The following is a 72,089-nucleotide window of genomic DNA, read 5'->3' as shown; positions in this document are numbered from 1 at the left end:
GTCTCCCTGTCCCTTTTTTATCTGTGTCTATCAGCTGGCTCGATGGTCAGCATTTGTGACCTCGCAAATTTGCTGAGTGTGTATGTTTTTGGACCAAAAACATACACACTAAGTCCCCAAATAACGAACAAAATTGGGTCCAGGTGACTGTTCTTATGTCGAATTGTTCTTAAGTCGGGGAAACGGTAATATTACCAATGATATAGGTACTACATGTACGTGTATACATATACAGTATATGTGTATGTATGTAAATATGAGTTTGGATGCAGTAGTAATATTAAACCAGGATAATTCATGAAAAAACAATAATAAAAGTGATATAATACGTAATGATAAATGTTATTTACCTTTGAAGAGGAGTGGTCGAGCATACGTCGTTGTGGTGGAGGAGGAGGAGTTATTGATAAAAGGACAAATGGTCGTCGCCGTTAGACTCTTCTAAAAGAGGTAGTGTTCTGTGGGTGGTGTAGAATTAAGCAGGCCTATTAACTCTTCATCAACTTTAATCACACGCTCTGTCCAGGTTGCACAATTTGGCTTTCCATTTAGCTTTACACTGTATCTCCCCAGCGTCTGTTGGTCCTATTAGCAGTGTCACAGTGCCCTCTGCTGGTCAAGCATGTAGCAGTATAAATATGGACTTATAAGGCAAAACACATGAAAATATAGACTATTCGGCTTTGTTCGTATCTACGAAAGTTCGCACGTCGGATGTTCGTTAGTAGTGGACTTAGTATATTTTTCTTTGGAGACTGTTACTGTATATGTGTATGTACTACAGAAAGCTACGTGAATCATCTCATTTGGGCCAAACAACAATTTGCGCCTTTTTATGCAGTTGAAGTCATAATTGTGAGAAATCTCTCTCTTCTTTTGAAGCACTGTTGGTCACGTATGCTAGCTGGTGGTGTTGATATGTGTTTGCTACAGCAGCTTTGATAAGTGTGTTGGCCTTTAGGGATTCAGCCTGGATTGTGTTGCGAATGCACAATGGCAATCGAAGAGAGATGGTGAGGGTTCTGGAACTGAATCTAATCTTTTATGGCAATTGTGTTATGTTCGGCGGACCCCATAGGCAGGAGGCAGATGGACAGGTAAGCAAGTCTTTTAATTAAGCGTAAGCACAACAAAAGGCGATGGTGAGGGAATCAGAAGGCTGAACAAAAAGGCACCATGAAGGACACACTTAGGAGTGAGGAAGGACATCTCGCCTGGAGGGCTGGAAGCACTGGGCACACTTTTTGGGAGACGCTGGGTGAGCTGGACCTCAGAATTGGGGAAGGAGGTCCACCTAAGCTGTAATGAAGGTGTCAAGTCCAGAGAGCCAGAAAATCACTGTCCGTGTATGCCGTACAAACCGTCTAGGAATAATCCAGCGTCTCCCAGGTGCAATCCATCCGCTTAGGAGGATGTGCTGGCTTATCAGAGAAAGGTGCGGCCAGTAGTCGCGCTCCGGCCGGAGAAAGAGCTCCTGAAACGAGAAAGAATACGAAGGCAGGGAAGGCAGGGAATAACAGGTAGCAGGGACAGGAAGTGAACCCTGACAAAATGTTGATCTGAAATCAGAGGAGAACATTGTCAAGCTAGCAGGAGGCAAGCCACGTGTCACAAGTAGACATTTTTATGTCCGCATGTCAATGACTTGGAGTTGTGGGCAAGAAGTGGAAATCTACTGTATTTATCTTCGCTATTTTACAATCCACTGTGGCACGCAAGTCAAAAAGCTTACCCACCCTGAACAACACACAATGGTCCCAAGTCAGGAAGTACTGCAAAGTCCAAACGGGCTGCTGTTCCTCTTCTAAATGCCGTATGGAGCTGGATCGGATGGCAGAAAAGTCACATCAGCTCATTTTAGCTGCTTTTTTCCCTAATCTCAGCGGCTGTTGAAGGACAGTTTTGAGCTGCAGGAACGTTTCAAGTGGCTGAAGACGAAGGAGGACCTGCTAGAGCCTGTGTTTGGACCTGAAGGCAGTGCTGCTCTGCACACTGAGCTCAGTGCTTCCATGAGGAACAGAGAACTGCTGCACGCTCAGCTGCTACAGAGAAAAGGAAGACTGCAGGTGAGACGTGGACAAACTTCTCCCAAACGTCTACTGACACCATCGCAGGAGTGGATTGATATTTCAGAATAATGTAATCTTTTACTGTGACAGGGCTTCATTTCAAGAACAAAGGACTTTGGAGATGCCTCCACGGTGATTGTCTCAAAGCTGAGCAACGTGCGGGAGAGGGTGGCGGCAGCTGAAGGACTCCAGCCTGACATCCTGGCTAAGAAAAGTCAGTGGGACCACTTCAAGGTGTGTTCATCCAACTCATCAGCTGCCGGCGATCAACGCGGCCTCTTTCTTCACTCTAGTGTGCCACACCTGCACAAAACCTTCACGATCACACTTGGAATGCCGTTCTTCTCAAACACACGCTTCCATGACCAACATGGCCGCTCACATCTCTCACTTAAAACTCTCTTTTTCAATTTTGCAAATATTTCCTCTCAAATAATATTGTTGTAATATTGTGACTACTTGCTTCCCATAACATAACTTTTTCCGCAAAACAAATTTTTAGAAACGTACAACTTTATTTGTTGTTTCGTTTGTTTCTCAACATATTACCATCACATACGTGACATCTTTTTTCTTAAAGGAATGTTGCCTATCATTCACAATCCTTGTGTGAGACATGAACACACGTCTCTCTTTTCTGTGCCTTCTAAAGATATAAAAACAGATAAAGAGAGGCAGCTAATGAATGAACGTTATGGGATGCACCTATTCCGCCTATGAAAGCATGTCCAAAAAGCTCCAACAGGGTTTACTGGTTTCCATCCATGCTGTGAGCATGTAGTACCAGGTACATTCATGATGACATGGAATACTTGGAGTATTTTGGGAACTTCCTTCCTGGGTGCGTTGATGTCACATAGCAACATAGAAAGGACCGCTACACCTAGCCTCAAAAACAAACACAGCAGCTCCAATATGTAGCGTTACCTTTGGCTCGTGTGTGGTGAAGCTCGTCGCCAGCCGCTGTGGTGTGGCGAGGTGTCACTACGCCAGTAACGTAGTTTTTGGGCGTAACAATGTTAATAACAATCATAATAAGGTGCTTCACATGCAGCTCACATTATGGAAATTGAGTTTTTTTTCAGAAGGCTTTATACAGTAGCTGGAATGAGTGTTTCTCATTACATGCATTCGTAGCTGCCTCTCTTTATCTGTTTTTATATCTTTCGAACACACAGAAAAGAGAGACGTGTGTTCATGTCTCACATAATGATTGAGGATGATGGGCAACATTCCATAAAGTGCACTTTTCCTTTAAATCTTTCAACTCTGTTCTTGGAAAATGACTGCTAATCTTTTTCTATTTCTGCTTGTTAAATTCTATTAGAATGGTCTGTGGGCCCCCAGGCCGCACTTTGGACACCCCAGGTCTATGGCGTATCTACATAGTAGAATCTACATAGACATGGTCTATTGTACAGCATATCTACAGTACATAGTAGAATCTGTTTAACACTTTTTCCTGCAGCAGTTCCAGGGGAAAGGAGGGTTAAACCCATCTCAAACATTTTGTTTCCGGAACCCAAGGTGGAACATTTTCGGGTGGTGGGTCGGCTGGGAAAGAAAATGTAAAAAATGCAAAGCTTAGGGATGCCAAAATGTGACAGATTTTGCTCTCAGGCGATCCAGAAGGAGCTGGAAGAATGTGACGCCCATCTCACATCTCTGGAAACGCTGATCTCCTCCAGTCAGAGCAACAGGACTGAGTTTGAGAAGATCTCTGCTGACTGGAAGCACCTTTGCAAGGCAGTCAGGGTAAGACATGATCAGGTTTGAATTTATGCAGCTGCTATTACGTGACGTTTTGCTTGGGACGGATGACACACGTGTGAGCTGTGTGACAAGTGTCAGTGTCAAACGTTTCTGTACACTTCAAGAACCAATAAAGTTGAACTCTGCTTTGAAATGAGAGCGGCGGAAGAGAATGCTTTGCTGTTTGACTTTGGAGCTCGGGCCGCACTTGACTGATGGATTGATTGCAGGTCAAGTTGCGTGAGAGTGAGGAGGGCGTCGCAGAGCATGAGTGTTTCCATGACAGTCTTCTGAACGTGGAGAAATGCTTGATGGTCATGAAGCAGAAGATGGATTCCTTTAAGAGTGCCGCAGGAGACTGGAGTGTTGCAGGTCGCCAGCACGAGGCGGAGGTGTGTGACTCTTCTAGTCATTGTAGTCAGGACTAGAAAGGACGACAGGCTTGCTTACTTAGATGGGAAGCACCCTGTGGCCTGGCCAGTCACGTGACAGACCAACCATCTCCATGCATCCGTCTTCCTCCAGCTGACACACATAAGCCATGACGGGGCGATACCCTCCATCGCAAAATGAGAGCAAAAGTGAAAGGGAACAATCGGAATGTAACGACATAGACGCAAAGTGGAGGAAAGAGAAGGGGGAATTTCTCTCCAGCTCAGAGCTAAACCGGATGTGTTAAAAAAACAGTACAGTAATCTCTCATTCATGGCGGTTCATTGCTTCCAGAGCTGATTTTCATAAGTGCATTTCCACAAAGTAGGATTCAATATAGAATATAGTATATAGAAATATAGAAAACCTGTTTACCACCTTCCAATTTAACATGATTAGAGCCCCACAGACATGAAATAACACCCCTACAGTCACCTTTACACTTTTATTACCCAATATAGGAGACATAATAAGAGAAAATAAGACTTGTGTGTCCCTGCAGTGGTACACCGTTTTACGTGCCACTGAGTAAATTGGTGGTAAACAGGGGTGAGATTTGTGTAAAGTGTGCCAGGGTGCAAAGAATATGGTATTTCTGTAGTCTCTTGGATGTGAATTTGTGCCCAAAGCCATGTCTTCTAGTCAGCAATTCCCTCTCCCACACTGTCCATGCCTACTTTCTTCGAGTCTGTGCCTCCTTCCTGCTCTTTGCTGTAGAAAGTGACATGATGAAGATCACCTGGCTGGTCGTCGGATGGTGGCTCTGCTGGCAGATAGAGATATGTTGGATAGAATGATGACTATTTGCTTTTCTTGATTGCCCACAGAAAGCACTGGCAGAGTTTCCGGAGAAAGAGTTGCAGCTCCAGCAGATGGAAGTCCAGGGTCAGAGGGTTTTACGCAGGACTTCACAGGAAGGACGAGTCCATATTCTTGGAGATATCAAGCGTCTCCAGGAGGCTTGGTTGGCCTTGCGTAGCATGAGTCTAAACATTGACGGGTAATGCTCAGTATCAAATAAGATGAGGTTGCTCTTCAACATGAAGCTTGGAAAGTTTGTTTGCTTCTGCTGACTTTTTCCTTCAGGCTGCTGAGTGGATCCACGGAGCAGACAGACTCACATGTGTGGAAAGTCAGCATGGAGGAGGTGGATGCTGGACCTCATGCTGAAGGCCACCTCCTGCTGCCTGCACAACTCTCAGGAAAGCACAGCCACCATGCTGGAGATGGAGATGGTTCATCTGCCCTGCCAGCCGCTCAGCAAACTTCCACTCCAGTGGACAAGCAGCAACGTCTCTTGGGAAGGACTGGCACCAGCAGCTCAGGAACAAAGGACACGATGAACTCAGAAGAAGCTGGTATGATGAAAGAGGAAGGCCTGCACCACAGCAAAGGAGCTTTCGTGCTCCTCACACCAGGTTCAGCCCAGCAACAAGATGCCACAGCCACCCAAGGCTCAAAGGTACACACGCTACTCGATAAATCATCACATCAATCATACAAAGTAGGTAGTGATTATGGTGGGGGAGGTGTTCAGGGCACGTCCAAGCGCTAGGAAAGACCCAGGACACGTTGGAGAGACTGTCTCTCAAATGGCCTCGGGATCCGCCGGTAGGACGGGGAGAGGGAGGTCTGGGCTTCCTTGCTTAGGCTGCTGCCCCCACGACCCCACCTCAGATAAGCGGAAGAAGATGGATGGATGGATGGATGACATTGTTTTATTTGTAGTCAAGTGGCCAGAAGAAATAGAAAACATGAAAATGAAAGTAGAGGAGGAGCAGAACCGTTGGTATTTGTGAGAAGGTTTTGATAACTGCTGCTTTTCCAGAAGGACACGGGTCCATATGAGTCCAGAAGGAGGCAGTTTGAGGCTTGGCTATGCAGAGAGAACCAACTCCTCTCAGGCATCCTCAGCACCAAGAGAGGAACCCTGAAGAGCAACCAAGGCAAGATGCAACAGGACACACTGAAGGTCAGTGGCAACACAAAGGCTTGAACCTTTTGGATGATTGTGTCCCTCAAATAAAGTAAACACAGCCTAGAAAACATGTGGTGCTCATACTGCATGCTGGGAAACCTCCTGAATCATCTCCAGCCATCTGTGACTCGTGTGAACGCTCCAGTCTTCTATGACATGTACAGTCCTAGCTGAAGGTTTGGAGAATGACACAAGTTTGCCTGTCACCATAACAAATTTGGCTGGACGATAATTGTCCCACAAATGATTCCTGATAAGTGAAAATAAAAAAATAAGAATGTACATGGTGTATGCTCTTATTGCAGGGCTTTGCTCAGAGTGGCTCCTGAGATGATGAGATGATTATTTGTGATGCAGCAAAAGCTTCAGGCTTACTGTCTTCTGGCTAGCAACCTGAGCCTCTTTGACTCTTTCCATGCAGGCTCTGAGGGCAGGACTGCCGTGGGGTCAGAAGCAGCTCCAGATTTTGCTGCAGGAAAGTAAAGACACTCCGGCACAAGACGCCGCTTTTGAGGAACTTCATTACCGCTGGATTCTCTACAAGTCCAAGCTAAATGATGTAGGTGCCCTCCGGACCAGGGTGGCCTCAAAGGTGAGTAAACCATGGACCCAAATAGCAACAGAAACAGAGTCCATATCAAACAAGAATGCCCCACTGTACATCTCTTTTTTACTTTTTCACATCCTGGAGACCACACGAGTAAAACAGTAAAATGACCACAAAACTCAAACCCAAATACACAAAACTCTCATTGCACTAAGTCCCCAACTTACGAACATCCAACTAGCGAACAGTCGCGGATACGAACACAAGCCGACTGGTCTATATTTTCATGTAATTTGCCTTATAAGTCCATATTTATACTGTACATGCTTGACCAGTAGAGGGCACTGTGACACTGCTAATGGGACCAACACATACAGGAAGACGAGGAAGGCTCAGAGTTTTATGATATAACCCAGACAGAGCGTGTGATTAAAGTTGATGAAGAGTTAATAGGCCTGCTTAATTCTACACCACCCACAGAACACTACCTCTTTTAGAAGAGTCTAACCACCACCACCATTTGTCCTTTTTTTCAATATCTCCTCCTCCTCCTCCACAACGACGTATGCTCGACCTTGGAGCATACGGAGCATACTTGGAGCATATTTATATACATACGCATATATGTATATATGTATACACGTACATGTAGTACATGTAGTACCTATATACAGTCATGTGAAAAATTTAGGACACCCTATATGGAAGCCTGTGTGTTTTCTAACATACAGTCAAACTTGTCTTTAGCGGCCACTAGAGGGAGTCTGCAAAAGTTGCCGCTATAGACAGGTTGGCATCCAGTTTGAATGTTGACCAGTAGAGGAAAAAAAGGAAAAAAATAATAATAATAATGTTGACCAGTAAAGGGCACTGCGGACTGCGGATAAAAGTTGTACAACACTACTAGACTTGTTATTATGATGGTTCATGGTTTTAATTCATCCTGAACATGCATATGAGTCAAACAGTAGCACATCACATAGTACAATTCACAATTTTGCATGTCCAAAAAGGAGTAGGAAGAAACAAAGCTTATTTAATCCTACCCCTCATCAGTTTCACATCAGTTGCAATGCATTTATTCACCTCTTGTTCTTCCAAGTGTACTTTGTAGGTCTACATGACAATGTAGTGCAATCATAGCCAAGGTTTTTACTTACTAAAAGGAAGCTAGAGGCTTAATAATAACTGATAGAATATATCCACGACCCACAGAACAAAGCTGTGCTAGTAATGTCTTACGCTTGTTTTTCATATTTTACTTTTTATACGGCAGAGTACTAAACAAATAAAACTGAAAAAAATATATTTTTATAACTTTCTGTAAGATGTAATTTTAAATAAATGCAATTTGTGTTGAGGAATAAATTAGGACACCCCCACATTCAATCCCACATAAAATGGCTGAAATGACACGCAGGTGTATCACATCAGGTGCACATGATTAGAACATCATTAGCAGTGTTTTGAAGGATGCTTGCCTTATTTAAACCTCACATTTAGTTTGGTGTGCCCCTGACTGTTGACGTGAGAGAAAACACCACGGTGAGATCAAAGGAGCTGTCTGAGACCTTCAGAAAGAAGATTGTAGACGTTTATGAATCTGGTAAGGGATTTAAAAAGATTTCAAAAGAATATAAAATCAGCCATTCCACTACGTGGAGGACATTGAAAACAGCTGCCAACATGCCCAGGTCTGGCCGTCCAAGCAAGGTCACCCCGAGAGCAGACTGCAAGATGCTAAAAGAATTCTCCAAAAACCCTAAAATGTCATCACGGGACCTACAGCAGACTCTTGCTACTGTTGATGTGAAAGTGCACGCCTCTACAATCAGAAAGAGACTTCACAAGTTTAACCTTCATGGGAGGTGTGCAAGGAGGAAACCTTTGCTCTCCAAGAAGAACATGAAGGCCAGACTGACGTTTGAATGTAGACAAAGACCAGGACTTCTGGAATAATGTTCTTTGGACAGATGAATCTAACATTGAATTATTTGGACACCAGAACAGAGGACATGTTTGGCGTAAACCCAATACAGCATTCCAGGAAAAAGAACCTCATACCAACTGTGCAGCATGGAGGTGGAAGTCATGGTTTGGGGATGCTTTGCTGCAGCAGGACCTGGCCAGCTCACCATCATAGAATCCACCATGAATTCTATGGTGTATCAGAGGGTGCTTGAGGAACATGTGAGATCATCTGTGAAAAAATGAAAGCTAAAGCCAAACTGGACCCTGCAACATGACAATGAGCCAAAACATCCCAGTAAATCCACCAAGGACTGGCTGAGAAGGAAGAAATGGAGAGTCCAGGAATGGCCGAGTCAAAGGCCAGATCTTAATCCCATTGAGATGCTGTGGGGTGACTTGAAACGGGCTGTACATGCAAGAAACCCCTCAAACATCTCACAGCTGAAAGTATTCTGCGTTGAGGAGTGGGGCAAACTTTCTTCAGACTGATGTCAAAGACTGGTAGATGGCTACAAAAACTGTCTCACTGAAATTATTTCAGCCAAAGGGGGTAACACTAGCTGGGTTGTGTGCTGTCACCTATTCTTTTTTCAGTGTACACCAACAACATCTCGTGCGCTGTTGAAGGACTGTCGTTAATAAAGTATGCTGACGACATGGCTCTGGTGGCACACGTCACGGACATGGAGGCTCTGACACAGTAGCAGAAGCAGGTCCACACTCTGGTCTGTGGCTTTGCTCAGAGCTCATTGGAACGTAACATTTCTAAAAAAAAGGAGTTGTGCTGTGAGCCACAGGGAAAGGCACTGCAAGCCTCTTTCAACCTCTCGTCATTCATGGCCAGCAGGTAGAGCAGGTTGACTGTTTTAAATACCTGGGGATGGACATAGACAAGAACCTGTCTTTTGGACACCAGACAGACTCTGCTTTCAAGAAGGCACAACAACGCCTCCACCTCCTGAGAAGACTGAGATCTTTTAATGTTAGCAAAGACATTTTAACTCTTGTGTACACTTCACTCATAGAATCCATCCTCACATATAATATCCCTTCCTGGTACAATTTTTTCACACTGAAACATAAAACAAAACTCTCAAGAATCATAAACCAGGCCAGTAAAATCACTCAAACACCTCAGACTCCCCTCTGTGAATTGTATAGGCGATCAGTGCTGAGAAAAGCCACTCTCATCACTGAGGATGAAAGACTGAGGATGAAAGACTCCTATTACCCAATATAGTAGACATAAAAAGAGAAAATAAGACATGGAAAACCTGTTTACCACCTTCTAAATACACTTTTTAACATGATTAGAGCCTTCTAGACATGAAATAACACCCCTATAGTCACCTTTACACTCCTATTACCCAATATAGTATAAGAGATAACAGAAAATAAGACATATAAGAGATAGAAAACCTGTTTACAGCCTTCTAAATACACTTTTTAAACATGATTAGAGCCCTCTAGACATGAAATAACACCCCTATAGTCACCTTTACACTCCTATTAGCAATATAGTAGACATAATAAGAGAAAATAAGACATGGAAAACCTGTTTACCACCTTCTAAATACACTTTTTAACATGATTAGAGCCCTCTAGACATGAAATAACACCCCTATAGTCACCTTTACACTCCTATTACCCAATATAGTATGAGATAATAACAGAAAATAAGACATATAAGAGATAGAAAACCTGTTTACAGCCTTCTAAATACACTTTTTTAACATGATTAGAGCCCTCTAGACATGAAATAACACCCCATAGTCACCTTTATATTCCTATTACCCAATTAACGCTCTCTCGCTGTATCATGGTTTTTTAAAATAAAAATTATGTAAATAAATGATTACTGTTTTGTGGTGAATACAGACCATTATTAGTAAAAAAAAAAAAAAAAAAGTAAAGAAAAGTGTACTTGTTGTTGGCCTAAATGAAGCATTTTCAACTGTGTTCTAAGGTGGCCACTGGGGGTGTTGGAGGTTCCCTGGGGAACACATTTACTGTGACACTGCTCCAGCAGGAGTTGTATTTACGTCTTACATGGCTTATGTGCTCTTCTTCTATCTACTGTACTATATTGGGTAATATGAGTGTTAAGCCATTGAAGCTGCAAGGAAGTACGCTGGACAAGGAACTGCTAACGTATGAGTCTGTTATCTAGAATGATTGGGCCTCATAATAGTACCTGTTTATTGTGCTAATATTGCAACTCTCTTCTCATTAGAAAATGACTCTTTTCTCTGAATATTGGGACGTTATTCTTGTACAATTTCAGCTGGCTGGGGTATTTTTCAGCTAATTGCTTTGTTCTTCTAAATGTTCTTCTTAATATCAGTGATGGCTTTATTCCTTTAATATTTGGACTTTATTCTCGTAACATAACTTTTTCAAGAAAGACAACTTTATGCTGCTAAAATCATCTTTTTTCCTCATACTACGACGTTATTCTCATATTTTTTCCTCCATGTTTTTGCTCTATTCTCGGATAATGGCTGCAGGTTTTTTCATATTTGCTGTTGTAGTTTATATTTCTGAACATTTTCTTGTTAAGTGATACTTTTGGGATGTGCCATAGGGCACTAAAAAAACAGGCTTTGGACGTCCCTGAAGTCCATGATGGGAAATGGAAGATGTCGTTCAAAAGGTACGTGCTGTGCAGTACGTACAGTAAACATGTACTGATGTTTCCTTTGCAGAGTCTTGCTGCTAAACAGAAGGATCTTACTCCTAAAGCAACGGTACGGAACACATATGACCTTTTGTTGATTATCTGTTGATGATTATCAGTGTTGGGCTGCACGGTGGCCTCGTGGTTAGCATGTTGGCTTCACAACAAAACATCAATTGGAAAGAAAGGAAATTCAACACAGTTGATGGATTTCAATCAGTATTTACTGTATTGGTATCACGCCTTAGCAACAGCCAACAACCCACCTGCTTGCCATCCTGGTTTCACTTCATCTCAGATGAATAAACCCACCACAACAAGCTTCTAACACAAGCAAGCATTCCTCCTCTCTCAGATGCACGCAAGCTCAAAGGAGGCTGCGGCACTTGAACTGAAACTATTCACACGTTTCACGGGAACCCACACAAACACGTTGCTTGTCATTGTAGGAACCCACACATACATGTTGCTAGCATTGTAGGAACCCACACATACATGTTCCTGTCATTGTAGGAACCCACACAAACACGTTGCTTGTCATTGTAGGAACCCACACATACATGTTGCTAGCATTGTAGGAACCCACACATACATGTTCCTGTCATTGTAGGAACCCACACAAACATGCTGCTGTCATTGTAGGAACCCACACATACATGTTGCTAGCATTGTAGGAACCCACACATACATGTTGCTGTCATTGTAGGAACCCACACAAACATGCTGCTGTCATTGTAGGAACCCACACATACATGTTGCTGTCATTGTAGGAACCCACACATACATGTTGCTAGCATTGTAGGAACCCACACATACATGTTCCTGTCATTGTAGGAACCCACACAAACATGCTGCTGTCATTGTAGGAACCCACACATACATGTTGCTAGCATTGTAGGAACCCACACATACATGTTGCTGTCATTGTAGGAACCCACACAAACATGCTGCTGTCATTGTAGGAACCCACACATACATGTTGCTGTCATTGTAGGAACCCACACAAACATGTTGCTTGTCATTGTAGGAACCCACACATACATGTTGCTGTCATTGTAGGAACCCACACAAACATGTTGCTTGTCATTGTAGGAACCCACACATACATGTTGCTAGCATTGTAGGAACCCACACAAACATGCTGCTGTCATTGTAGGAACCCACACATACATGTTGCTAGCATTGTAGGAACCCACACATACATGTTGCTAGCATTGTAGGAACCCACACATACATGTTGCTGTCATTGTAGGAACCCACACATACATGTTGCTAGCATTGTAGAAACCCACACATACATGTTGCTGTCATTGTAGGAACCCACACAAACATGTTGCTTGTCATTGTAGGAACCCACACATACATGTTGCTAGCATTGTAGGAACCCACACATACATGTTGCTAGCATTGTAGGAACCCACACAAACATGCTGCTGTCATTGTAGGAACCCACACATACATGTTGCTAGCATTGTAGGAACCCACACATACATGTTGCTAGCATTGTAGGAACCCACACATACATGTTGCTGTCATTGTAGGAACCCACACATACATGTTGCTAGCATTGTAGAAACCCACACATACATGTTGCTGTCATTGTAGGAACCCACACAAACATGTTGCTTGTCATTGTAGGAACCCACACATACATGTTGCTAGCATTGTAGGAACCCACACATATATGTTGCTGTCATTGTAGGAACCCACACATACATGTTGCTAGCATTGTAGGAACCCACACAAACATGTTGCTTGTCATTGTAGGAACCCACACATACATGTTGCTAGCATTGTAGGAACCCACACATACATGTTGCTAGCATTGTAGGAACCCACACAAACATGCTGCTGTCATTGTAGGAACCCACACATACATGTTGCTAGCATTGTAGGAACCCACACATACATGTTGCTAGCATTGTAGGAACCCACACATACATGTTGCTGTCATTGTAGGAACCCACACAAACATGTTGCTTGTCATTGTAGGAACCCACACATACATGTTGCTAGCATTGTAGGAACCCACACAAACATGTTGCTTGTCATTGTAGGAACCCACACATACATGTTGCTAGCATTGTAGGAACCCACACATACATGTTGCTAGCAATGTAGGAACCCACACATACATGTTGCTAGCATTGTAGGAAACCACACATACATGTTGCTGTCATTGTAGGAACCCACACAAACATGCTGCTGTCATTGTAGGAACCCACACATACATGTTGCTAGCACTGTAGGAACCCACACATACATGTTGCTAGCATTGTAGGAAACCACACATACATGTTGCTGTCATTGTAGGAACCCACACAAACATGCTGCTGTCATTATAGGAACCCACACATACATGTTGCTAGCATTGTAGGAACCCACACAAACATGCTGCTGTCATTGTAGGAACCCACACAAACATGTTGCTGTCATTGTAGGAACCCACACATACATGTTGCTGTCATTGTAGGAACCCACACATACATGCTGCTGTCATTGTAGGAACCCACACATACATGTTGCTGTCACTGTAGGAACCCACACATACATGTTGCTAGCATTATAGGAACCCACACAAACGCTACAAGAGATTCAAGATACGTTGCTGTGTTTGCAGAAGTGGGTGTGGCTGCAGCGAGTGTGTGGGCTGGCACTTCCTGTGTGGCTCCTCCTCCTGGCGTTGGTGCTGCTGGCCTTCCTGCTGCCCATCATGGACCAAGACAGCAGCTGCTCTCTCTCCAACAACTTTGCAAGGTCATTCAATGTCATGCTACGCTACTCTGGACCACCACCTACTTAATGAAATCATCGCCTACGTACTACTGTGGACTCTACACTACAATCTATATACACTGTAGTACTCTACAGTAAGTCTATACAGTATACTCTACAGCAGGGGTGTCTAACTCAATTTACCTGGGGAGCCGCTGGAGGTAGAGTCTGAGTGAGGCTGGGCTGCATCAAGTATTGGGAGTAGTGCTGGGAATGTCGGGGTACCTCATGATACCACACGCGATACATGGCTCACAATAACAATATCTTGATACAGTAATAGGGTCAAATAAATAATTTCGCAGTTTATATTTTGCTGCATTCAGCTGGGATAGGCTCCAGCTTACCCATGACCCTAATGAAGACAAGCGGTACAGAAAATGTGTGGGATTTTTTACCACATTTTTAAGTGACTCACTCACTCTTAGTTCAGTGTAGGCTGATGTGTGCATCCTACGAGTACCACTGGCTTGTTGCACGCCGTATTATTGTATGTGTTCTTATTATATGTATTACAGTCACCTTGGAAGACACCAGTTTGAGACCCCTGCTCTATCGTAAATCTATGCTGTATATAGACTGGAGTACTGTATGGGAAGTCTATAGTACTGTACAGTAGTGTATATACAGTATAATACAGTAGTATTTGGGAAGTCTACAGTATACAGTGTATGTATAGTGTACAGCAAGTTGGCATGAAGAATAATTGGTGATTTGGAATGATTTAATATTGTTTAGCGTGTGTAAAAGTACAATTATTCTCCATAAAAAAAACATTTTTTCATGATATTTGAGGAATGGTTTATTGGATTGATTTCCTACAAGTAAAATTACCTCACCTTTTCTACCTTTCACTTTTCCTCCGACCTTTGGGAACAAAAACCAAGCGTATCATCTGCATATGGATGTATACATCTACAATACAATACGCTTTAAGCATTTGATACCGCCTTACTTTACACACATACCTGTGTTTGTAGCGTCCCTCCTATATGCAGTATGTGTGTATACAGTATGTAATAGAGTGTAGTAGCGTATGCAGTACTGGTACTTGTTCTCTTGCACTCCTACGCTGGTGTCACAGTCTCAGCTTGCTGCCAGGAGGGTGGCATACAACCATCTGGACATTTCACGCTGCCAAAATAAGAGAGGAGTATCTGTGCTACACAAGTACACAACATTCATTGGAAGTACATTTATTTTCAGCGTGTGTGTAGTACAGTACAGTATAATGCTGTATATCATCTTATTAGAACTCTCAGCCTGTCTTGGCCTGGCTGACGGGGACGCCCATAATACACCCCTCATCCACATCTTAAGTCCAGTTGAAAGATGGCTAGAATGATCATTTTGCACATTTGGATCTTAATGAGGTTTTAAGTAAAGCTACAATATGCAAAACAAGAAGGGGGGGTGAGACAACAAGCATTTTGAAAAAGTCATTTATTGAAAACAACAATTCAACTGAAATAGGTTGTTTATCAGCTGATCAAAAGTTTAAGACCGTCGCTCAAAAAATAACAAAAAACTCTCCAAAGCAGAACCAAAAATGTTGTCAGTAGGACTCAGTAATGAGGAGCTCCACCGTTCTTGTTCATCACTTCCAAAATGGCTTTGGGCATGCTTGATGCCAGTGTTTCCAGGAGGCTAGTGGGAACATTGCTCCAAGTGGTGAAGATGGCTTCACCAAGGCCATCAACTGTCTGGAACTGATGGCCATTTTTAGAAACTTCCCTTGCCATCCATCCCAAATGTTCTCTATGGGATTGAAATCAGGATGGTCCAAAAGAGTGATGTTATTCTCCCTGAAGAAGTCCTTGGTCAAGCCAGCATTGTGAACTGCAGCGTTGTCCTGTTGAAGAACCCAGCTGGTACCACACACACGAGGGCCCTCAGTCATGAGGGATGCCCGCCCCAACATCTGCATCCGTTTGACGACCCCGCACCACCTGAAGCTCCGGTGTTCCACTGAATGAAAAAGCACCCCGGACCATGATGGACCCCCCTCCACTGTGCCGGGTAGAAAACATCTCAGGTGGGATCTCCTTGTCATGCCAGTAACGTTGGAAGCCATCTGGACCGTCAAGGTTAAATTTTTTCTCATCAGAGAATAAAACTTTGTTCCACCTTTCAATGTCCCATGTTTGATGCTCCCTGGCAAAGTCCAAACGGGCACTTTTGTGGCGTTGAAGGAGACGAGGTCTTTTTAAATCCTTTTCCTGCAGATGGCGTCTGATGGTTATTGCGCTGCAGTCGGCACCAATCAGGACCTTCATGTGGGTGGAAGACCGCCCTGTGTCTTGATGACAGCCAATGGGATCCTCCGGCTCAGCGCAGGTGTGATGTTTTTGGGTCTACCACTTGACTTTTTTGTTCCATAATGCTCAGGATCTTTCCAAAAATGTAGAATGACTGATTTCCTGCTCCCAACCTCAGCAGCCATGGCACGCTGCGAGAGGCCTTGCTTATGCAGCTCCACAATCCCACCACGTTGGAAAAGAGAAAGCTTCTTAGCTTCACCATCAGGAGGGCATGACAGGGGGAATGATGACACTACATCAACATTTGGAGCACATTTGGGCTTTTATAGCCTGTGGCCTTAAACTTTTGATCAGCTGATAAACAACCTATTTCAGGTTTTTTTTGTTCCAAATGTTTTTTGTCTCACTCCCCCTTCTTGCTTTTGCATATTGTAGCTCTACTTAAAACCTCAACCTTTCAACTGGTCTTAAGATTTTGATCAGGAGTGTGTATGTATATTGTATATATAGTATTTAGAATCAAATATATTCTGTACTATATACAGTATAAACAGCAAAAATGTTGATTAAAAATATGAAGAAAAAAGTAAATGAGAAAAAGTATTGATTTTATAAGGATAACATCATATGAGGCAAAAAATAATGGCTCTTTAGTAGCAGTGTAGGTGAAATATGAAAAAAAAAAACACGTTTCTCAAGCTGTTTTATGGAAAACCAAACAAAACAAACTAAAGTCGTAATATGGAAATAAAGTCAAGTCATAATATTGTGGGAATAAAGTCATAATATTGTGGGAATAGTATTATGAAAATAAAGCTTGAAATACACAGAATATGTTTAGAAAACATGAAAGTGTGACGGTTAGATTTTTCACGCTGTCATAGAAGATAAAGGATGATTTGAGGGCAAACCGAGCTCCCGTGTTCGTGTTTGTGTTGTTTTGTGTTGGATGCAAATGTGTTCGTGCTGCCACGTTATCCTTTCTTCTTTGGTGACGTCATCAGCGCCGCACTTGCTGGGGGCTGGTGGGGCTAAGGGAGTAGGCGGTGCTCTTGGGACCCATCCCACACCGGAAGTAGCAACCAGGTGCCGATCGTTGGTCTTCTTCCTGGACGACATGAGCGTTTCATCGCACAGCTGGAGCACACCAACCCATATTGATCGATATATGCATAGATAGATAGATAGATAGATAGATAGATAGATAGATAGATAGATAGATAGATACATACATACATTTTGATCGACGTCATGGATGCCTGCAACTGAGTGGAAGCTTCCCGCCATCTCATAGGACGCTCGTCAGCTTGTTACCGGACTCCTACAGAAGCACCTTCCTTCTCCATCTGATGGCCGGACACCAATGGAAGGACTGGTTCGAACGGGAGGAATTGATCGGCCAGATAAGCGACATGCGAGTCCAGAACCTCCAAGGTACGAACACGCCCATTATCAGCACTGTTGTTGTTATTCTTATCAACGCATCACAGCTTCCACAATACTCATCCAGAAGTAGATAGTTACACAGAGTGCAATAGACACATGGATAGTACCTGTATTATGAATGAGTGAGGGTACTTTCATTATCATGGCGTCTAATAAACGAATGACTTTTTATATTTCAATCGCATTAGTTACTAGTGATTAGCACATTGGCCAACACAGTAACAGTCTGGAGATCGGGAAGACATGGGTTGGATTCTCCCCTGGGCATTTCTGTGTGGAGTTTGCATGTTCTCCCCGTGTGATTTCTCCGGCTTGTACTTGTACTCGGGCTTCCTCCCACATTCCACATTGGCGACTCTAAATTGCCCATACAGTAGGTGTGAATGGTTGTTTGTCTATATGTGCCCTGCAATTGGCTGGGGTGTACCCCGTGTCGCCCGAAGTCAGCTGGGATAGGCTCCAGCATGCCCCCGCGACCCTAATGAGGAAGAAGCGGTATAGAAAATGGATGGTTACTCAAATAGAACGTTCCTGGCTGTATTCCCACCATGCTGAAGACGGAAGAGCATCACGTGTCTGAAAAGGAGTAGGAAGAAGCTGAGCTTATTTCCTCCCCATCGCCCGTCGAACACAAATATTTTGTAAATGCAATCGATCCCAACGTGCAGCCTACACCACATTCTCAACATTTGACACAGCAAGAAAACAGCAGCAAAGGTGGAAACGTTTTACAAGAAAGTCCAAATATGAAGAGAAAAAAGGTAATTTGAAAAGAATAAAGCTGTAATGTTATGAGGAAAATGATGTCGTGTTACAAACAAACTTCAATTTGTTGCTACTACATTGACACTCTAGACACTTCTATTACTCAATATCGTAGACATAATAAGAACAACAACAGAAAACCACCTTGTAAATGCACTTTTAACATGATTAGAGCCTTCTAGACATGAAATAACACCCCTATAGTAGCCTTTACACTCCTATTACCCAATATAATAAACAAGAGAAAATAAGACATAGAAAACCTGTTTACCACCTTCTAAATACACTTTTCAACAAGATTAGAGCCCTCTAGACATGAAAAGGCACCCCTATAGTCACCATTACACTCCTATTACCCAATATAATAAACATACGAGAAAATAAGACATAGAAAACCTGTTTACCACCTTCTAAATACACTTTTCAACAAGATTAGAGCCCTCTAGACATGAAATACCACCCCTACAGTCATCTTTACACTCTTATCACCCAATATAGTAGGAATAATAACAGAAAATAAGACAGAAAACTTGTTTACCATCTTCTAAATACACTTTTTAACATGATTAGAGCCCTCTAGACATAAAATAACACCCCTATAGTCACCTTTACACTCTTATCACCCAATATAGTAGGAATAATAACAGAAAATAAGACATAGAAAACCTGTTTACCACCTTCTAAATACACTTTTTAACATGATTAGAGCCCTCTAGACATGAAAAGGCACCCCTATAGTCACCATTACACTCCTATCACCCAATATAATAAACATAAGAGGAAATAAGACACAAAAAACCTGTTTACCACCTTCTAAATAAATTTTAATGTGATTAGAGCCCTCTAGACAGGAAATAACACCCCTACAGCCACCTCGATACTCCTATTACCCAATATCGCAGACATAATAAGAAAAAATAAGACATAGAAAACCTGTTTACCACCTTCTAAATATGCCTTTTAACATGATTAGAGCCCTCTAGACATGACATAACACCCCTATGGTCACCTTTACACTCCCATTAGCCAATATAGTAGACATCATAAGATAAATAACATAGAAAACATGTTTACCACCTTCTAAATATGATTAGATATGAATATTTAGTTTCTCATATTATGTCAAAAAAAGAACTTTTTTTTCTTGGCTATTTCAAGTGTAAGCTAATAAAATGACAAATTACTATTTTCTCATAATATTGTGAGTTTATTCTCATAAAATGACAACTTGTTTCTCTCTTTTTTTTACTTTTCCAACTATGTCAACTTTCTTCTGGTAATATGATGACTTTATTCCCATAATATTTGTTCTTTATTCCCGTAGTATAGTATAATAAATCCTCGTTGTTCCTTGTTGATGTGTGTGTGCGTGTGTGTGTGGTTAGATTGTTGCGTTGGAGTGTGGGTATCCATGGAAACCCAGCAGCATGAGTCACGTTATGGAGATGTTGGAGTGTCGGTGTGTGCGTAGCTTGTTACATCCTGTCCAATGTGCAAACTTTAGGAATGTGGCAAACATGCCGTAAAAGCGTGTTGAACTACGTCCACTCGGCAGCAGTCAGCTGATGCTCACTCCAAACATGCCCGCCTTCCCAGCGGCACCTTTTTCTTTGCACGCTGACGTTCGACGTGTTTGCTGCAGCGAAGGACTTGAAGCGTCAAGGCACAGGTGTCCTACTGGAGGCCCGGGGGCTGGATTCAGTTCCCCGTATTGTTTTATGTGGCCCCTGGAAATAACCATGGCAATGTTATTTTATTCATTCAAAAAAGATATATAGAAATATTTTATATATTTAGATTTTATACATATATATTCATTTTGATTATTTCAGTTTTTAAAAATCTTAATAATTTTTTATATATACAGGGTATTATTGTGCTCTATATTTTGTTAATTATAATTCATTTTATTAGTATTAAATGTATATTTTATTCTATTTTTATAATTGTTTTTCATGAATACACTCAACAAAAACATAACCGCAACACTTTTGTTTTTCCTCCCATTTTTTATGAGATGAACGTGTTCCACATCCACAATATCAGCATTTCTCTCCAATATTGTTGCCAAATGTGTCTAAATGTGTGATCGTGATCACTTCTCCTTTGCTGAGATCATCCATCCCACCTCACAGGTGTCAGAACGCTTATCAGCATGCTGATTAGACACCATCATTAGTGCACAGGTGCGCCTTAGACTGCCCACAATAAAAGGCCACTCTGAAATGTGCAGTTTTATCACACAGCACAATGCCACACATTTGAGGGGGCGTGCAATTGGCTTGCTGACAGCAGGAATGTCAACCAGAGCTGTTGCTCGTGTATTGAATGTTCTTTTCTCCACCATAAGCATCTCCAAAAACTTTAGAATTTATAAATGCTTTTTGTATTAAATGATTTAAATTGTATATTGTACAATATTATTATTATTACATATAATTATTAATATGTTTTAACATTGTAAAACATTTTTATCTTCTTCAAATATATTTAAAGTCAAAAATAAAAAAATGTATTTGTTGTCCATTTTGGTCGAGGTGGTTTGATTTGTTGTGGTTGTTGTTGTTAAATCCAAATTTAAATGAATATTTTTTTATTATTTATTCATGTTACCTGGGAGGCTTGAATGCATGAAAAGAACATTGTCATGCATTATTGACGTTTTTTGAAAAAAACAAAGACAAAATAGTAAAAAAAATATGACTACATTTGTATATTTATTGATTTTCTTTGTATTTCCACATTTGTATATTTTTGTATTATTGATTCTCTTTGTATTTCCACACGTATTGCCTTTTAATTTTGGCACTCCTGTGATTCCATAGTCATTATCTCACATCAAATATTCTACTTTCAAACTCACTTTTTGGAAAATACTGTTTTTGTTTTTTGCAATTTAAAAAAAATGCATTAAAGGTAATTTAAGCGTTGAAAGTAAAAAAAAAAAAAAGAGAGAGAATATATGACTTATAAAACTTCCATGAGAGTTACTCTTATTTAAAGGACCAAAAGTCCAATCCATTCATGAAAATGAATGGCTATTGGTAGTGACTGTAATGATGGAAGAGATGTACTGTATAGTTCCATTAGTACTGTAAGTATGGTTGTTGGTAAACGGGTGTGAGAGGTAATGAGATGAATATGTTTCATACATGCATGCATGTGTACAAACTATATATACCTGCATAGATACAGTACAAGCATACATATACAGTATGCATGTGTACAAACTGTATATACCTGCATAGATACAGTACAAGCATACATATACAGTATGCATGTGTACAAACTGTATATACCTGCATAGATACAGTACAAGCATACATATACAGTATGCATGTGTACAAACTGTATATACCTGCATAGATACAGTACAAGCTTACATATACAGTATACATGCGTACATACTATATATACCTGCATAGATACATGCATACATATACAGTATACATGTGTACAAACTGTATATACCTGCATAGATACAGTACAAGCATACATATACAGTATACATGCGTACATACTGTATATACCTGCATAGATACATGCATACATATACAGTATACATACGTACATACTGTATATACCTGCATTGATACAGTACAAGCATACATATGCAGTATACATGTGTACCAACTGTATATACCTGCATAGATACAGTACAAGCATACATATACAGTATGCATGTGTACAAACTGTATATACCTGCATAGATACATGCATACATATACAGTATACATGCGTACATACTGTATATACCTGCATAGATACAGTACAAGCATACATATACAGTATACATACGTACATACTGTATACATGCGTACATACTGTATGTACATGCGTACATACATACTGTACAGGTAGGTGGCCGTCTGAGGGGAGGCAGAGTTTGACACCCCCGCTTTAAGGCTTCTTACGTAATGGAGAGAGAGAGAGAGGAGCAGCTACTTCACTGATCTGAATGTTCCCACATCCCACACACCCCGGCCCCCCCACCCCTCCTTCTCTGCTGGTACACTGTGCACATGCACTCATTGTCATGCTGGCACCACAACATGAACAATAAGTCCCATTTTTCCCATCCCCTGCTAAACTACACTAGCAGGTGTTCACGTGGTGGTAGATACAGTACTCATCCAGGTCTACTCCATACACTACTTGACTTGACTTGTACTACACCCGAGTACGTGTCGCAGTTCTTTCTCTTTAGTCCCCCACTGGGCACAAGGTGGCCCAATACATTTGACATACGGCAGGGCTGCCAAAGGCTGCTTTTTTATGAGCAGCACATACTTAAAATAGTATTTAATGCAAAAACCACAAATAAACATCAGCAAAAATGGAAAAAATCGGAAGGAATTTTACAAGAACGAAGACATTTTTTATAAAAGTTGTCGTCTAACAAATTTAATAATTTTACGAAAATAAGGTTGTGATATTATGGTGAAAAATAACGCCATGGAAAATTAAAGAAACACGTTACCTTTTGAAAGCCCTAATATTCCAAAACTATGAATAAAGTTGGAAAATGATTTAACACAATACGTTCGAATGTTACAAAAATAACATATCATGGTCATGAAAGTCACCTTTACACTCCTATTACCCAATATAGTAGACATAATAAGAGAAAATAAGACATAGAAAACCTGTTTACTACCTTCTAATTACACTTTTTAACATGATTAGAGCCCTCTAGACATGAAATAACACCCCTATAGTCATCGTTACACTCCTATTACCCAATATAGTAGACATAATAAGAGAAAATAAGACATAGAAAACCTGTTTACCACCTTCTAAATACACTTTTTAACATGATTAGAGCCCTCAAGACATGAAATAACACCCCTATAGTCACCTTTACACTCCTATTACCCAATACAGTAGACATACAGTAATAAGAGAAAATAAGACATAGAAAACCTGTTTACCACCTTCTAAATACACTTTTTAACATGATTAGAGCCCTCAAGACATGAAATAACACCCCTATAGTCACCTTTACACTCCTATTACCCAATACAGTAGACATACAGTAATAAGAGAAAATAAGACATAGAAAACCTGTTTACCACCTTCTAAATACACTTTTTAACATGATTAGAGCCCTCCAGACATGAAATAACACCCCTATAGTCATCTTTACACTCCTATTACCCAATACAGTAGACATTCAGTAATAAGAGAAAATAAGACATAGAAAACCTGTTTACCACCTTCTAAATACACTTTTTAACATGACTAGAGCCCTCTATGTGAGTGTGTATGAGTGGTGTATTATTCCCATAATATTATGACTTTATTATGACTTTACTCACATCATTTTAAGACTACAGGCATATTATGACTTTTTAACTAAATTAATTTCCCAACAATGACAACTTTATTTTGATTTGTTTCTCATAAAATTACAGCTTAAACAAAAAAAAACAACGTAGTTTTTCAAACTATTTCATGTTTCTGCTACGAAAATGATGTTATTTTTCTGATAATAATATTACATGCTTATTATCCTACAATTGCGACCTTTTCTTTTTGGATTCTTTTTAGAATGTGCCTTTTTTTCTTTTAATGTTTGGACTTTATTCTTGTAAAAGGGCAGCTGTTTTTTTTTCATATCTGCTCCTTTTTTTTCTACTTTCCAACTGTTTCTCCTTTCTTCTTGTACATTTTGTGAATAACATTTGGACTTTATTCCCCTGACGTTGGGAATATTGTGTGTATTGGCGATACTCCCAACAAAGCAGGAGCCAAAGTTTCCATCCTGGCTTACTGCAGCAGCAGACGAATGCCAAGCCTGGATGTACCAGCATGGGGTCTCAGGCTCCTGCTTGTCTGCGGTTCCCATGGCAACCGTGGAAGCACTGGAAAGAACCATCCTCATCATCGTTCCTCCCGAGATGGCATTGCCCTACATGGACACCCGACCTGCTGCAGCTTCACACAAGACTTGAAGATGATTTGTTGTGATGTACCGTGACTCCTCTGACTGTGGCCCTAATACTCGGTAGAAACTGAGTGGAGAGGTGCTGTGTATGTGAAGAATATGGCATCAAAGCAGGTGTGCTGGCTTAATAAGGTCGGCGGGCGTGTTGCGTAAAGCTCCACTGAGCTGTGACGTAAGCCTGGATTTGCTGCTGCTTTGTCTTCATTTGGTGTGGAAGCTCTTTTAGGAGATGCAGGTGAACAAACACTGCCTTCAGACGGCTAAGAGGTTGGCGTGCGATGCTGTGGTAACTTGGTAACAAAAGCATCACACTTTCACTCTGTTATCATAAATTGTCTCATTCAATAAATATTCAAATGTGTCTGCAAGTGGAGCCACAGCACCATACGTGTTTTCTTAGTAACACAAATTGAAAGAAATGCAACCCAAGAAGGTCCCAACATAAATATTACTAATGAAAATAGTGGGATATTCTTAGCGGTAGGTCGCACTAACTTGCCTTTGCAGGTCATGAGATTGTTGTTTTGAGGCGCCTGTCCTCCACTCCTGTCTCCTTCTCAATCACATCTGGTCACCCTCCACGTCCCTGATACGTATGTAATATGTAACGCTAACCATGCAGCTAACACCTGTGCTACCCATGCCTGACGTGTGCCAACACATGGAAGCCCAGTGAGTTCCCACTGTGAGGAACCACACGGGACATGACAAATGCTGGACCTCTGCCTTCTTTCATAGCACAGAAACGCTACGATGCTATACGGTGGTGCACCTTGAGAGCGCTGAGCCGCCCGTCCCTAGTCAAGAGTGAAGCTGATGCTGTCAGGTGGCGCTCCAGTCGTCTTTGTTTTCCCGTGCGTGTGCTCATGGTCGATGGTGTATTTTCCCGCTCGATCCCTTGCGTGAGCTCAGTGGTTTAATGGTGTTCTACAATCATCTGCTGTTGTTCTTCTGTGAGCGCAGCAAAAGATACTTTGCTGATTTGTTGATTTGTGGGATCCAAGTGTTGGATTGGATTCTTGAAGGTCCCACCAAGTCTAAGCCACCCAAAGTCTGCTAAAGAGAGCTTTCTTTGCAGTGCAGCCAGCCCACACAAACACACCGTAGTATTCCAGCATCACCCACATTTTTCTAGTCAGGTACATCTTTATATATCCAAACATCTGTGGTCATACTGACATCAAGCAAGGACTGACTGTGGCATGAGATCGGGAGCTCGGTGAACTTGCTTAGCACTAACTTGCTTGTTGGACTCACGAGCTTGTTATGTTCATTTAGCCTATTCAGCCTCCCAGGTATGTTCTTTATGCTATTGTCTTGAATGTTGTGAAAGGATTGTCTAAATAAATACCACTAATAGTCCAGGGCAACTTATACTGTATATGTTATGCATTTGAACGATACAACTCCACAGCAACTTATTGCCTGGAACGTACATAGGGATGACGATGCGAAGAATCAATCTTTTTTATAGTCTCGTTGAATGCAGGGGTGTCCAAAGTGCAGCCTGAGGGTCATTTGCTGCCCACAGCTGTTTTTTTTTGGCCCAAACTAAAAAAAAACAATAGCAAAAATGGAGAATTCTGCAGCAGATTTGCACAAATCAAACTTGAGACAAAAAGTTGTCAAATAACAAGTGGCCATTTTGCAAGAATAACCTTTCATTCTAAGGAAAAAATAGCATCACGTTATTTCAGAAAACTCACAATATTATGAGAAGCAAACAAGAGTAGATAAATAACTTGCCATTTGTGGAAGATTAGCTTGCAGAAAAAGTTATTTTACCAGAATAAAATCAAAGTGTTGTGGGAATAAAGTCATAATTACTCGAAGAACATTGACAAGAACAAAGTTTGAAACGGTTGGAAAATTAAAAAAACAAACTAATTTTATGTGGAAATGTCTTCCCCAGAAAGGGAGTGGGTGTGAGCTCAGGGGAGGTTAACGTCACTTGGAGGAGAAAAAAGGGGCGCTTACTTTGCTCACCAGCACAGTACGAGTAACCTCGCCTCATTGGAGCATTTTTTTTTTTTTAATGATGGGTTATCAGAGGTATTTTTAATGTTGGCGGATTTATTGGTATGATGTCATAAGTCCCTCATATCGGCCCCATAATGATGGTGCAGTAATTGTTAGACAGCATTTTGGCTGTGTGGCCGCTGGCCGCGTTAGACAGGTGACTGCTATACACAGGGTCTACAACGCGCAAATTTTCTGCGTGGGATTTTTCAGTGCCCGCTATAGGCAGGTGGCTGCTAAGACAGGTTTGACTGTATTTGCAGACTGAATACGCTGGAAGAGTAAAAGTTTGTGTACGTACCCTGCATGAGTTTCATCAGATGTTTTGTCTTTTTTCCATCCTCCAGTAGAGAGAGAAGTGGTTCAGAAGAGGACCTTCACGCGATGGATAAATCTGCATTTAAAGAAGGTCTGTTCACACCAAAAGTCATGCTCACTGTATACATTGGACAAAAGTAGTTTGAAAAAGTAGCATCCATTGCCGTATGTTTTGGAGAACGGTGGAACACATTTCATGCTTGACACTCACGGTGGTCAAATAGAGCCTGACATCTACAGACTGTCTTCTAGTCTGCACAAAGAACTTAAAAATGGACAAAAGTTCATGTGATCCATGAATGCATCAATATGATCATTCATATCAAATGTCCTGCTTCAGTTACAATTACTATTTCCTCCTCATTCCTCATCGTTGCACCATACCATGCCACACCATACCATGCCACACCATACCATACCTTTGTATACCATGCCATGCCATAGCACACCATACCATACCTTTGTATACCATACCATGCCATAGCACACCATACCATGCCATACCTTTGTATACCATACCATGCCATAGCACACCATACCATGCCACACCATGCCATAGCACACCATACCATGCCACACCATGCCATAGCACACCATACCATACCTTTGTATACCATACCATGCCATAGCACACCATACCATACCTTTGTATACCATGCCATGCCATAGCACACCATGCCATAGCACACCATACCATGCCATACCTTTGTATACCATACCATGCCATAGCACATCATACCATGCCATACCTTTGTATACCATACCATGCCATAGCACATCATACTATGCCACACCATGCCATAGCACACCATACCTTAGTATAGCACACCATACCATACCTCTGTATACCATACCATGCCGTAGCACACCATACCTTAGTATAACACACCATGCCATACCTCTGTATACCATACCATGCCATGCCAGAGCACACCATACCTTAGTATAGCACACCATACCATACCTCTGTATACCATGCCATGCCATGCCATAGCACACCATACCTTAGTATAGCACACCATACCATACCTTTGTATACTATACCATGCCGTGCCATAGCACATCATACCATACCATACCTCTGTATACCATACCATGCCATGGCATAGCACACCATACCATACCTTTGTATACTATACCATACCATGCCGTGCCATAGCACACCATACCATACCTCTGTATACCATACCATGCCATGCCAGAGCACACCATACCTTAGTATAGAACACCATACCATACCTCTGTATTCAAGATTCAAGATTCAAGAGTTTTATTGTCATGTGCATGGTAAAACAGCAGTTATACCATGCAATGAAAATCTTATTCTGTTCATACTCCCAAGAAAAGAAAGGAAACACAAGAAAGAATAAGAACATAAGAAACATAAACACATAAACATATATACCAATAAATTAAGCAACAACAACAGAAGAGACATTAATACAAGCAAATAATACAAATAAATAAATAAATAAATAAATAAAGTGCTATGAGTGTGTGCGTGTGTTGCGTGCGGCGTGTGCGAGTGCTTCGTTGAGGGTAAAAGCTGTTTGCCAGCCTTGTGGTCCTGGACTTCAAACTCCTGTAGCGTCTGCCTGACGGTAGGAGTGTGAATAATGAGTGTTGTGGATGTGTGCTGTCCTTGATGAGGTTGTGTGTTCTTCGTAGGACTCTAGATTTATAAATGTCTTGCAGTGAGGGGAGGGCTGCCCCAACAATGTTCTGTGAGGTCTTGATCACCCGCTGGAGTGCCTTCCTATCACGTGTTGTACAGTTACCGTACCAAACAGTGATGGAGGCGGTAAGGACACTTTCCATAGTGCATCTGTAGAAGCAACTCAGGATTGTGGTGGACATGCCAAATTTCCTCAGTCTTCTCAGGAAGTACAGTCTCCTTTGGGACTTCTTCAGAATTTGTTGGGTGTTGTGAGACCAGGTGAGGTCCTCGCTGATGTGTGTGCCAAGGAACTTGAAGGTTTTCACCCTCTCCACCTCAGTCTCATCAATAAACAGGGGTCTATGCGGCTCCTTTTCCCTTGTTCTTGGGTCGATGATCATCTCTTTAGTCTTATCTGTATTGAGAAGGAGATTGTTATCACGACACCAAGCTATGAGGTCCGCCACCTCTCTTCTGTATGATGTTTCAACACCACCAGTGATCAGTCCGATGACTGTAGTGTCATCCGCAAATTTAATGATGCTGGTGTTGTTCTGGGAGGCCACGCAATCGTAGGTGAAGAGCGTGTAGAGGAGTGGACTCAGCACACACCCCTGTGGGGTCCCAGTGCTCACAATTCTTGAGCTGGATGTGCGATTGTGGACTCTGACTGACTGGGGTCTGCCTGTGAGAAAGTTAAACACCCAGTTACAGAGGGAGGGTGACAGGCCAAGTGTGAGGAGCTTATTTGTGAGTTTGTGGGGGCTGACTGTATTAAAAGCAGAGCTATAGTCTATAAATAGCACTCTGACGTATGTGTCCTGGCCCTGTAGGTGAGAAAGGGCTGTGTGGATGGCAGTGTTGACTGCATCATCCGTGGACCGGTTCTGGCGATATGCAAACTGTAGAGGGTCCACAGTTGCCGCCGGGATGCTCTTTTTGATGTGGGTCATGACTATTCTTTCAAAGCACTTCATAACAATAGGAGTGAGTGCTATAGGGCGATAGTCATTCAAGCAGGTCACGTTGCTCTTCTTGGGTACGGGCACTATGGTGGTGGACTTAAAGCAGGTCGGTACAGATGCTTGTGCAAGCGACAGGTTAAATATGTCAGCAAGCACATCAGCTAGCTCTGATGAGCAAACCCGAAGTGCACGTCCTGAGATGTTGTCTGGCCCTGCTGCTTTTCGTGGGTTTGTTTTGTTTAGAACCCTGCGCACATCAGCTGATGTCACCATGAGAGGTGAGTCCTGTGTGCTCCCCAGGTTCAGCCACCCTCTCTGCTCATCAGGAGTTTGGGTGTCAAAGCGGGCATAGAACTCATTCAGCTCATCTGGAAGTGTGGTTTGGCTGGACGTGGCTACGCTACTCCGCTGTCGATAGTCTGTGATGTGCTGGAGCCCCGCCCACATGCGCCAAGGGTCTGAGGTGGAATAGTAGCCCTCCAGCTTCTGTCTGTACTGTCTTTTGGCCTCTCGTATGGACCTCCTCAGGTCATATCTGGCCTTTTTGTAGTCCTCAGCGGTGCCCATGACAAATGCAGTGGAACGAGCACGTAGCTTAGCCCTTACATCACAGTTCATCCACTGTTTTTGGTTAGGGTATTTTCTGTAATACTTGGTGGTGCTAACAGTCTCTATGCATGTGCTAATGTAGCCAGTAACAGCAGAAGCATATTCATCCAAATCAACAGTACAATCTTCCCTCCCCGCTGCAGTTTTAAACACATCCCAGTTTGTGCAGCCAAAGCAGTCCTGAAGTACTTGATCAGTTTCTTCATTCCACACTTTAACTGCTGTACGTACAGGGGGAGCTTTTTTAAGAAGTTGTCTGTATGTTGGATAAAGGAATATAGAGATGTGGTCAGCCTTTCCAAAGTGGGGTCTTGGAACAGCCTTCAAAGCACCTTTCATGTTGCTGTAGACTTGGTCCAGGATGTTATTTTCCCTTGTGGGAAAGCTCACATGCTGGTAATATTTGGGGAGGACAGTCCTGAGGTTACAGTGGTTGAAATCGCCAGATATAATGAATACAGCGTCTGGGTGTTTGGTCTCGTGTTTATCAATGATGTCATGCAGGAGGCCTAGTGCATTAGCAGTGTTAGCTCGTGGTGGGATGTAAACAGCAGTTAAATACACAGCGCTAAACTCACGAGGCAAATAAAAAGGTCTGCATTTCACCATCAGCAGCTCAATGTCCTGCGAGCAGTGCTTTTCCATCGTCTGTACGTCTGTGCACCACCGTTTGTTTACGTAAACACAGACGCCGCCACCTCTGTGTTTACCAGACGCTAAAGTCCGATCTCCCCGGTAAGCAGCAAATGATTCCAACTGGATCGCCGAGTCCGGTATATCCTCCGTCAGCCAGGTTTCTGTGAAGGTGAGGACACAGCATTCCCTGATCTCACGTTGAGCTGTAATCCTTGCTCGTAGTTCGTCCATCTTGTTTTCAAGAGAGCGGACGTTGGCTAGCAGCAGGCTTGGTAGCGGTGGCCTCGTCGCTCTAGCTTTTAGCCTAGCATGCAGGCCGGCCCGCTTGCCTCGTTTACGCCTCGGATGCTTTGCTCGCCGGGTATTCAGCTCACCAGGCCCGCAGGCTGCTGCGTTCTCTCGGCGCAGAAGAAAGGCAAAGTCTGAGAGGCTAAATGAAAGTTCGTGGTGAACCCTGCCGATGTTCAAAAGTGTCTCTCTGTTGTAATGTACTGCGTGAGTGTGTTGAATGTCCAAAATGAACAATAAAATAGCAAAAAATAGAAAAACACGGGAGAGTGTCACAGAGACGTCTGCCACGGAGGGCGCCATCTTTGATTGATTGTATACCATGCCATGCCATGCCATAGCACACCATGCCTTAGTATAGCACACCATACCATACCTTTGTATACCATACCATGCCGTGCCATAGCACACCACACCATACCATACCCCTGTATACCATACCATGCCATAGCACACCATACCATACCTCTGTATACCATACCATGCCATGCCATAGCACACCATACCATACCTTTGTATACCATACCATGCCGTGCCATAGCACACCATACCATACCTCTGTATACCATACCATGCCATGCCAAAGCACACCATACCATACCTCTGTATACCATACCATGCCATGCCATAGCGCACCATACCATACCTCTGTATACCATGCCATGCCATAGCACACCATACCATCGCACACCATACCATACCTTTGTATACCATGCCATGCCATAGCACACCATACTATACCTCTGTATACCATGCCATGCCATAGCACACCATACCATACCTCTGTATACCATGCCATGCCATAGCACACCATACCATCGCACACCATACCATAGCATAGCACACCATACCATAGCATACGATACCATACAGTAGCATAGCATAGCATAGCTTACCATAGGTGTTGGGAGACAGGGTAGTGACCATTGAAGACATGTGTTTGGTAATTGTTTACAGTTTAAAGTGGGGGTGGGAATCAAGTGTGGAACTTGGGCTTTGGAACCAAACCATCCCACTTTGCTTCCTGACTATGAGCTATTGTTAAACATACAAGTGATCCCAACTGAGAGCACCCCCTCACCTGGACATCTATCCTTGCGTGCTCATGTATGGTGTATAACACAATACAGCATAGAGACCACACTGGACGGATGATGTCTCACAGCTGGCCTGCCAACACCTTGGTCCCCCCCCCCCCCCATTATAAGACACATCTAGCACTCTTAGTATTGGTGTGAAACGGCTGCAGTTTGTGTTTCTGTACGGGGGGGTTGGGCTTATCAAGCTTTGTCTCTGCACACAAAGAGCTTGTCTTTTGTTGGGCGTCCATCAACTCGCTGACCTACTAATTTACACTCATACACTTGTCCTCCAAGGACCCCCACCACCACCACCCCACCCCCACAATGGTAACATTCATTTATTTGTTACCAAACCAGGGGCCACATAGAAGATGTGGGGGGTCACTTTGATAGTCTTGACATTTTCATTCATTGAAGGTGCTAATATCAGTCCAGTGTGGATCCACATATGCTCAGATACAAATAAACATCTCAGCTATTGTTCTTGTTATGTACAAGTTCCATTTTAGAACATATGGCTTTTTGCATTTATTTTTTGTTTTCTGTGGTGTAATGTTTACCTTTCATTTTGTCGCCGGCCAATTAAAAAATGAGTGGTGGACTACAAATGGCCCCTGTGCCTCACTTTGAACATCCCTCGACTACCCTGACTTAAATGATCTTGTCCAAAGTGCCTTTTTCATTTTTCACGTTTTTCACTTTGGCATATTGTAAAAATAAATGGACCATGAATGAGATGACGATCATTTGCTTTGTGGCCTATAACACAAAGCTAGGATGTTTACTTCAGAGAGCTGAGCATATCCAGCGTGTCCCAAAACAGTGTACTGTGTATACCCTTGCTGCAACAGTCCCCGACACTGCCATGGAAATGTTAGATCCTTCCTTGATGAGATCTTGCCAAACAGGTGGATTGGAAGAAGAGGTTTTGTTGAATACCCTCCGTTTTCACCAGGCCTCACACCTCACACCACTGGACTTTTTTAAATGTAGTTTTTAAGAGGATACCTAAAAGACAAAGTCTACGCTGTGAGATCTGCAACAGTCGCTGATTTGAGAGCAGCCATTGAACGTGAATGCACGCAAATATCTAAGGAATTGTTTGGTGACGTGTGCGATTCCATTGCTTCACGTTGTCAGCACTGTCTGGACCAGAAGGGAAAAATCATGTTTGTAAGTTCTATTACATTTGGAAAATTGAACAAATTATAATCAACATCTACTTTACAGTGTTTAAGGTGTGTATACCTTTTCCTGGTAAGGTTTTTTCAGGGGTTCTGGAGAGGAGGGTCTACCACATAGTGCATCTCGGATTCAGGAGGAGCAGTGTGGTTTTGGTCCTGGTCGTGGAACTTTGGACCAGCTTTATAATCTTGGCAGCATCCTTGAGGGTGCATGGGAGTTTTCCCAACCAGTCCACATGTGTTTAGTGGACTTGGAGAAGGCATTCCACTGTGTTCCTCCATGAATCCTATGGGGAGTGCTCCGGGAGTATGGGGCGGTTTCTTCGCTGTATGACCAGTGTCAGTTTGCCGGCAATAAGTTGGACTGGTTCCAATGAGGGTTGGACTTCACCCGGGCTGCCCTTTGTCACCGATTCCATTCAATACTTCTATGGACAGAATTTGTAGGTGCGCCCAGGGCGTTGAGCACATCTGGTTTGGTGGCTGCAGGATTGGCTCTCTGCTTTTTGCAGATCGTGTGGTCCTGCTGGATTCACCAGGTCATGATCTTCAACCTTCACTGGATCTGTTCGCTGTCGAGAGAAGGCTGAGCCGGGCAAGGCATGTGTTCCCTCTCGCTGGTGGGAGGACTACCAGGGATTTGCAATGGGGTGGATGCCACCAGAAGAAAACAGAGAAGGGGAAGACCTAGAAAAACACGGCCATCCCTGGTGGATGAGATGAGATCTGTTTTATTTGCAGGGATCCCCATTAGCTGTGCTCTAAAAACCAAAGCAATAGCCCCAACAATTGGACAGTTAGTCGACTATGGACAAAATGTAACAAATCAAATTGGACAGTGATAATCCTTCGTGGTAAGGCAGCCTTAGAAGAAAGTAGGAAATAGCGACACAGACTGGAGCACGTGAGGAACAGCCTGGTGTCTTCCAGCTGGTTTAGCCAACCGACTGCGTGGTCTGTCAAGGTGTGTACCTCAGCGATCCCTTCAGGGAAACACCTGGGTTGCTCTTAACAAGTGCCACGCTCGGTCAGAATGACTGCCGTCACAGTGAGGGAGTCAAGGCATTGTTCTTGATTGCTTGCTGTGGAACCCAACACTGCTGCCTCCTGGAAAGTGTGAGTGCCGGTGGTGCTGACGTGACGTTGGTTGTCAGAGACAGGAAACACCAGACGGAAAACTGGAAGTGGCCAAAATAAGAGTGTAGGGATGCAGACCATGACACAAACTTTTCTTTGTGGCTCTTTAGGATGCGTATTTGAGTACGCCTCCTGCTTTAAGACCCAAACTCCACCAATGGTGATTGTGGTGATTCATCATTAGTACATTTTCAAACTCCTGTTGGTTTTTCCTTGAACGTAAAAACTTAATTTGCCTCCTCAGTGTGACCAACCCATTGAGGTCCAAGACCTGTTCCAAGAGATCCAGGATGGACAGATTCTCATGGCTCTTCTGGAGGAACTGTCTGGCTGCAAGCTGGTCAGACTCTCCTTACTTGCTAACATTATCCCACAGTACAGTATCAGGATGCAATCATGACTTGTCTTGGTGCTGCCAATGTTTGCTGTCTAGCTTCATGGCTTCAAGAAGTCCTCCCATCGTATCTTCAGACTCAACAACATTGCCAAGGTCCTGTCTTTCCTGGAGGAGAGAAATGTGAGTAACGTGTTTGCCACATGTAATGATGTATTGCAACAACTACAGTTTGTACTCTGTGTCTGTGTGTGTGTGTGCGTGTGCGTGCGTGTGTGCTCCACAGGTAAAGCTTGTCAGTATTGATGCTGCTGATGTTGCTGATGGAAACTCCTCCATCATACTAGGACTCATCTGGAACATCATCCTCTTCTTCCAGGTTCTCACACTTTTTACCTTGAAATTTGCACGTTGGCCCTCCTTTCCTCTTTCTGCCCTCAGACTGAGGTCAAGTTTGAGAAACATGGTCAGTCCGTGCACTTAGCATTCCGTAAAGAATAGGAGTGCACCATAATTATCGTGACATCATACCAATAAATCTGATAACATACTGTCGCTCTGCTATCTGATCATTCTAAAAGGCTCTACCGGGAGGACACAAAGGCCTTCCCAGGCCAGCTGTGAGACATAATCCCTCCAGCATGTCCTAAGTATGCCACGGGAGATATCCGGAGTAGATGCCCAAGCCACTTCAACTGGCTCCTCTCCATGTGAAGGAGCAGCGGCTCGACTCTGAGCGCCTCCCAGATGACTGATCCTAAGATTCACAAACTGGGCCCTCTCGGCACCTTGGCGGCACCTAGAAATTGTGTGCATGAAAATGATGAACAGAACGGGTGACAAAGGGCAGCCTTGGCGGAGGCCAACGTTCAGCGGAAACAGGTTGGACTTACTGTTGGCAATGCCAACCAGGCTGCTGCGGCTCTACAAGGACTCAATGGCACTTAGTAGCACCACCAATCCTGTACTCTAGGAGCAACCCCCAGAGGACACCGCGAGGGACACGGTCCCATGCCATTTCCAAGTCCACAAAGCAGATGTAGACCTGTTGGGCAAACTCCCAGGTACCCTCCAGTACCCTTGCAAGGGTGTAGAACTGGTCCAGTGTTCCATGACCGGGACCAAAACCACATTGCACCCTTAGTAGTCCACCCGTAGTACAGAGACTACAGAAGCATATTGGATCCTTTTCTTTGCTGCACAGACTTTAAACAGAACAACACAGAGCAGAGTGTGGCCGCACTGCAAGCGGCTGCAGACACAAGAGAGCACCTAGTGCCAAAACCCGCTATGGCAGCACAGACTTCTCACAATGCCAGTTCCTTAAAGGGCCAGGCTCTGCCGGTGAAAATGTCCTGGTTTTCATTATTTTGCATGAAATTGAGCGACATCAGGGCATTCTGCTGCATGTAATGTCATCCCCGAGAGGCTGCCATGTGCGCAGCTTTTTGAATAAGTGGCGCAAAAAGCAGCGGTGTCAGGAGACACTCAGCTCACGAGATGAGATGGTACGTGAGATTGGCCTTACAAGAGCGAGACAAGCTGACCGTATAATACTCCATTTGTTAATATTCAATCCTACTTGGCAGAAATTCACTTATCGCGATTGGGTCTGGAACCAATGAACCGCCGTGAGTGAGGGATTGATGTGTGTGGATGACGTGTATGTGTGTGTATATATATATATATATATATATATATATATATATATATATATATATATATATATATATATATATATACAGTCAAACCTGTCTTAGCAGCCACCTTTATAGAACGGCCACCTGCCTATAGCAGCCACTGAAAAATCCCCCGCAGCAAATGTACATGTTATGGACCCTGTGTATAGCAGTCACCTGTCCAACGTGGCCAGCGGCCACCCATTTTGTCTCCCTTGGTCAATATCTGACCGCATATAGCGGCCAAATTACCAACTCAAGTAGAAGCTTCATGCACGAAAAAGTTTTGTTTTTCAATCAATGAAGCCGTCGTGTGTAGACTTTAATTACTGAGTCCTAGCTCAGTCACAATCATTCACAAGATCCACACAAACTGTCAGTTGTTCCACATAAAAAAGCTGTCTTCTTTTGAGCTTGCTATTTCCTGGTCAAACATGTAACTTTAAGAGCATTTGCACCAAAACATTACCGCAAAGTAGGCTGGGAACAGGACGTGCTCCCAGCGACGCTACAATAAAAAAAAAACATACGCTAGCATGCATGCGGCAGCGGGAGCAAAACTGAGTTGGGTTGTACTTAATTGAAGTATTTTAGAATGTACTCACGTTATTTTTCATCAATCCTCATCCACAAATCCATCAAAGTCCTCATCTTCTGTATTCGACACAAACAAAGCCGTCTTCTTTTCCGTTCGCTACTAGTCTGTTAACTTGTCAGTGTTATTCAGCTCCGAAGCAAAGAAGGAAACTTCTCCTGTTGCTTCTGCCAACTTTATTTATTGAACGCGGCCACCAGACAGCAGCTCAGAACACACACACATCTCTCAGCATCGTCTCTCCTTCCTGCTTGCCCACAAGGCAAAGGTTAAACAAGCCCCACTACATAGCTGTCCAGCCAATGCCTGTAAGAAATGACACCGTGTATTTCCTGGTGTGCACTGGTCAATACTGTAATGCCGCTTGTTGTGGTGAAGGAGAGACTCACGTCGCCGATGCACTTTAATGGCTTTATTAACAGCGGAGAACACTGCAGGACTTTACATCCACGCCAACATAAACACACTTCCCAACTCTCTCCAAACTCACAGCTAGCACTGAGCCTAGCTCTCCTGCTCGGGACGCCCACCGTCACTTCCCGTCACTTCCTGATGAACTAAAGCTGTAATGACACTCTGCCGTATAAAAAGTAAAATATTAAAAACAAGCGTAAGACATTACTAGCACAGCTTTGTTCTGTGGGTGGTGGATATATTCTGTCAGTTATTATTAAGCCTCTAGCTTCCTTTTAGTAAGTAAAAACCTTGGCTATGATTGCACTACATTGTCATGTAGACCGACAAAGTACAAAATTGTGAATTGTACTATGTGATGTGATACTGTTTGACTCATATGCATGTTCAGGATTAAAACCATGAACCATGATAATAACAAGCCTCGTAGTGGTGTGCAACTTTTATCCGCAGTCCGCAGTGCCCTCTACTGGTCAACATTATTTATTTTTTTTTTTTCCTCTACTGGTCAACATTCAAACTGGATGCCAACCTGTCTATAGAGGCCACCTGTCGATAGCGGCCACTTTTGCAGACTCCCTCTAGTGGCCACTATCGACAAGTTTGACTGTATATATAATCTAACATCACCAGTGGGGCAGTCCATTTCAAGACATTTATTTCAATCTGTCCTGTCCTGTCCCATCTTATCTTATCCTATCCTACTCTGTCCTGTCCTGTCAGATAAAGGAATTGACTGGCAACATAAGGAGTCAGTTCCCATCCAGCTCCAGCCTGTCGTCCATACCCACCAGCTTGGAACCATTGAACTGCAGCGTAGCATTGCCAGACACACCGATGGCGCCCCCAAGCACGAGAGAACACAGCAAGGCCATCACAAAGCTGCTGCAGTGGGTGCAGAAGCGAACACGCAGGTGAGTTCAGCTTCCCTTTCAAAGAAACATGGATTTGTTTCTGTTACCCTGGGTGCTTTTGCTCCCAAGGTATGGTGTGGCAGTTCAGGACTTTGGCAAGAGCTGGACAAGCGGTCTTGCTTTCCTTGCTGTCATCAAGTCCATTGACACCAGCCTGGTGGACATGCGGAAGGCCCTGCTGAGGAGTGCCAGGGAAAATCTGGAGGACGCCTTCAGGATTGCCCACTACAGCTTGGGTATCCCACGCCTTCTTGAGCCTGAAGGTATCATAAAAGCAACATCTTTATCAAATAATAGACCACTAAACTGTTGGAACGCCTTGTAAACCAGAATTAGCTCCCTGAGTTGGGTAACTCTGATACTGGCTCTGGCTCGGCCCTGGCTTCACCTCATTTGCAAGACTAAGAGCTGTGGGTTTTGGTCTCAGTAACCTGCTGAACACAGGGTCCAAATTAAACCTCAAACCACCATTCCGATTCAATGATGGGTTCTGTTGTGGCCAAAGAAAACAGATGGTTTGAAAGAGGAGTTAAGGAAAGGAAGCTATTTTTGTCACACAACAGAACCCTAGGAGGGTGTTGGCACACCAATTCCGCCCACTCTTACTGTATTTAAGGCCTAGGCTACCAGCACTTATTAGTTCGCTGACGAAGCTCTTCGGATGAGGAGCGAAACGTCCGACACCTTCTTCACAGAAGTACAGATGACGTCTCAAGAAGCCTTTCCCTTACTTGCAGTGGCAAAAATAACTCATCATTTGATTGATAGAAAAATTATACATTATACCGGGGGGGGGGGTCATCCAAAGTTTTTCCACTGAGGGCTGCAAACTGGAAGAGCCCTCTAGACATGAAATAACACCCCTATAGTCACTGTACACTCCCATTACCCAATATAGTAGACATAATAAAGAAGATAAGACATTAAATACATAGAAAACTTGTGTACCACCTTCTAAATACACTTTAATATTATTAGAGCCCTCTAAACATGATATAACACCCCTATAGTCTTTAGATAGCTAGCTAGATACTTTGTACATTACATTATACTTTACACTCCTATTACCCAATATAGTCGACATAATAAGAGAGGATAAGACATAAGTAAGACACCGAGGAAAAGGCTTCTTGAGACGTCATCTGTACTTCTGTGAAGAAGGTGTCGGACGTTTCGCTCCTCATCCGAAGAGCTTCGTCAGCGAACTAATAAGTGCTGGTGTCTTAGGCCTTAAATACAGTAAGAGTGGGCGGAATTGGTGTGCCAACACCCTCCTCCTATTGGTTCCTTACACTAAGCCTGGGCGGAGTAGTGGTATAATCCTATCCTGCTATTAACACCTCCGATGAAAGGGAAGTGTCGCTCCCTGAATTGGGTATGAACGACTCTGATACTGGCTCGTTAGCATCTATTGTTTTGGCTCGGCCCTGGCTTCACCTCATTTGCAAGACTAAGAGCTGTGGGTTTTGGTCTCAGTAACCTGCTGAACACAGGGTCCAAATTAAACCTCAAACCACCATTCCGATTCAATGATGGGTTCTGTTGTTTGACAAAAATAGCTTCCTTAACTCCTCTTTCAAACCATCTGTTTTCTTTGGCCAAAATCTTTACCTCGCTGTCCTCAAAAGAGTGATTGGTAGCTTTAAGGTGTAGATGTACTGCTGATTGAGACCCACTAGAATTGTCCCTGCGATGTTGATAAGTAAGACACGTTAGCATTGGGAGAGTTTTCTGGGCCGCAAACTTTGACATATCAGCATCTACCTTTTTCAGAATCAGACGGCCAATAAGAGAGAGGTTATTTTGGAGCAGATGTAGCAGGTATTTATTTGTATCTCATCTCTCTGGTGTTTGAGTGAGTGAAAGTGGAGTATTGATGCCCTGCCACACCCACCCTTGAAGCACTCAAATGCCCTCACATGTCCAGTAGGCACATTTTCTTAAACATTACATGCAAAGCTACAGTGACTATTTGTTGCTTTTTTGGAGTACAGCCTTTGTGTTTGCTTAGATAGTAAGTCCAGTGAAACCTCAGGTAGCGTACCCCCGGCTTTGCGTGTTTTTCGCTTAACATCGAAAATATACACCAAAATGAGTCCTTTGTTTGCGTACATTCTCCGGTTGGCCTGCAACATGGCACACGTATTTTCGTGTTATTAATACACTGCTTGACTCCAACTGTCTTCTTTCATGTATTTTCATCGAAAAATGTCCTTGTTAGCATCCTATTAGCTTGCTAATACATGAAAACAGGAAGTGGAAGTCAGCTCCATCAACTGTCTATGATGTCATCAGTGATCTGCACTCATAAATGTCAACACAAAACATGTTTTTATGGTTTTACAATGATAGTTTTACATGCATCAAACAACTGTAAGTGCATATAAATGACTGTCCCTTCACTGAAGACGGGATTGTTGTCAAAGATACCATGTGGCAGCGACATCAGCATGGACACCACCTTCCTGTTTGGCTAGGAGTTATTTCTTGAATTTAATCACGTTTCTCACCTCAAGTCTCTGCTTTTCTTTTGATCACGGCTGCAAAATAAGCCAAAATGGAGGCAAAGAAAGACGCAAGTGGCAGCATTTTGATAAAGAAGGCGAGAAACGATTTTGGATTCAAGAAATAACTCCAAGACAGGCAGGTGGTGTCTTTGGCAACCATCACGTCTTCAAGGTCTCGAAGGTCAAAGTAACCTTAAAGGGATAGTTCAGATTTTTTGACATGAAGTTGTATGACATCCCCATCAGCGCTGTAGTCCAACAACAGTGACTTACACCCCCCCCCCCACTTGGTCTCCTAAGTCAGGTTGTTGTCATATTTCTGTGATGAAGAACATAGGTCCGTTGCTGGGAACAATTAAGTAAAGAGTTTGGCTTCTCAAAACAATATGCCTTCAAAAGATTAAAACATTTGCATCACAAAAATGCCTTTTAAAAAACTCAAACCTCAAAAAATGCTTGGCGTTATAAGTCTGTCTCCTGCCGTGGCCCTGCGCTGTCTGTCGCCTGTGCGCTCATGTGTATGTGACAAAGACGCTCACATCTACTTCTGTGACGGAGCACCGCGGCCATGTTTACGTATGTGTTACACAGCAGGAAAAGATGCGAATGTCTTCGTCACATTCACTTGAACGCGCAGGCAACAGTGCGCAGGGACACGGCAGGAGACGGATATAACGCCGAGTGTTTTTTGAGAAGGCATTTTTGTGATGCAAATGTTTTAATCCTCTGGCTTCATCAAGTTGTGACCTTCAACTCTCATTAGATCGCAGCCGAGCGGCCTGGATGAGAATCAGCACCTCCAAGTCCGAGTTTATGGTTCTTGCTCGGAAAAGGGTGGAGTGCCATCTGAGGGTCGGGGATGAGATCCTGCCCCAAGTGGAGTCTGGTTCACGAGTGAGGGAAGGATGGAACACGAGATGGACAGGTGGATTGGTGCAGCGTCTGCATAATGCAGACTCTGTATCGATCCATGGTGAAGAGGGAGCTGAGTTGAAAGGCAAAGCTCTTAATTTAGAGGTGGATCTACGTTCCTACCCTCACCAATGGTCATGTCCTTTGGGTAGTGACCAAAAGGACAAGATGGCGGGTACAGGCGGCCCAAATGAGTTTCCTCCGTAGGGTGGCTGGGCTCTCCCTTACAGATAAGGTGAGAAGCACTGGCATCCGGGACAAACTCGGAGTGGAAGCGCTGCACCTTCGCATTGAGAGGAGCCAGATAAGGTGGCTGGGGCATCTGGTCCTGGTGCCTCCCGCACAGCTCCCTGGGGAGGTGTTCAGGGCACGTCCAACCGGTTGGAGGCCTCGGGGAAGACCCAGGACACGTTGGAGAGACTACTCTCAACTGGCCTGGGAACACCTCGGGATCCGCTGGTAGGAGCGGGACGAAATAGCCGGGGAGAGGGAAGTCTGGGCTTCCCTGCTTAGGATGCTGCCCCCGCGACCCCCACTCAGATAAGAGGAAGAAGATGGATGGATGGACTTTCTGGAACAGTTGAGGCTAAGCAAGGTTCTGCCGTGTGTTGTTTTTGTCTTCTCCAGATGTGACCAGCAGTGCTCCAGATGAACAGTCCATCATGACATATGTGTCACAGTTCCTTCAGCACTTCCCAGGCACAGATGAGGTGGGAATCCCTGCATGCTCATGGATTAGATGCTTATCATGTGCTTTTTATTGTTAGTTCCTGTCTTCAGATTGTGAATTTGACTTTGACTTTTGCAGCAGAGAGAGCCTTACCCGCTCATGGAAAGGAGTATCTCTTTGGGCCGACTCAACTTCCGACACCCTGACCCCCACCATCGGGCGACAAGTGCTTATTCTAGCCGAGAAACAGGGCGTTCCTTCGTGATCCAGAAGGACTGTGCACAACCTCCACCTAAAATCTTGTTTTCGTCGGTGTCAGAGGACAGAGGGGGTGTGTCACCAGCCATCACACCAGCCATAACTCGCACATTTAGTGAAGACTTGGTCGCTGATTCTTCCTCCTTGGACGTCAAGGAACTGACAGAAGATGTCTTAACCGGCTCAGTGGAGCAGCTCACTGACACTCCCGTTCCCATTTACTCTTCTTTGGCTCCTGAATCGTTCATGATGGATTCTGCTATCAACTCCCCAGATTCCTGGGTGGAGAGTGAGGATCGAGGCATTCTTGTGAAATTGAGTGCAAGCCAAAGTGACAGTTCGTTGTATGGTTGCACAACACCTTGGGATGTCGACCATGCCACTCCTGTTGAGATGATGGCTGTTGATGGAGCTGTGGTCCACATTGCGGATAAAGTACTTGATGAGCAGTCAATGACGGAGTCTTCCACTGATGAAGGGCTTTTCTCACTCAGCTCTTTCAATAGCATGCAGGAGCATATGCTAGGAAACGGAGAGCAGAAGGTGCTGGACAATAACGGAGTCAATGTGGAGAACCATGAAGACTTTCCACCAAACCTGCTGAAAGAACATGAATTTGAAAATGAGGGCGAGAAAGCGGGTTGTGTCTACAAACAGACAGATGCAGATTACCCTCAAAAAGAACAACAACCCCCTGGTGACACTGTGTCGTCCTGCGGAGGTGAATGCCAAGCAGAAAGTGATGCTGCTGAGCAATCCCAGGACTTGTCCACTTGTCCACCTGAGCCATCATCCAAACAGCAAGTTGTGGAGAAGTGCAGCGTTCCACCCAGCCCCTGTACAGAAGAACTTCAGGGTGGAAAGAAAATGGGACAGGATTGTAATAAAACGCATCCGTCTGAACAAACACATGCAAATGATTTTCTCCAAGATGATTTATCCTGTGAGGAAGCAGAAAAACTGTCACTCTCTGCAGATGAGTATCCACAGGAAAGCGTTGGACCTCAAGCGTACTGTGACCAAGAAGTCACAGAGCCGTGTTGTGTTCCACCAAGCGCTGATGGAGAACAGGCGTTTGACGCCGTGAGAGATTCCCACCTTAGTGAAGGCAGTCTGGCCGGTGGGGGAGACGAGGAAATGCTTCAGGTAGAAGATGAATGTAAGAACACAGACTGCTTGTCACAGGACAGAAGAAGTGAGGATGAGGGCGAGGAAGGGCCCACAGGAAGACAAAATGAAGCCATTGACGGGGACATAAGATGCTGCCCAGGTCAGCTGAGCTCAGATGGAAACTCAAACACAACTTCAACGCAATGTGCAAGAAATGTTGGCATGCATGCAGAAGACATGCGTGCACCTTTCCATGACCCGCGGCAGGATGCACAGGACAGAACGACAGGACTTTCAGAAACTGCCGTGTGTTATGAAGTGCCAGACGCAGGCGGGACAACGGAGGCGTTCCCCACAGACCTTTGCCAAGCTACGCCCACAGAGGATGTCGCTTGTGACTTTATGGAGCCCATGGACCTGTTTTACCCAAACAAAGACGAACACCTTGATACAGAGCCCCCTGATGACCAAATTCAGAGCTGGCCGACTGTTTTCAGCGTATCTGCCCTGGAGCCAGCTCCATCTTCCAAGATGCTGCCAGAAGAACCACCTCTTCAGCCCGTGGATCATGACTTCCTGGTGGGTTTGGAATACGAGGACAATAAGGTACAGTACGTACATGTTGCTGGAAGAATCAAGAGCCAGGGACAATGTTGACATGCTTGGTCGATATCGCACACATCTGACCGCTTGCAACGATGACACGGCAGACCTAAGGGCGATATCATTCCAAAGCATGATATCCCACCCTCATCCTATGTGGAGCGTGCAGGCACGCCCTGCATAAAACATCAAGAAATTAGTCAGAATAATAATAATAATAATAATAATAATAATAATGATAATAATAGTCGTGCACGATAATTATGGGCCAATATGAGGGAATTATGGCGTCATACCAATAAATTCGATAACATTAAAAATAGCTCCAGTAACCCATCATTGGAAAAAACGCTCCGATGAGGAGAGATTACCTGTATGGGGCGGGGCTGAGCAGATCAAGCACTCCATTTTCCTCCTGCCCGTGACGTCAACAGCCTGTCATAAATGTCACGACGTGATCCATACTGGAACCACAGTCGGTTCTACGCATGTGCAGAATGCGTCTACGTCCAGGTGGCCAGTCTTTGGGCAATCACATGTTGGGCACTTGTAACCTACGTCATCCATCCATCTATTTTACACCACTTATCATATACCATGAAATCATATCCATGCTGCAAGTGGGCATCATTTATTGGTTCCATCCTTTTTTTGAGTTTTTTTTCACCACTGAAAAAGTAAAGACAAAAGCATTTGCTAGCTAGACTTGGTGGCTTTTTTGCAGCATTGAGTCATCTCACAAAAGGCACAATAATCTTCATAAAAACACGGGCTGCTGTTGCGAAGATAAAACTCAACTCACATGCCGCCAATCTCCCCGAGGGAGGACACACACGAGCATCAATCGTATTTATGATCTTATTTATGCATTAAAGGGATAGTTGGGATTTCCTGACATGTAGTTGTATGGCAACCCCGTCAGCAGTGTAGTACATCAACAGTGACTAACTCCCCCCCCCAACTTGGTCCTGTGAGTCTGGTTCTGGTCAGTGAGGCGTGACGAGGAACGTAGTGTTAACCGGCTCCGCTTAGTTGGTGGGGCCATTTAAGTAAGGAGTTTGGCTTCTCAAAACAATATGCGTTCAAAAGAGTAATACACTGGCATCACAAACGTGGTCCTGCACACTGTCGCCTCTCCATTCTTGTGGATGTGACGAAGACGCTGGCATCTTTGGGAGACAAACATAACGCCAATGTGTGTGTGCGTGTATGTGTCAACCAGTCAGGATGGCAGCCCCTCCAGCCTTTGCTTGGCAGACAGTCACGAACATGATGGCAGCTCATCCTTTTACCGTATATAGGACTCGATGCAAATTGCCATCATAAACATGGGGCAGCAGAATGGGGATGAAAATGAATATGTGTCCCATTGTCAACATGTTGGGCAATGACTGCACTCAACACAAGATGGATGAACTTGGCCAACCCCATTGCTTGGTCAGAACACACTAGTCCAACATTGTGAAATGGATTCATGACACAAAGCAAGGTTTCACTGGAAATAAAAAATGTCAAGACTTTTGTGGAAGAAAGGGAGGGGGGGTGAAATAGGGCAAGGACAATGACAAGTAAGCCTACAGGTCATTTTGAACTAAATTCCAGTGATGGTGCACTTATCCCATACAGAATCCATTGCAGTAAAACAATGACGGTTATTTCCAGTCTTCAAGTGCTTCTGATGAGTGCTATCATCCTGAGGAGCAGCGCTCACATTTCCTCAAATGACTCGTCATGAATGTAGTCTGGGGTTAGCTGCTGCTAATAGTTTGGCGGGGGGGTGCTTTTTTTTCTAAAATGCTGCTAAACTGCTTTTCATTGTTTCGCAACCATGACAATCAAGTCTTCTATTCTTTTGAAAGCAACACACTTCACACGTACATCCCAGCCTTTGTCTTGACCTCTCAGGTGACGGCTGAGAGGGACAGCCCATCTGCACCCAAAAAGCAAGTCATGATAGGACTCACGGAAGCTGTTTTTCCACCAACATGCGATGGTCTGAGTGAGGCTCAGCATGACAGCCAAGGCTCTGCCAAGGAAAACACAAAGCCTGTGAGGTAGGCTTTCTTGTCTTACATTCCTGCCATATTCCTGCTATATTCCTGCTGCATTCAGGCTACACTTCAGCTACACTCTTGCTAAATTCCTACTACATTCCTGCCACATTCCTACTAAATTCCTGCCACATTCCTGCCATATTCCTGCCACATTCCTGCTACATTCCTGGTATATTCCTGCCACATTCCTGCTATATTCCTGCCACATTCCTGCTAAATTCCTACTACATTCCTGCCACATTCCCGCTAAATTCCTGCCATACCCCTGCCACATTCCTGCTATATTCCTGCCACATTCCTGGTATATTCCTGCTACATTTACAAAGAAACTTTTCCCGGGGCTAAAGCAGGGTCACTTTGTCCTGATATTTCTTAGAATGTACATCATTTGGCAGTGTGAGGAATGAGATACTGTGGCACAGTCGGAGTAAGTGAGAGTCAACATTTATTGATACATTTCATTTAATTAAGATGATCTCAATGAATATTTCCCGGCCCCATTGGCAATTAGCGTTGTTCATAAGCCATGTGGTATCTTTTTCTGGTCGCTGCATGTTAGCGGTTAGGGTTAGCGGTTAGCGGATAGTGTTAGTGGTAAAAGTTAGCAGTTAGATTTGGGGTTAGTGTTCATGATTAGCGTCAGGGTTAGTGGTTAGTGTTGGCGGTTAGCATTAAGGTTAGCAGCCAGTGTTGGTGGTTAGCAGTTAAGGTTAGGGTTAACGGTGATGGAGTCCATGATGGAGATGGTGATGGTGATAGTCTCTTTCTTCTTTTGTCTTTTTTTCATCTAATTTTTATTCTTTTTTCCCACTCTAAAGGACATCAAATAGGTTATTTTTTATAGTTTTAGACAGCTAGGGTACAGCTGAGCCCGACTTAGTTTCTTTTTGTTTTTTACTTTTCTTTTTTTCTTCTCGTTAGATCATGTTTAATTTTCATACTTAGGTTTTTTGTTTGTTTGTCTTACGTATTGACTGCTTTGTTCCGTGCTTTGTGGGTGGGGCTTTTTCTCCTGATTTTTCCTGCAGGACAGCATTGGGAATATGGGGGGGATTTGGATGGGTCAAGAGCAAGTGTTGAATCTTATGAATGGGGAGGAATCAACACAGACACACACACATACACAAACACACACAAATCAAAGCAAATACACAACAAGAAGTGGAAGGAAAAGAGAAACCAAAACACAGCACATGCTGTGTATCACTGCTCATCAAATCATGACCACAGTGACATTTGTAAGCTGCAACATCCACTAAGTGGAATTGGGAGTCAGGAAAAACAACTCAAAGTTATGAATCATTTGCTCCAAATACAAGCTGACATTGTGAAACCCATTTCACCAATTTAAGAAACACTGCTTTGAAATGTTCAAGACACGGGGGGGGGCTCGCAAATAAAACAACCTCATGGCAAACAGGATTACACTAAATAAAGAGAACAATAATTAAAGACGCCATACCATAATTGTAAGGACATTAATCATGTATTTAAGAAGTAGTATCAAGGTTTATACACATCCTCTCATAACCCAAATCTAATATGAATTTACAGCACCCCAACTTACGACAGAACAAACTAATTCACTTGAACAACCACTAACCCCAGCCGAATTTCATAATGCACTTAATAAAATGGAAAATAACAGAGCACCTGGTCCTGATGACTTCCCTGCTGAGTTTTATAAACATTTACAATTTACATTTATAAACAGTTGTACTCTAACTGGATGCACAAAAAGCATTGGACAGAGCCAGCTGGTGCTGCCTATTTGAACACCGCAGAATTTTTGGTTTTGGGGAGTCATTCATGAGTTGGATCACCTGACCAACGGCCACCGTCACAACTAATGGGTCAACCTCACAACAATTCACGCTTCACAATGGCACAAGACAAGGGGATGCACCCAACTTTGAACTCTACCACCTGTCAAGTCAACGACAACTCTTAAAACAATGGCTCAGCCAGGGGCAGTAACATAAAATTTCACACCTCCCATTCATCAGCCAAAGAATCGAAAAGGACACCTGCTTTCAAAACATCTCCATAGCCTCAGCTCTGAGCGCTTGGTGGAAAACACTTGGTATCAACGGCTCCACGGTGGCACGAGCCACTCACTCTCCAATCTGGAACAGGCCAGACGTCACAATAAATAGGAAACCATTCCACTTCATGTCATGGAAACATGAAGGCATCACACCTCTCCATCGTATTGGTCAAGACTCTAAGATCATCCCTTTTCAAGAATCAACCCCGAAGTTCCACATTTGGAACACATATGGAATAGCTCCAGTAGTTGCAGCTTAAATCAACCATCCTGTCCCAAACTAACAACAAAACCACACTATCATCATAGAGGAATGTCTGAACATCGGCAACATAGATAAGTTACTTTCAAGGTCATTTACATTTCTAAACACTCCCGACACTGCAATATCCCTCCCAACTTCAAAGTGGGGACAGGACCTTTCCACCAACCCAAGTACAGGTTTTGGGCCTCAGATATATAAAAACAATTTCATTCACTGCAAAAACCCAAATGTACAACTCATCCAATTCAAGATTATCCACAGGATACGTGGGTGAAAGATGATATAAGATGGGTCTGACAACACCAGATCAATGCACTTATTGCCCGCTGCACACCACAGACAATGACATGCATGCTGTGTGCCACTGTACACCCGTTAGACACTTTTGGACACAAGTCACAAGTCACCTATCACACATATTAGGCTGTCCATGTCCTCCACTCTGTATTTTAGGAGATATGTCATCAGTACAATTACACAAGCACACTGTAACTACACCGATTTTCCCTGACTTCCCTTCTTTTCCAGACGCATTTCCCTTATTTTTAAATGCAAATGTTGACAGATTATCTACAGTACAAACAGTGGTTACAGTCTTATATTGCCTCTTTGCTGCTCTTTGCCTTTAAATGCTCCCTGGGGACAACTCAATCTTTTAAATTAAAAGGTAAATTCAAAGATTTGTTGATGTAAAGGTTTGAATCAATGTAGACCATGTTTTGTGGAAACGGGGTGTGCTGTGATTGATTGATTGATTGATTGAAGCTGACATTTTTCCACTGAAAGTCAATCTGTTAAATCCTTCTAGCGAGTTATGGTCAGTTGATTTGTTGTTTTCCAGTTTAGGGGGATGGTTTCCTTGGCGACAGCTAGGTAAATGTACTGATGACATACTGTATCTCCTCAAATACAGAGTGGAGAACATGGACAGATGCGGCAGCCTAATATGTGTGACAGTTGACTTGTGTCCAAAACTGTTTAACCGGTGTACAGTGCCACAAAACATGCATGTAATTGTCTGTGGTGTGTAGTGAGCAATACAGTAAGTGCAAAGAGCAGCAAAGAGGCAATATAAGACTGTAACTACTGTTAGGACTGTAGATCATCTGTCAACATTTGCATTTAAAAATGAGGGAAATGCGTCTGGAAAATAAGGGAAGTTATGGTCTTTTGGTATTTCTGCCAGAAATTTTCAGCAGCATTCTAGTTCCGCTTGAGCTTGTCAGCATTCACACGCACTTTGTACAGAAACCACCTTCTCTATTTGTTTAGCCCTAAAATGACTCCGATTTGTTTTAAAGTTCTGAAATGCTTAATCCTGGCCTCATTCTGTTACTCAACTGATCTGAATGTGACTTCAGCCATGACATCCAAAGCTGGAAAGAAGAAGTCCTGGTCTCTCCGGTACTCCGACACAGGAAGGGGCTTCACTCCTCACAAGCCACGGTTGGCTTCACGCTTAACTCCTACTTTACCGTCTTCCAGCTTAGCTAGGCCTGACCGTGTTGCTTTTCCTTCTGCTCACAGGACAATGGCATGGACACGACCGCCTTTTCCAGGAAACGTTACATGGATGACTCAGAGTGTTGGTAAGAAACACTACCTACCCTTTGTCATAATATCATGACTTTAAAAAAATATTGTTTTTTATATTTCAAGTTGATGCTGCAAAAATGTCATTTTTCCTCATATTACATTATTCTCATGAAATGACAACTTTCTTCTCTTAATGTTTTCACTTTATTCCTGCGAAATTACTGCTGTTCTTTAAAACTTTATTCCCATAATATTATGCCTTATTCCCATAATATTATGACTTTATTCCCGTAATATTATGACTTTATTCCCGTAATATTATGACTTTATTCCCATAATATTATGCCTTATTCCCATAATATTAGGACTTTATTCCCGTAATATGATGACTTTATTCCCGTAATATTATGACTTTATTCCCGTAATATTATGACTTTATTCCCATAATATTATGCCTTATTCCCATAATATTAGGACTTTATTCCCGTAATATGATGACTTTATTCCCGTAATATTATGACTTTATTCCCGTAATATTATGACTTTATTCCCATAATATTATGCCTTATTCCCATAATATTAGGACTTTATTCCCGTAATATGATGACTTTATTCCCGTAATATTATGACTTTATTCCCGTAATATTCTGACTTTATTACCATAATATTAGGACTTTATTCCCGTAATATTAGGACTTTATTCCCGTAATATTCTGACTTTATTCCCGTAATATTCTGACTGTATTCCATAATATTATGACTTTATTCCTGTAATATTCTGACTTTATTCCCGTAATATTCTGACTGTATTCCATAATATTATGACTTTATTCCTGTAATATTATGACTGTATTCCATAATATTATGACTTTATTCCCATAATATGAGGACCTTATTCCCATAATATGATGACTTTATTCCCATAATATTATGACTTTATTCCTGTAATATTATGACTTTATTCCCATAATATTATGACTTTATTCCTGTAATATTATGACTTTATTCCCTTAATATTATGACTTTATTCCTGTAATATTCTGACTTTATTCCCGTAATATTCTGACTGTATTCCATAATATTATGACTTTATTCCTGTAATATTCTGACTTTATTCCCGTAATATTCTGACTGTATTCCATAATATTATGACTTTATTCCTGTAATATTATGACTGTATTCCATAATATTATGACTTTATTCCCATAATATGAGGACCTTATTCCCATAATATGATGACTTTATTCCCATAATATTATGACTTTATTCCCATAATATGATGACTTTATTCCCATAATATTATGACTTTATTCCTGTAATATTATGACTTTATTCCCATAATATTATGACTTTATTCCTGTAATATTATGACTTTATTCCCATAATATTATGACTTTATTCCTGTAATATTATGACTTTATTCCCTTAATATTATGACTTTATTCCCATAATATGAGGACCTTATTCCTGTAATATTATGACTTTATTCCCGTAATATTAGGACTTTATTCCTGTAATATTAGGACTTTATTCCTGTAATATTATGACTTTATTCCTGTAATATTATGACTGTATTCCATAATATTATGACTTTATTCCTGTAATATTATGACTGTATTCCATAATATTATGACTTTATTCCCATAATATGAGGACCTTATTCCCGTAATATTCTGACTTTATTCCCATAATATTAGGACTTTATTCCCGTAATATTCTGACTTTATTCCCGTAATATTCTGACTTTATTACCATAATATTAGGACTTTAATTCCTGTAATATTAGGACTTTATTCCATAATATTAGGACTTTATTCCCATAATATGAGGACTTTATTCCTGTAATATTATGACTGCATTCCATAATATTATGACTTTATTCCTGTAATATTATGACTGTATTCCATAATATTATGACTTTATTCCCATAATATGAGGACCTTATTCCCGTAATATTATGACTTTATTCCCGTAATATTAGGACTTTATTCCCGTAATATTAGGACTTTATTCCTGTAATATTATGACTTTATTACCGTAATATTAGGACTTTATTCCCGTAATATTAGGACTTTATTCCTGTAATATTCTGACTTTATTCCCGTAATATTCTGACTTTATTACCATAATATTAGGACTTTATTCCTGTAGTATTAGGACTTTATTCCCATAATATGAGGACCTTATTCCCATAATATGATGACTTTATTCCTGTAATATTATGACTTTATTCCCATAATATTATGACTTTATTCCTGTAATATTATGACTTTATTACCATAATATTAGGACTTTATTCCCGTAATATTAGGACTTTATTCCTGTAATATTCTGACTTTATTCCCGTAATATTCTGACTTTATTACCATAATATTAGGACTTTATTCCTGTAATATTAGGACTTTATTCCCATAATATGAGGACCTTATTCCCATAATATTATGACTTTATTCCTGTAATATTATGACTTTATTCCCATAATATTATGACTTTATTCCTGTAATATTATGACTTTATTCCCTTAATATTATGACTTTATTCCCATAATATGAGGACCTTATTCCTGTAATATTATGACTTTATTCCCGTAATATTAGGACTTTATTCCTGTAATATTAGGACTTTATTCCTGTAATATTATGACTTTATTCTTGTAATATTATGACTGTATTCCATAATATTATGACTTTATTCCCATAATATGAGGACCTTATTCCCGTAATATTCTGACTTTATTCCCATAATATTAGGACTTTATTCCCGTAATATTCTGACTTTATTCCCGTAATATTCTGACTTTATTACCATAATATTAGGACTTTATTCCTGTAATATTAGGACTTTATTCCATAATATTAGGACTTTATTCCCATAATATGAGGACTTTATTCCTGTAATATTATGACTTTATTCCTGTAATATTATGACTTTATTCCCATAATATTATGACTTTATTCCTGTAATATTATGACTTTATTCCCTTAATATTATGACTTTATTCCCATAATATGAGGACCTTATTCCCGTAATATTATGACTTTATTCCCGTAATATTAGGACTTTATTCCTGTAATATTAGGACTTTATTCCTGTAATATTATGACTTTATTCCCATAATATTATGACTTTATTCCTGTAATATTATGACTTTATTCCCTTAATATTATGACTTTATTCCCATAATATGAGGACCTTATTCCCGTAATATTATGACTTTATTCCCATCATATTATGACTTTATTCCTGTAATATTAGGACTTTATTCCCGTAATATTATGACTTTATTCCTGTAATATTATGACTTTATTCCCATCATATTATGACTTTATTCCTGTAATATTATGACTTTATTCCTGTAATATTATGACTTTATTCCCATCATATTATGACTTTATTCCTGTAATATTATGACTTTATTCCCATAATATTATGACTTTATTCCTGTAATATTATGACTTTATTCCCATAATATTATGACTTTATTCCCATCATATTATGACTTTATTCCATAATATTAGGGCTTTATTCCCATTATACTTTGACTTTATTCTCGTTACATTACAGCTTTTTCCACAACCTAATTGTCCAAAAATGACAACCTGATTCATTCTTTTGTTTGATTCTCATACCCTAACCCTATCATGACTTTTTTTTCTGATGATTTTCTTTTGTTTTTTTCATTTTCTTTTTCATTTGTTTTGGTGCGTCTAGCACGCCTTCTGCTGTTTGTTTAAGAGTGAGCTCTTGGGGAGCGCTTGATTTATTCATCAGCACAGGACGGGTAATCTCGCCCCACTGGACTGTTTTTAATGTTATGGGATTTATTGGTATGATGTCATCATTCCTCCCATCATTATCATGCACCCCTGCTGTACGTCGTGGAAGTATCACTTCTGAAAAGTGTGTGTGTGTGTGTGTGTGTGCGTGTGTGTGCGTGCGCGTGTGCATGTGTGTGTGTGTGTGCAGCTGGAGCGAGAGCTGGGAGGCGTATCTTCTGTTTGTATCGTGGCTGCTGCTCTACTGTTTCTGGCTGCTGCCGCCAATGGACGTCAACGCTTGACCGGCTGGCTTGATGGACATCAAGCACTGAACACACACATTTACACCATCTTTACAACACACACACACTTCCTGTATATTTTTGAAGAAACGCGTTGGTATTTCGTCAACACATCAAATATTTACTCCCACACGCGCATTACTTGACTTTCACACACGTTCCTCAAGCTTTTCTTGTTGGTTGTGTCCATGAATGTCATCCTTTCCTTTATTATCACGCATGCCCCATACAGTACCTTCTTTTTTTCAACCCATACCGATAACTTCCTGCTTCTCAAGACTGATCACCGAAAACTGTTGATATCAGCTTTTTCAGTGTAGATGCAATTGTAGTTTGTGCACACCTGGAGGTGAGAAGGACTGGAACAAATGAGGACGTGTTGGTTTTGAAATATCATGTCATTACTGCTACCCAGGGCTGGGCGATCAGGGCCAAAACCCATACCCCGTATGTTTAGCTTGTATGTCGAGATACAACATACACTAAGTCCCCAACTAACGAACACAATTGGTTCCAGACGAGCGTTCTTAAGTGGAATTGTTCTTAAGTAGGGTAAAAGGTAATATTAGCAATGATATAGGTACTACATGTACGTGTATACATATACAGTATATGTGTATGTATGTAAATATGAGTTTGGATGTAGTAGTAATATTAAACCAGGATAATGAATGAAAAAAACAATAATAAAAGTGATATAATAATACGTAATGATAAATGTTATTTACCTTTGAAGAGGAGTGGTCCAGCATACGTCGTTGTGGTGGAGGAGGAGGAGTTATTGAAAAAAAGGACAAATGGTGGTGGTGGTTAGAATCTTCTAAAAGAGGTAGTGTTCTGTGGGTGGTGTAGAATTAAGCAGGCCTATTAACTCTTCATAAACTTTAATCACACGCTCTGTCCTGGTTGTATCATACAACTAACAATGTAGCTTTCTCTCTACCGCCGTTGGTCCCATTAGCAGTGTCACAGCGCCCTCTGCTGGTCAAGCATGTGCAGTATAAATACTGATGGAGCTACTAGAAGGCAAAATAAAATAAAATACAGACCAGTCGGCTTCTGTCGGTTTCTGTTTCACAAATGTTCGCAAGTCGGATGTTCATAAGTTGGGGACCTAGTGTATATCCCCAGCGAAGTTGTATTATTCAAATTTGAAAAATCTTGAAAAATAGTCCAAGCTCTTTTTGAAATAAATCTAGAAAAAGTGAAATAGGATCCTCAATCTTAATCTGACTGCACTCACGGTGGTCCCTCTGCAGCCTGATTAGCGCCGTTAGCTCTTCCATGTCGCGTTCCCCGTGGCGACGGACGCTAAACGTGGTTTATGCCGTCTTTTCCTCTGTCGGCGCTTCACTTCCGCCGTGCAGCCTCTCCTCCGTTTCTCCATGGGGGCGTGGCTCAAAGCTAACGGCTGCTCCCGAGTGGAAACGCCTTGAATGAATGCGTCTCCTGCAACGCGCAAGAGGCAAACTTCAAACGTAACGAGATGAACATCCATAGCTGCGCACCTGCTTAAGGGGTCGCTATGGCACAAAAAACAATCAAGGACGAAGAAAGCACTATTAAACACTAAAAACGCCGTGGAAAACACGGAGCTGCTGTAGCTAGCTGCCACTCCGGCGGTGCCATCTTGACCCATGAGACCTCCACATCAAATCCAGACTACAGTATATTGATGTGAACCATATGATTGTTTTTGATACCGTGCTTCAAAGAAATATCAATATTTTAAGAATATCAGTATATCACCCAGCCCAACTACCACCATGAGAACCAGAATATAGAGGGGGAGGAGCCACCTGCTGTCGCCCAGCAAGGTGCACTGTATTCGGACACGCTCCGAGCAGCCGGTGCGATGCCACGGACGTTTCTGGCAAACCTTTTGCACTTTTCAAGCGTTTCAGGTTTTCCCATTAGGTTTGTTTGTGCGCACCGTGGGTTTTTATCCCCTGGAACATTTGGTACAACCAGCACGTGAAATGTCTTCCTCTTAAAGTGAATGTTTGTTTATGAGTGAGCTCAGGGGAAGTTACGACAGGCCGTAGGAGCGAAAAGGAACGCTTGATTTGCTCGTCCCCAATCGCCTCATTGGAGCGTTTTGTGAAAGCCATTTTTAATGTTATCAGATTTATGGGTATGTTGTGATAATTCCCTCATATCGGCCCCCTAGCTATGGTGCACCCCTCGTTGTTGTTGTTGTTATTCATATGATACTTTTAGCTTTTAATGCTAAAAGTCACAAAGTCCAAAGTTTTGCAGCAATCAGGGAAACTCCTGTTCCAAAATCATTTCTCAGGATTCTTGCCTTATGTCCTTGAAAGTACTTTAGTAGTAGTAGTACCAGTAGTAGTAGTTTCAATGGAAATGAGATGATTGAAAAGAGAATAAAAGATATGTTTATGTCAGAGAATGTAAATGGTAACATATTTTGAGAGCATGCTTGCATTGCTGTGCTATTTTTACTATAAATGCTACGTGTTCTTGGGATGGGATGCAAACATTTGATATGAAATACATTATATTGCTCAAAATAGCTCGAGATGAAACCTTAAAATCATCACGTGTGAAGGCGATGGCTGAAACAGTGGATGCTGTCATTGATCGATTGATTGCTTCGTGATGTTTGAGTCGCGTTTAACCAGCTCAGGCCTTTGTGCTGTGGCCTTCTTCCACACCAAACTCGCCCAAGCATGCCTTGATGGAAGTGACGTCCTTTTAGGCTGAGAAAAGCGGCAGATGAAAAAATAGCAAGTCAGCACTTTTTCCAACCTGCAATTCTCTCTAAGCGCGGACCACACCCCTCGCACCAATCAATCCTAATCGATACCAGACGCAATCATGCAAACATTCACAGACGACACCTCCCTTCTACCACATTTGTTGAAAGGTTTGACATTTAAAATGCACACACGTAGCCTCCCCATTGGCCCCTCATGTGAGTCTACTGGTACCTTAGCCTCCTGATTGGCCAGTGATGTAAATCTACTTGCATAGAACCTTGACGTGAAGGAAACTGGACTGAGTAGAATAAGAAACCACTTTCTGAGTCAGTATGAGCACTTTGAATGTGGGGCGTTGCTCATGCTAAAAAGATGTTTTTAATGAATGCTTTGTGTACGTGACGAGTCCACATGTACTGTTCTTCTGTTCTACCTTCTTTACCACAGTGGCTTCAAAGTAAAAGACACTTCATAACAAAAGCCCAGTTGTTGTCATTGCTATCCTATCAGTTACGTGAATACCTTATTGTGGGGGTGTCCTAACTTTGTCCTCAGCCAGAGCCACATAGTGACACAGGAAGGGATGCTGAGAAGTGACATGTATTTCCTGTCAGCTTTGTCATGTAAGACAAAGCATAAGACTTTTTACAAGTAATAACGTCACTCTTTGCTCAGTTTCCCCCCTTTCTGCTCTTGTTTATTCATTTTCCAAATGATTCAACTTTCTTCATAAATAATCTGTACATTTTCTAGCCGTAATATTATCATTTATACCTACATTATGACTCATTTTCCAAAAATGTCAACTTTCTTTTCTTTGTTTCCCAAAATATTACAACTTTTTATTGTTTTTTTCCTCTGGAAAAAATGTTTTTCCTCTTAAAATGACCAAGGAAAAGGCTTGGAAAAGGAGACAAAAATGAGTGCATCCTAAAGACAAGGCTCCAAACCAAAAACAGAGCAATGTGGTCTATTCCATCCACTGTAAAGATGAGGAATGCAAAGAGCACTACATTGGGGAAACTAAGCAAATGCTCCAAAAAAGGCTTTATCAACATCGCAGGGACAATGCTAGTGGTCCTCAATCAGCAGTACATCTACACCTTAAAGCTACCAATCACTCTTTTGAGGACAGCGAGGTAAAGATTTTGGCCAAAGAAAACAGATGGTTTGAAAGAGGAGTAAAGGAAGCTATTTTTGTCAAACAACAGAACCCATCATTGAATCGGAATGGTGGTTTGAGGTTTAATTTGGACCCTGTGTTCAGCAGGTTACTGAGACCAAAACCCACAGCTCTTAGTCTTGCAAATGAGGTGAAGGCAGGGCCGAGCCAGAACAATAGATGCTAACTAGCCAGTATCAGAGTCGTTCATACCCAACTCAGGGAGCGACACTTCCCTTTTATCGGAGGTGTTAATAGCAGGAGAGGATTATACCACTACTCCACCCAGGCTTAGTGTAAGGAACCAATAGGAGGAGGGTGTTGGCACACCAATTCCGCCCACTCTTACTGTATTTAAGGCCTAGGCTACCAGCACTTATTAGTTCGCTGACGAAGCTCTTCGGATGAGGAGCGAAACGTCCGACACCTTCTTCACAGAAGTACAGATGACGTCTCAAGAAGCCTTTTCCTCAATGGACAACTCCTGTATGACTGAGAGCCTACACAGACTCTTAAAATGACGGTTTTATTCTGATTAAATTGCAGCTTCTTTTCTCGATAGAATGACTTTTTTTTCTCCTAACATTTGGACTTTATTCTTGTAACGTTGCAGGTGTTTTTTCCATTTCTGCTGGAGGTGGGGGTTTTTTCAGCTATTTCAACTTTCTTCTTGTAATTATGACTTTATTTCCATAATATTTTCACTGTATTCTTGTGACATAACTTTTTCCGCAACTTAATTTTCCAAAAATGACAACTTTGTTTTGTTTGTTTCCTGTAATATTACGAGTTTTGCTGTTGTTGTTTTTTTTCTTTTTTTTTTTGTTTTCCTAAATGATATTTTTAAAAAGTGATATTAAAAAAAGTGAAAATGGCGACAAGGGACTTACATTTCACAGGTAGGTAAATGCTTATAAATGATAAAAATAGATACTTTAAATCTGCAAGCATCTTTTCATCTAAGTAGTTGTAAATGAGCCCTTATTCTCCTTTAGATTTCCACACTGCAATGTTCAACTTCTAAAGCAATGGGTAGTAAATATGCGGAGAGACAGGTGGATTCCTGCAGCCAGATCGCAACTCTGTTCAAGTCATTTCACCGAGGAGAACTTGGACAGGACCGGCCAGACTGTTAGATTAGGACAAAATGCAGTTCCAACATTTGACTTTCCTGATCATCTTCTAAAGGTATGCTAGCATTTAACTTTGATACTACGTAGATCCTTATCGTAACAAATACCTTGTGAACACTGAAATTGACTTGTTATGCATTGTAATTTCACACCATAGCGGTAGGAAACAACTTCAACTGGAGGGAAATTTTGAGATTTGGGTCTAGTAAATTTACTCTGTTTCAATGGAATTTTTGTTAATTCGTGTTCATTTTTATACCGAACCATAATAAATGTAGTGAATGAAGATACATGTATGTGTATGCGTGTGTGCTTTTTGGGTGAAGCAAGATGGCCGACCAATGGCTTCATGCGGTCAGCAGGGACGCCCCTCCCAGTCGTATAGCGTTCAGTGGGTTCGGCTGATGCAATTCCATGCACAACATGAATCGTTCTCTTTTTGCCACATCCAATATGGCGGTGACGCCCACGCATGATTCAGCGCTCAATGCGGCGCGTTTTTTAATCTTTTTTTTTTCATTCAGCTTTATTAATGCATTACAATTTATAATAACAGTGTCAAACCATGGGCATTAACAAACAACAGTTGGATAACAACAACATACATAAGCCATATAGGGATTAAGGAAATACAGTAACAGAAAAGTGATAAATAAATACATTTAGGAAAAAAAGAAAAAATAATAATAATCATTAAAGTGAGATACACCAGGGGACATTAGCAATGGAAATTAAATTGAATTAAGGATATTGAATTGGGAGCACACATTTATAGTCTTGATAGCTTTCTTGTTGCTCAATGCGGCGTGTACGTCACCGGAGAAACTCGCACATGCGCAACAAGTCGACCTACCCGACTCACAAAACTGGTGAGCCCATTACGACCTACTAAGGCCGTTCACGATTCACTCATGCGGCTTTAGCTAGCGAGTCTAGGTTCGTGAGTACCCGGGTTCGAGTGTTCGATTCGGCGATACCGAGCGGGCAGCTCAGACAGGAAGAGGAAAGGAGCAGATCTGTTGCTTTTGAATACAGTTATACAAATGCAGTTAGAGTATCATTTGCGCAATTAACGCCATGTTACATGGTTTCCCTTTTAATTTAGCAGCAGCGACAGGGTAAGTGAACGAATCAACAGAGACGAATACCCGCTAGTGCCGGTTCAGTAACAAAAAAAAAACTCGCGAGGTTTGAACGACTCGGTAAATACTCGACCACCATTAGCGCGCACCTCGTGTTAGAAGAGTTGTTGCTCGTGCACGTCACGCGAGCTTGTTGTAGTTCTACTTCACCCTGCAGGGCTAAGCTAGCTTTCTCACTGGCTAAGCGGCCTACTGTTGCTCCCCTCGGCTTTCACTTTCACCACAGAAGAGTCGAGGTTTTCATCCGGTGAGTTATTTTTTTCATCAGCTCTTGTTTTGCTTTTAAAGCCAACACAGCTAGCTAGTTGTTAAAACAACACACAGTTAGCTGTCAACATGCTCGCAACTTAGCTAGCTTTTGGAAGAAAGAAATAGTCTTGTGTGTTTGCAGTAATTAGCATAGCTTGGTGTATGTGTGTGTATTTCAGTTCAGGCTTTGCTAAGTGGACTTTGTTAGTCATTACTGGAGAATGGAAAGATTGAGTGTGCAGTTCCTCATGTGACACTCCCTCCTGGTTGACAGCTTCCCAATTCACTGGTTGTCTACTTTCAGGTCATGGCAGATTTCTCTGTGAGTATTTGTCCTGCTTTCTTGTCAAGCGGTTGGTGCGCCATGTTGACTGAAGAAGTCTTTTCTTGTTTGTTAGCTGTCAGATGCTTTGGGAGACAGCACCCCAAGCCAGGCCAAAACACAAGGCAACACCAACCCATCCGCTCCTGCAAACAATCCCCCACATCCTTCCAACCCGGGATGGCCCACCTCTGCCCCCGGAGCTCCCACCCAGCCCTCCGCTCCCTCCGGCTACCCGGGTGGATGTGGTCCAGGGGCTCCGGGCCCGTTCCCATTCCCCTCCAGCCCTGGAGCCCCGGGCCACTACTCGGGACCTCCTTCAGCACCCGGTGGTTTCCCGTCTGCTCCTGGTGTACCTGGACAATATCCTCCAGCGCCAGGGGCTCCAGGGCAGTATCCCTCAGGTCCCGGAGCGCCAGGCCAATTCCCAGGGCACTACCCACCTGAAGGAGCTCCAGGACAGCTCCCCGGAGGCCCAGTTCCTTATCCAGCTGGACCGTTCCCCTCTGGTCCTGGAGCTCCTCCTGGGCCTTATCCAAACATGCCTCTCCCTGGTAACTACCCCCCAGCGGGTAACGGCGTGTACGGACCTGGGGGTCCCGGTGCTTTCCCTCCTCCAGCCGGTCCAGGCTCTTTCCCGGCATTCCCCGGTGGAGGCTTTCCCCCTATTCCTCCAGGCTCTTGGGGGTCTGCGGGTGGAGGTTTCCCACCTGCCCCAGGCTCCTTCGGTCCTGGTCTCGGCCCAGCGGGTTCGTATGAGGGGCCCCCTGCTCCAGGAGGCATGCTGGTGAGTACACGTCACGCTGACATCCAGCTGCTTTTCATGGCTTTTGGTGGAGGACTTGTCATGGAGCTTCTTGGTGACAAACTCTCACTTTCCTTCATTTTTATGACGACGCGTTTCCACCAAGCGGTTCAGCTCGACTCAGCACGGTACCGGTACGGCTGGCTTGGGTAAATCCTGGTATGTTTGGCTTAAAGGCCCATATGAGAGAAGTCAATGGCCACACGCACATCTCCCACCTCTGCAGATGACAGTTTTATTTTAAGATGTGTAGCGAAGCCTGTCTTACCAAAGTGGCACAGGGTGGGCTCATTGCACTCGGGGCGGGTCAGAGGTGGTATCACGACGGTGAGCTTTTTCCTTCACGATCATTTGAGCACCTCGTCTCTCCAAAGTGGAGCAAACAAGGGAGGGAGATGATACCTGTCGATCACCTTTGATACTCATGATCGCATAATACTGTTCAGATGACACATTGATGATGCCTTTGATATTCCTAGTCACGTAATACTGTTAATCTTAAAACTTTTAGGAGAAAACATTCTCCATCCCGTCAGGAAGTAAACTGCTTGGTGGAAACAGTTGAAGGGGAATCCACTCTTGATACCACACACACACACTGCCGATACCAGTCACACGATGTCAATATCAGGCACACAATATCGACCGCTGGCACACACTGGATATTGGACATGCAATTTTGATATCAGGCACACAATGTCAATATCGGATACACTGTTGATATCAGCCACACACTGTGGATACCAGGCACACGCTGCAGATATCAGGCACACAATATCGATCTCAGGCAGACACTGGATATCAGGCTGACATTGTCAATATCAGACATACTGTAGATATCAGACACACACTGTGGATATTGGGCACACACTATTGATATCAGGCACACACAGTGGATATCACAGGGTTGCCACTATTTGTAATTCATGGTGGCGGCGCGCCACTACAAAATAAAAGCCGCCACACCTAAAAATATAATTTTTACAACTTGCAAACAATGTTAAGTAATATATGGTATGAAAGTATATACTGTATATCAGGGGCGCAGTTATGGTTATCCTCAGAGGGCCACTTGTATAATTCTATTTTAGAATTTCATTAATAATTAATTATTACATTAATTTTTCATTAATAACTAATAAAAAGTATTCATTTTAAATTGGATTTGGTAACAAAAAAATATAAGGTTTTCTGCCAATATTGATAACGAATACATTTAGCAAGAAAGATTGTCTTTTTGACAAAAAAAATTGAAGTTGTTTTTGTTAGTAATTCATTTTGTTTTTACTTTAATATATTATTTGTATTATTTATTGTAACTGTGTATGTTTATTAAATTTTTGTAAAAATATGTTAAATATAAAAAAAATATTGTAAATGTATTTAGTAGTAGTACTTTATTAATCCCACAGCAGGGAAATTCATCTGTTTTTTATTTTTATATATTCAAATGTTTACTTATTTAAATATATTTATATTAAGGAGAAAGTTAAATTATTAAATTACAGCATACATAAAAAAATACAATAATATAAATCATATAATTTTACAGTAGTATAAAAGTACTTGCATTATTACGCCATAGAATTAATGAAAAAATGTTGTCAATAATATCAATTATAGGCAATAAATATCATCCAGCAAAATGAGTTATTGTGACAGGCCTAGTTCCAAGCAGCAACAGTGCTTCAATTCGGGGAGCGCCCATCAGGGATTTATGCTGCCAATTCTGGTACCAATCATCTGAGTGAAATCGGCTGATACTGATCACATGGATTAACTGTAAATTTGTCCATTTACAAGTCCCCAACTTATGAACATCCGACATACGAACTTTCGGAGATGCGAACACAAGCCGACTGGTCTATTTTTTTTCATGTATTTTGCCTTGTAGCACTCTACTGTAAGTCCATATTTATACTGCTACATGCTTGACCAGTAGAGGACACTGTGACACTGCTAATGGGACCAACAGACGCTGGGCAGAGAAAGCTAAATTGAAAGCTAAGTTATAGCTGTATGATACAACCCGGACAGAGCGTGTGATTAAAGTTTATGAAGAGTTAATAGGCCTGCTTAATTCTACACCACCCACAGAACACTACCTCTTTTAGAAGAGTCTAACAGCGACGACGATTGGTCCTTTTTTTTTTCAATATCTCCTCCTCCAACTCCTCCACAACGACGTATGCTCGACCACTCCTCTTCAAAGGTAAATAACATTTATCATTACATATTATTATATCACTTTTATTATTGTTTTTTTCATTAATTATCCTCGTTTAATATTACTACTGTACATCCAAACATCCAAATCCAAGAAGAGCAACGTGACCTGCTTGAATGACTATCGCCCTATAGCACTCACTCCTATTGTTATGAAGTGCTTTGAAAGAATAGTCATGACCCACATCAAAAAGAGCATCCCGGCGGCAACTGTGGACCCTCTACAGTTTGCATATCGCCAGAACCGATCCACGGATGATGCAGTCAACACTGCCATCCACACAGCCCTTTCTCACCTACAGGGCCAGGACACATATGTCAGAATGCTATTTATAGACTATAGCTCTGCTTTTAATACAGTCAGCCCCCACAAACTCACAAATAAGCTCCTCACACTTGGCCTGTCTCCCTCCCTCTGTAACTGGGTGTTTAACTTCCTAACAGGCAGACCCCAGTCAGTCAGAGTCCACAATCGCACATCCAGCTCAAGAATTGTGAGCACCGGGACCCCACAGGGGTGTGTGCTGAGTCCACTCCTCTACACGCTCTTCACCTACGATTGCGTGGCCTCCCAGAACAACACCAGCATCATTAAATTTGCGGATGACACTACAGTCATCGGACTGATCACTGGTGGTGTTGAAACGTCATACAGAAGAGAGGTGGCGGACCTCATAGCTTGGTGTCGTGATAACAATCTCCTTCTCAATACAGATAAGACTAAAGAGATGATCATCGACCCAAGAACAAGGGAAAAGGAGCCGCATAGACCCCTGTTTATTGATGAGACTGAGGTGGAGAGGGTGAAAACCTTCAAGTTCCTTGGCACACACATCAGCGAGGACCTCACCTGGTCTCACAACACCCAACAAATGATGAAGAAGTCCCAAAGGAGACTGTACTTCCTGAGAAGACTGAGGAAATTTGGCATGTCCACCACAATCCTGAGTTGCTTCTACAGATGCACTATGGAAAGTGTCCTTACCGCCTCCATCACTGTTTGGTACGGTAACTGTACAACACGTGATAGGAAGGCACTCCAGCGGGTGATCAAGACCTCACAGAACATTGTTGGGGCAGCCCTCCCCTCCCTGCAAGACATTTATAAAACTAGAGTCCTACGCAGAACACACAACCTCATCAAGGACAGCACACATCCACAACACTCATTATTCACACTCCTACCGTCAGGCAGACGCTACAGGAGTTTGAAGTCCAGGACCACAAGGCTGGCAAACAGCTTTTACCCACAGGCCATCAGGCTTCTCAACGAAGCACTCACACACGCCGCACGCAACACACGCACACACTCATAGCACTTTATTTATTATTTATTTATTTGTATTATTTATTTGTATTAATGTCTCTTCTGTTGTTGTTGTTTAATTTATTGGTATTTATGTTTCTTATGTTCTTATTCTTTTTCTTGTGTATTCTTTCTTTTCCTGGGAGAATGAGCAGAATACGAATTTCATTGCATAGTAGAACTGCTGTTTTACTGTGCATATGACAATAAAACTCTTGAATCTTGAAACTCATATTTACATACATACACACATACTGTATATGTATACACGTACATGTACAGTTGAGATCAGAAGTTCACATACAGTTGACCCAAAAATATTCAACTCTAATTTTACCTTTTAATTTCAAAGAATTGAATCCAACTGCTCATGGTAATAATTGGGCACAGTGTCACCTTCATTTTATCAATGATCTTTCATAGATTAAAATGAAAGGATAAATTTGTTAGCCCATTTAATGGAAAATGTCAAAATCATGATGGGTCAAAGTTTACATACACTGAATAACTTGGTTCAATTCCAGTAGTAGATGGTAAGATAATGTTATGTAATCATTGGTAATGGTCCACTGCCACCAAGTGACAACCTCATTGATGACTTATTACATAATGATATTTACATAACCATGCCATAGCCCTCCTGAATGTATAAAAGGCCACTCCCCAGTGCTAGGTGGCCACTATGACAATTCTGCAGCATGGGGAAGTCGAAGGAACTTAGCCAAGACCTCAGAAGGCGTATAGTGGAGTTGCACAAGGAAGGATTGTCACTTGGAGCAATTTCCAGGCAATTAGATGTGCCACGACCCACCACTCAAACCGTTGTTGCAAAGTACAAGAAGCTTGGGACAACAGCTACCCTGCCAAGGAGTGGAAGGAAGAAGAAATTGACGCCAAGAGAGGAGCGAAACATTGTCAGAAAGGTGCAGAAGAGTCCCACAACCACCAAGAGGGAGCTCTGTCATGATTTGAAGGCAGCTGGCAAAGATGTGTCTGTCTCCACTGTTAAACGAGTTCTGCACAAGAATGGTCTCCATGGGTTCCAAGCCAGAAAAAGCCGTTACTCACAGAAAAGCATCGCAAAGCCCGTCTGAAGTTTGCAAGAGAACATGTGAACAAGGAGACTACATTCTGGAAGCAAGTTCTTTGGTCCGACGAGACCAAAATGGAACTGTTTGGCCACAACACAAACAGGTGAAGCCTTCAATCCGAAGAACACGATACCGACTGAAATATGGTGGTGGCAACATCATGTTGTGGGGCTGCTTTTCTTCGTCTGGCACTGGTACACTCCAGAAGATAGAAGGCATCACGAAAAGGAGCATTACATTGAGATTCTACAGAACGTCAAGACGTCAGCCCAGAAATTGAATCTGAAACGGAACTGGATCTTTCAACAGGATAACGATCCTAAACACACAGCCAAAATTGTGACCAAATGGTTCGAAGACAAGAAAATCAAGGTCCTGGACTGGCCTTCACAAAGCCCTGACCTTAATCCTATAGAAAATGTCTGGTCTGAGCTAAAAAAAAAAAAAAAAAAAAACGTGTCCGTAGACGAAAACCATCAAATTTGACTCAGCTGTACACTTTCTGCCAAGAGGAATGGCCAAAGATTCCGGCAAGCTACTGCAGGGAGCTTATAGACAGTTATCCCAAGCGATTGATGGCAGTTATCAAGGCAAAAGGTGGTTCAACCAAGTATTAAATCATGTTGGAGGAGGTGTATGTAAACATTTGAGCCGCTGAACTTCAGAAAAATGTCAAACTATGTTATATAATTCTTGAATAAAGAAACTGTCAATAAATCAATCACGAAAAAATGAAGTAGACATCTGAAATATATAGTCATAAGAAAACAATATTTGTGGCATAAGTGTAACCCGTTAAAAATTATGATTAAATGTTTTTTTCCAAGGTGTATGTAAACTTCTGATCTCAACTGTAGTACCTATATCATTGGTAATATTACCTTTTCCCCTACTTAAGAACAATTCGACTTAAGAACGATCGTCTGGAACCAATTGTGTTCGTTAGTTGGGGACTTGGTGTATTTATGATGAGTGCTCTTGGCCAAGGGTCTTGCCTTGCCTTCCTTTAGATGAACTGACTTGTGACTCGTGTCAGGACACCATGGAAGATTCAAGACTCAAGAGTTTTGTCATATGCATGGTAAAACAGGCAGTTATACTATGCAATGAAATTCTTATTCTGTTCATTCTCCCAAGAAAAGAAAGAATAAGAACATAAGAAACATATATACCAATGAATTAAGCAACAACAACATAAGAGACATTAATACAAATAAATGAATAAATAAAGTGCTGAGTGTGTTGCGTGTGTGAGTGCTTCGTTGAGAAGTCTGATGGCCTGATGGAAACAACATAAGTGGAAAGCTCATTAGAATCTTGTGCCATAATGGACACGCAACATCAACTATGTCATATTCTGACATGGCTTCAGCCTTGTTTAGACGTTAAATGCACTTTCCACAACAATACCCAAACAATACTACTGTCTGAACCACTAAACCACTTCCCACTGAATGTGGGGTTTTCCGCAGTACCTAAAACGACATTAAAGCATAAACGTGTTTGTCAAATACTCCGAAACCTTCATAAAGGGGTTCTTTATATACTATCTCTAAGGTTAAGCAATGTTTCATATTGTTTCCAGAGACACTATAGAAGGCAAGAGTACCACTTGGCCAGTCGAGAAACACTCCCATCTTTTGTGTGCCAGTAAGGGAGACTGCGTCTGAAAACACATCCATGGCTCCCAACGCGTATTGCACGTGATGCTTTACTCAAATTGCCCAGGAATGGTTTACATCTCCAAACTTTGCATATATCGGCCACTGCTCCAAACCTTTCCTTGGAGCTCCAGCGCGTGCAGCCACCACATAAATTTCACCCCTCCACTCAACCTCCCAATAATGACGACCAGTCATCCCTTCCTTCCAGAGAACTTGAGGTTGATCAGTAAACCTCTCAGAGTTAAAAGGATATGACCTGCCACTGCCATTTGTCACCCTCTTGTTCTCATCAGACAGAGTGAGGTTTGTGTTGACGGTATTTTCATCCAATGTGAGATCAATAGCATCTGGAAGAAAAACAAAAACACTTCAGAATTTGCAGTTTGCATAGATTGACTTGGAAGTGGAAACTGCAGTACACAATTCAACTCACACCAGATGACTTCATTTCTGTCTGTGATGTTGTCGGGTGCTGGGAGGGATGGCACTGTGAACTTGTCACTGAATAGAAGGTCGTCCTTGTAATGGTAGATGGTTGATGCCTTGTATGTCTCATTAGGTAGGGCAGTTATGAGGAACTTTACACTGCTGTTACGCCTCAGAGGTTTGGCATATTGAAGGAACGTTCAGACATCTTCTCTCATTTGGATGATATCAGCATCGGTGAAGGACGAATTTGTGTCATCGGTTTCTTGGAATTGGGATGCGTCTAAGTATTTGGCCATGGCCTCAAGGCAAGGGTCAGCAGTGTCCAAGTTGGTGAAAACTTAGACAAGAACATTTGTGACACCTGGAGCGAGAACCACTCAATCCAATTCGGTCTTTGTGCTAACAACAAAGGCATTTGATTCACGCATTATCATCTCGACGCAGGACCGAATGACATTGATGTCTCGTTCTTTGGTGTCCAACCACTTGGTAAGGTCGAGGGAAAGGCTTCTTGAGACGTCATCTATACTTCTGTGAAGAAGGTGTCGGACGTTTCGCTCCTCATCCGAAGAGCTTCGTCAGCGAACTAATAAGTGCTGGTAGCCTAGGCCTTAAATACAAATACCAACTAGTGCTGAGGGAAGGAAAAAGGAGACACAACATGTCCAGAGAGCGCTCTCAACCTGTGGGTACCCGCGGTGGGCTTTTAACAAATGTCAAAAGAAGAGTGTAGGGAAAGAAACCCAAAAGCCCACAGAAGCAAAAAGGAGAGGAGTGGTAGTCCCTTATGTAGCGGGGGTCTCCAAAAAAACTCCAGAGGATCTTATGGCAACACAAAATTCCAACCTATTTTAAACCAGTAAATACCCTGAGACAAAAATGAGTGCATCCTAAAGACAAGGCTTCAAACCAAAAACCATTCACTGTAAAGATGAGGAATGCAAAGAGCACTACATTGGGGAAACTAAGCAAATGCTCCAAAAAAGGCTTTATCAACATCGCAGGGACAATTCTAGTGGTCCTCAATCAGCAGTACATCTACACCTTAAAGCTACCAATCACTCTTTTGAGGACAGCGAGGTAAAGATTTTGGCCAAAGAAAACAGATGGTTTGAAAGAGGAGTAAAGGAAGCTATTTTTGTCAAACAACAGAACCCATCATTGAATCGGAATGGTGGTTTGAGGTTTAATTTGGACCCTGTGTTCAGCAGGTTACTGAGACCAAAACCCACAGCTCTTAGTCTTGCAAATGAGGTGAAGCCAGGGCCGAGCCAGAACAATAGATGCTAACTAGCCAGTATCAGAGTCGTTCATACCCAACTCAGGGAGCGACACTTCCCTTTTATCGGAGGTGTTAATAGCAGGATAGGATTATACCACTACTCCGCCCAGGCTTAGTGTAAGGAACCAATAGGAGGAGGGTGTTGGCACACCAATTCCGCCCACTCTTACTGTATTTAAGGCCTAGGCTACCAGCACTTATTAGTTCGCTGACAAAGCTCTTCGGATGAGGAGCGAAACGTCCGACACCTTCTTCACAGAAGTACAGATGACGTCTCAAGAAGCCTTTTCCTCGATGGACAACTCCTGTACGACTGAGAGCCTACACAGACGCACTTGGTAAGGTGTTCTTGACTGAATGGAGACTTTTCATGGTCGCTTAGGACTTTTGCTAAGGTGCTCTCGTCTTGTTTGCCATCGCGGATAGCTGGAAGACTCTGAGCCAACATCAATTTGAGGATGTGTAAAAAGAACACAATGTTTTAAAAGTATTTACATTTTTGTGAATTACAGTGAAGTCTTGTGCCACACCGCTGTACAAGCTATTATTGCATCTCATTTCCACTTCATTTGCATCTTCCATAGAAGTTTGAATGTTCCTTGCCAGGGCAATGCTGAGGTCTCCGATCAGCTTAGGAGCCTAGGGGTACAATAAATTCGGAGGATACAGCCAGACAACCAGAGGAGCACTGTTGTCCTTTTGTGCCAGCAGCGCTGGAAGCTCACAGTAGGCTTTTACTGCATCAATAAATGTGACAGGATTTGTTTCAAGGATGAGGTCCCCAAAGAATTTACAGCTGAACTTGTTTGTCAGTGCTTGTTCTTCTTCAGAGAGATGAACGCAAGCCTTGCCTTCAATGCTAAGCAAAGGAATCTTTTTGATCACAGCTTCCATGTTGCCCTGGATATCTTGAACACGGCTGGATTCCAACTTCTCACTGTCGAACACAAAGATTGCATTTGCCTCATAAAGGATCGCAGTGACGATATGCGTTGCCTTGCCTTTCTCAAGGATTTCTTATTGTTGGCTGTTCAGCGGTCCGAGAGCAGGTACAGACAGCTGCTTGAAGTTGGTGGTAGCTCTATACTGAAAGGTTACTCTGCTCTGGTTCTTGAATTTCTTCTGGTCATTCAGGTACTTGGCAGATCCTCCAACCTCAACGAGCCCACCCAAGAAACTGAGCTTCAGAGAAGCTTCAATATCCATCAGAGAAGACTTTGATTCAATGGTGTCAGAAGCAGTAACCTTAAAAGAACTGCTTTTTTGAGCAGTTTCAGAGGTGTGGCTTTCAAGAGTTGCTGTGGCCCACAGAGTGAAACCTGCAAGATTAGTTAAGTTTTAAATGTATCCTATTTTTTTTATGAATGACAATGCTGACAATGATAAACATCTGCAAACAATACAGATGTAAATATGCACAACTACTTGTACTACTACTTTCCATCTGTAGACCCCTGGCAGGTCATGAGAAATAACAAGAAGCAATGTAAAAACAATGCATAGTAAACAATCAAAAAACATGAAAAGGCTAAAAAACAAGGCTAAAAGTGGTCTCAGACTTGGTTTTGTTTCATCCACTTTTTGAGATTGATTTTGAAGATTGTGTTGGTCTGAGTGTCTTATTGTTGATGCTAGACTGTTCCTTTAACTTGACAGCACTGCTGTTTATCCAGAAGTGGTACACCTGTGTGGTACCTCACAGTGCCCATGAGCTGTGGCCCTAGTGCCCGTCCCGCTCACACCTTCAGTTGGATAAAATCCTTCATGGGGGGCGGGGCAAGCTCATGCAAAACTTGCATTTTTAAGTTGAATAAAGTTATAAACCCTAACCCCAACCCTAAGTTAAAAAACTGGTACTTTTTCAAAGCAGTGCTGGGATGAGATTAAAAAAAAATGTTACAGTAATAACATTTTTAAAAAGCGAATGCATACTGTAGGTTTAATTGTTGTGCCAGCAGCAAGAGACCAAGTTGTGATGTGGCTTTCTATGTGGGGAAGAATCATTGAGTGTAAAAACATCCTTGCCTGTCGAAAATGTACATTATGAATTCTCATTTTAAGTTCATCACTGCAATTTTTTGTTTC

General features: G+C 42.4%; 3 protein-coding genes and 1 pseudogene across 10 annotated transcripts in view; 3 read left to right on the top strand and 1 right to left on the bottom strand.

Annotated features, from left to right (window-relative positions):
- Positions 1-15,136, top strand: part of syne3 (spectrin repeat containing, nuclear envelope family member 3) — a 24,899-nt gene extending 9,763 nt beyond the window's left edge. The window contains exons 9-18 of one of the 3 annotated variants that reach the window (XM_054796937.1): positions 1,884-2,066; positions 2,160-2,303; positions 3,690-3,824; positions 4,052-4,213; positions 5,081-5,253; positions 5,340-5,715; positions 6,085-6,225; positions 6,653-6,823; positions 11,455-11,496; positions 14,047-15,136. In XM_054796937.1, coding sequence (XP_054652912.1) covers positions 1,884-2,066; positions 2,160-2,303; positions 3,690-3,824; positions 4,052-4,213; positions 5,081-5,253; positions 5,340-5,715; positions 6,085-6,225; positions 6,653-6,823; positions 11,455-11,496; positions 14,047-14,229 — 1,710 coding nt within the window. In that variant the 3' untranslated portion in view covers positions 14,230-15,136. Of the gene's footprint in view, positions 1-1,883; positions 2,067-2,159; positions 2,304-3,689; positions 3,825-4,051; positions 4,214-5,080; positions 5,254-5,339; positions 5,716-6,081; positions 6,226-6,652; positions 6,824-11,454; positions 11,497-14,046 lie in introns of all 3 variants that reach the window. The other 2 variants (XM_054796936.1, XM_054796938.1) reach the window with 2 other exon arrangements.
- A 2,411-nt stretch (positions 15,137-17,547) lies between these two features.
- Positions 17,548-57,673, top strand: LOC129192676 (uncharacterized). 5 transcript variants are annotated; one of them, XM_054796941.1, is made up of 13 exons: positions 17,548-17,896; positions 26,987-27,048; positions 34,760-34,855; positions 34,949-35,032; positions 35,136-35,228; positions 38,261-38,451; positions 38,521-38,714; positions 42,498-42,580; positions 42,679-44,487; positions 46,417-46,565; positions 50,239-50,323; positions 50,405-50,466; positions 54,380-57,673. In XM_054796941.1, exons 1-13 carry the CDS (start codon positions 17,812-17,814, stop codon positions 54,471-54,473), a joined length of 3,087 nt encoding a protein of 1,028 aa, XP_054652916.1. In that variant the 5' UTR covers positions 17,548-17,811; the 3' UTR covers positions 54,474-57,673. The 5 variants fall into 5 exon arrangements, with proteins under 5 accessions (XP_054652916.1, XP_054652915.1, XP_054652914.1 ...); XM_054796940.1 differs by having other exon boundaries at positions 17,549-17,896; positions 26,990-27,048; positions 42,679-44,514; XM_054796939.1 differs by having other exon boundaries at positions 17,549-17,896; positions 42,679-44,514.
- A 1,903-nt stretch (positions 57,674-59,576) lies between these two features.
- The window catches only part of lgals3a (lectin, galactoside binding soluble 3a), a 20,097-nt gene continuing 7,584 nt past the window's right edge, over positions 59,577-72,089 (top strand). Inside the window, exons 1-3 of one of the 2 annotated variants that reach the window (XM_054796944.1) lie at positions 59,577-60,877; positions 61,154-61,201; positions 61,278-61,988. In XM_054796944.1, the coding sequence (XP_054652919.1) occupies positions 61,187-61,201; positions 61,278-61,988 (726 nt within the window). In that variant the 5' untranslated portion in view covers positions 59,577-60,877; positions 61,154-61,186. The remainder of the gene's footprint in view (positions 60,878-61,153; positions 61,202-61,277; positions 61,989-72,089) is intronic. The other variant, XM_054796945.1, reaches the window with a different exon arrangement.
- The window catches only part of LOC129192678 (stonustoxin subunit alpha-like), a 4,835-nt pseudogene continuing 631 nt past the window's right edge, over positions 67,886-72,089 (bottom strand).

This window comes from Dunckerocampus dactyliophorus, chromosome 13 (genome assembly GCF_027744805.1).
Source record: "Dunckerocampus dactyliophorus isolate RoL2022-P2 chromosome 13, RoL_Ddac_1.1, whole genome shotgun sequence".
NCBI classification, from domain to species: Eukaryota; Metazoa; Chordata; class Actinopteri; order Syngnathiformes; family Syngnathidae; genus Dunckerocampus; species Dunckerocampus dactyliophorus.
Note: the sequence above shows the minus strand (reverse complement) of the source record. Positions and strands in the feature narration are given on the sequence as shown.

Coding starts and splice junctions, on each gene's coding strand:
- LOC129192676 (XM_054796939.1), top strand. CDS start 17,812: ATGGCCGGACACCAATGGAAGGACTGGTTCGAACGGGAGGAATTGATC. Junction 38,452..38,520: donor GTGCAGAAGCGAACACGCAG/GTGAGTTCAGCT, acceptor TTTGCTCCCAAG/GTATGGTGTGGCAGTTCAGG. Junction 46,566..50,238: donor GAAAACACAAAGCCTGTGAG/GTAGGCTTTCTT, acceptor ATGTGACTTCAG/CCATGACATCCAAAGCTGGA.